The following is a 69,743-nucleotide window of genomic DNA, read 5'->3' as shown; positions in this document are numbered from 1 at the left end:
AGTTTTGCAAACATAAGATGTTTTATGTTAAGTACTTAGTATATATAAGGGACAAAATTACTGCTATACCCATACTTGAAGGATCATTGGGTCTTTTCCTCTACTTAATGCTGCTAAACCAACCACGATTACAAAAGCAAAAAATAAAATAAAATAAAATAAAGGAAAAAGAAGCTAAAAATGATTGAACCTATGACCTAAAGCATATTTGGGACCCCCTCTACATTTATCTAAACCCCTCTTTAGCAGTTTTATAGATATATAACATGAGTCTTATAAAGTCTGTTTCTCTCATTTGAGACCCTATTTTGCACAATGGCTCAATTACCTTATCCCTAACTAAATACTTTTCAACAGAACAAAAACTTCCCAAGAACGGAAATAACACACTAACATGTTCAACCCCCACCAAATAAGAACTTCAGCCACTGTAATAAGAACTTCCTCGTTATCATCATCATATATCTCACGACTTAAAATAGGAATCAACTCTCCCTGAGTTCTCTCCTTGCCAAGTTCACATGCAATAGTAGACAGGCGTCAGCAGCAAATCAATTTAAGATAGATGTTGGTATTATTCAACCTATCGATTACTACGTCAATGAATTCCTTTGATATGGTCTGTTCATATATTAAGAAAAGTCAATTTATTTAACCCTATAAAAACAATCAAAAATAGTAATGATCGATAAGATTTTACTTCTTGGTAGTGTTTTGTAATAACAAGTAAATATCCATTTTCTTAGAGTAACTACATTAAAAACAGATAATTCATACAATATTGGGGAGTAGGTAACAACAAAAGGGATAGGGTTTAGCGGTTTATGTCACTATTTGGAACAAAGAGAATAAAAGAAGAACGTAAACAAAGAATTCGTTTTGTTATCTTCTATTTATCTCATCTCCACATTGTGTTCTTGATATTCTTGACAAGTGAAAGAATATTGGAAGTCAAGATAGAATGAGTAACTTCTCACTAGAAAATCATTCCGGCGACCAAACCCAAATCCCACCAAAACCTCCTGACTTAATCACAAGCCAAACCCAACCCACACTATTCTACAAGCATAAACTTTTGAAGGATGAATTCTTTGCTACAAATACAAATTCAATTGAAAGGATCCCACCAATCCCAATGGACATCCAACCACCAGAGCCGGAAGAAACAACACTAGGAGAGCTATAACAAAATGTGAGGCAAATAATTATAACGGAAGATGACAGGCAACAAATCTACAACTCTTGAAGATATTCCGTTATTATAAAGCTTATGGGTAAGCGCCTGGTGCACCACTACTTAAAACAGAAAATTTAAGACTTGTGGAAGCCAAATAAAAAACTTTCCATTAATTGACCTAGGAGAAGACTACTATACTGCTAAGTTTGCTAAAGTGGAAAATATGATCAAGGTGCCTCAAAAAGGACCTTGGTTTATAAATGGTTTTTTCTTGTCAGTGCAAAAATGGGTGCCAAATTTGTAGCAAAGCAAGCAAGACAAAGTTACACTATTGTATGGGTACGTCTTCCACAACTTTCCATGGAATTCTATGATGGAATTATCCTAACACGAATTGAAAACAGTATTGGAAAATTACTTAAGGTGGATACATGTACATCAGTTAAACTAAGGGGAGGATACGCAAGGCTATGCGTGGAATTGTTTTTGGAGCAACCAGTACAAAACCACATAATGGTTGGACAACACAAGCAAATCTATTCTATACGAGAGTGAAAATATACTTTGCAAAGCATGCGACAGAATTGGGCATGCGTGCCATAATTGTTCCTATTCTAAACAACCAATCAAGCAAAGGGAAGAGCAATCAATTTCGGAAACAACTCAGCCAGTGCAAGAATCAACTTCAGAATGACAGATGGTTTCCTTCCCCAAAAAAGGAAAGGGTAACATGCCCAAGCAATCCACTAACAATGCGAGCTCATCAAAGGTCCCAGGTATTAATGTCTGCATCTATGATGCTTCCAGTGGTAAGTATCTCAACACTCAACATCTAAAATATGTCAACAAGCAACACCTTGTAGACTCCTTCGATAACTCAAAAACAATCCAATCGACAATTAACAATCAAAATAATTAGAAAATATTTAGTGAAAAATCACTACCTGATGATAGGAGTAGTATTGATAATCCACATGAAGGGCACATGGTTTTGGGAAAAAAAGAAAATGGAAATGAGAAAGACCCTAGACACTTTCATGAACCAAATTCTACCAAATTCACAAGTGTCCACAATGTGGCACAAAGTGTTAGCCTTAATAATAAACCTAATCCCACGCTTAACAGTAATAAAGTTGATAATAACTTACTAAACACCAATCGGCCACCCAAGAGCTCTATAACTATCCTACTAGTAATGATAACTCTACTAACATGGACATAACCAATAATAATCAACATGCAAAAAATACATCTCCCGACCAACCAAAAAACCAACACATGGAAACAAATACTAGCCATGTAGCGGAGGCCATATCCACGCAAGATCGTGATAAAAACCTTATGCTACTCCCCTCAAATCCCATGCAAAATGAGCCAATCATTACTAGCACTTCCAGACCCTTAGACAATAGTCTCTATATAGTTCAAGAATATCACCAAAATGCCAAGAGTCCCGTTAACACTAAGAAGAAGGTACAGACTCATCCAATTGTGCCATTTTTGTCGACAACAAACAATGAAAAATCTTCCACCATTATCTCCTCACATCCCCTCCAATCCAGTGATATACGCCCAGCCACCAAATCCTCCGAATCACCAACCACAATCATGGGTGGAATTAGGTCTCTTAGGCCATGCATTATCCTTCAACCTGGAGATCAATGGACAGGAATCCATATTGATAATCCAAAATACCCACTACCTTGCAAAACTAATTTCGGAGGGGATGAATCTAGCAATGAACAACTACATCAATCAAATGTGAATGAACAACATCCTACAACCACTTGCACCCTCATTGAACCAAAACCTAGTCCACACCATGCAACACATGTGGAATGTGCCAACTAGCTCCAATCAACAGATTCCACAAAATCCACCTCTAAACCTCCCCTTCTTTGCACCAGAGGAACTAACACTAGTGAATACAATCTTCACCCAATGGAGTGCACTACCCAGGGAAAATCAATCGATGACTCCACAAGTAAATCCAATGAAGATCAAGCTCAACCACCAAACATACAAATTCAGGAAGGAATCCGGGAGGAAGAGGAGGAGGACATCATGCCACACTTGTGGGAACCAACGATAGCCTTTTCAAGCCCAATTGAGGTACAAATACTAATATTCAAGGAGATGCTAGACAAGAAATCTATCTTCAGTTGCCCAGTGATACTCTTCAAATGCTCACTGGACATAAGGCCCCCACAGGACCCTACAGTGGGGAAGAATGTGGTAATACTAGTCTCATCCCTCAGGAGGAACCCCAACAACAACAAAATCAATAACCCCATGATAAACCAACCAAACAACTTTATAATTTGAAACGTTAGGGGAGCTAATAACGATAACTTTAGGAGGAACTTTAGAGAGCTAATGGACACCCATAGGCCATGTTTTGTTGCCTTGTTGTAAACCAAAATGGCAAGTCACACATCCATATTGGAGGATTTCAATTTCACTGAGATGATTGATGTTCCCATTGTTGGCCAAGCTGGTGGTCTAGCTATCTTGTGGAACCATCAAATGGTAACCGTCAACAACTTTACTAGAAGTGGACAGGAAATCCATGCAATGATTGAGGTAAAATCCAAAAAACTCATTTGGCTTTTTAGTGAAATTTATGCTAGTAATAATATACTAGATAGGAATATTTTATGGAATAAGTTATGTAATGTTGGCAATTACTATAAGGGTCCGTGATTAATGGGTGGTGATTTTAATGAACTAATTGACACTAGGGATAAATATGGTGGAAGGAATATCAACCAAAGATGTGCCAAATCCCTAATAGACTGTTTAAATTTTTGCAACCTAGTAGACCTAGGATTTAAGGGATGCAAGTATACATGGTCTAACCATCGTAAAAAAAAATATCTTAATCATGGAAAGATTGGACAGGATATACTCGAACGAGGACTGGCTTAATGCGCTCCCTAATGTTACCATAACCCACCTCCCCAAAGCTCGTTCAAATCATAACCTTATCCTTATCAATCTTAATAATAGAATAAACTTTGTTCAAAACAAATCATTTAGACTAGAGACCTTTTGGTGTGCCCATCCGGTCTTTATTAATCTTGTTTCTATAAGTTGGGAAAATAAAGATCTAGTAGGTGAACAAAGTCCTTTAAAATCAATGTTATAAAATGGAAAAAGAATACTTTTGGCAATATCTTTGCCAATAAAAGGAAAATTCTAAAAAGAATCGATGGAATCTAGAATTTACCTAGCTAGCAACTATCTTAGAAACCTGGAAAATATGTTTATTAATGATTATAATATCATTTTAAAACAAGAGAAAGATTATTGGAAATTAAGATCTAGAGTTAATTGGCTAAAAGATGGTGATGTGAATACAAAATCTTTTCACATAAAAGCTACTAATAAGAGAAGGAAAAACAACATTGTTTAATTTTCTTCAAAGATGATTATGGGAATTGGATTGATGACCAAGCCTCCCTAATGAACCATACAAGAAGTTACTTCTTAAACATCCCATGAAAAAGCTGACCAACCAATTATCAAAAATGGCAAGGAAAGCTATCATAATATTAACCTTGATAATCCACTAAGGAATCATGAAATAAGGAATGATGTCTTCTCCTTCAAACCATACAAAGCCCCAAGCCTAGATGGGTTGCATCCCTTTTTCTTCAAAAAATATTGGCACATAATAGGAAGCAAAGTCATTAATTTGAGCCAATTTTTTTAAAAAAACAAACAAAATGCCACCAGACATCAACAACACTTACCTTTGCCTAATTCCTAAATTCAATAATGCTAACAATCTAAAACAAAATTAGCCTTTAGCCTTTGTAACACCATCTATAAGGTGAAATATTTTATAGATGGTGTTACAAAGGCCCTTGTAAATTCCTTGTAGCTACAAAACTTTGAAATATTTTAAATTCCTTCCAAATATCTCCTCCCTAATCCTTAGTTGCATCACAACTAGTACTACATCCATTCTAGTAAACGGAAACAAAACAAATGGATTAATTCCTACAAGGGGCATAAGACAAGGTGACCCCATGTCTCCATATTTATTCATACCATGCATGGATATGATCTCCAAAAATATTGATAACCAAATAGATATAAGAAATTGGGATCCTATTAATTTAAACCCTAGAACCCCCCCCCCCCTTATCGCACCTTTTCTTTGCAGATGAATTAACTTTAATAGGGCAGGCTAATGAAAAACAAAATGCGTTTAGAGGAGCATGAACAGCTTGTAGCTACTTTGGATTGAATATAAATAGAGATAAACCGAGGCTAATTGTCTCCAAGAGTTGCAAGGATTCAACCAAAAAACTTGCTACAAAGCATCTTAGACATTAAAATTAGTAATAACTTTGGATCTTACCTAGGTTTTTCAATATTAAATAATAAGCCTAAGCATAAAGATTACCATTTCTTGATAGATAAGATGAGGGCAAGGCTAAATAATTGGAATGCTAGGTGGTTAAACATGGCCGGTAGAAACACCTTAGTATCATCTACTCTTAACACCATTCCAAATCACCTCATGCAAACGTCCCTTCTTCCTAACAAAAACACTAAAAGAAATAGACAAAATACAAAGGGACTTCCTATCGGGTACTACTGGGGAAAAGAAAAAACTTCACTTAATTAAGTGGGATACAATTACTAGAACTAGAGATCAGGGTGGTCTAGGTATCAAAAAGGCCAAGTCAAAAACTCTAGATCTTCTAACGAGCCTTGCTTGGAGAATGCTTAACAACCCTTCATCCCTTTGGGCTAAAGTACTACTTAGTAATTACGGAAAGAGCAAAAACACCAAAAGTGGGTCACATACTTGGATTAGTCTCCTAAAAGGTTGGTCCATTTGCAACAAAGGCATTAGATGGGCAATACACCAAAACTCTAATTCAAATATTTGGGATACCAATTGGATTCCAAACATTACACACCTTAGGAGCAGTGTTATTGGCCCTCTAACAACAACCGTGAGCGGTTTAAAAATCAAAGATATTTATTATAATGGATCTTGGGATTTGGAAAAAATCTCCTTCCAACTCCCTCAACACATTATCAATAACATTAATGACCTAACTCCCAACAAGCAAGTTAGATCTACTAATAATCTCCTATGAAGTATAATCCTAGTGTTGTATTTTCTACCAATTATTGCTACAAGTTAATTGACGAACAAGCTAGTCCTAACAACAACTTTAAATGGATATGGGACTTAAAGTGCCCAAACAAAATTAAGTTCTTCAGGTGGAAATGCTACCATAATAGGCTACCAAGTAGGCATACCTTAGTAAAATTGGTATGAATATTGACCCTAACTGCCCAATATGCAAGAACACTAATGAAACTATAGCCCATAGCTTCTGGGAAAGCTACATTGCGAAAGCGTTTTGGGATTTAATGGATTGAAATATTAATCCTCTAGCAAGAACAACACATTGGGTCGACAGGCTCAAGAAATGCTAATATCAATAAAATAAACAAGTATGTCACGTGGGAAGATCTTTTTCCATTCACATTGTGGGCTATATGGAACAATAGAAACCACAATAACCAAAATAATACCAATAACCATATTAAAATAAATAGGATAATTGATCAAGCGGTCAAAATTATAAATGCCAATCCTATCACTAATAACTTAAAAAGGACCATTAGTATCAAATGGCAGCCTCCTCCAAAGGGTTGGTACAAAATCAACATTGACGTGCCTTTAAGAGCAATAGCCTGCAGGGAGGAATAAGCGGAGTCATACAAAATGACAAGGGACAGTGGAAAATAGGGTACTGATAGGTTCCAACCCTACACCATTATAGAGTGGAAAGAGCGATCGATGCAGCTTTTACCCGAAAGGTCGGGATCGAATCTATAGAGAGCTAAGATATGTTTGGAATTGGGTTCCTATCTAATCTAGCAATTTGCGATGTTCTTGATTGCGCTTCTAATTATTCTTTATTTATTTACTATTCTATTTTAATACTAATGATGCAGGAAAATAAGCTAAGTATGATATTTTTGTAAGACTTTCTTAATTGGTCTAAAGGCACTAGGGAAGTGACTTGTACCTAGGTAGGTATCTAACGAGATCTAAAACTTAGGGAAAATTTGTTATAATTGGGATCTTAATATAGCCATTGCACATAACTACTCATTCTATACCTCTCGGTAGTTTGAGTGACTTTGCCCTAATTGGCTTCCTCAAGCCCAATTGGGTGTTCAAACAATGCAAGTAAAATTGGCTCAAGTCGGGTATTACTATCTCTAGATTTAACCCTTTATTTGGGGCTATCAATCTCTTGAATGCACCTTAAATCCTTGTTGGCTTGAATTTTCTAGACTTAGTCTCTCTTTCTCAAGAAGAGCCTAAGTCAAAAAGGCACAAATCAGTGTTTGCAACCACCAATTCAACATTTAAAGCATAAATCAAGCCAAATATCATTCACCCATAAACATTTAAGCCCTAAAATTGAAGACCCATTAAATATCCACACTAGGGTTGAGCCAAAACCCTAGCTAATGGGTTTAGCTACTCATAATCAAAGAAGAAATTAAAAATTTAAATGAAATATAACCCATAAAAAGTAATTACAAGAGAAGAATATAAGATTAATTGCTAAAGATGTTCTAAATTACTCAAAAAGGTAAAAGGAGGCGGTTCACGTGCTGTCTAAACAACAGATGACCTAAAAATCTAAAAAAGAACTATTTATACACAACTAAATTTTCGGACAAAAATGCCCCTACAGAGGTTCCACTGACAGCGGAAAACGGACCGCTGCAGCGCTAAGACTACAGCGGCCGTGAAAAATCAAGTGTGGACCGTTGTCTTCAACTTTTAGCTCTATTTTTGGCTCTATGATTCGAACTACTGCTGAGGGCAGTAACTCGACCGCTGTCGTGCAATTTCACTGAAGGCAGCAGTGACTTGTTAAGCCCAAAACACACTCTCTGAACTTTGCCACCACTAAGAGCGAAATCTAGACCGCCTCAGCGATAGACTCTCCGCGTCCAGGATTATTTCTTTGCTGTCAACGCTCTTTTGACTCAGCTTTGAACTTGTGCAGGTTTTACTTCTTTTTGAGCTAGTTATGACATCCTTGCCTCTTTTTGACCAAATACTGCAAATAAGCATAATAAGTTAGCTTTCGGGAATACTTGTACACACTTTTAATCCAAAACCTAAGCAAAAAGGAGCATAAAATAGGCTAGAATCTCTAGTTATCAACTCCCCCAAACTTAAGCTTTTGCTTGTCCTCAAGAAAATAAAGTAATTCCCACCTCCTCAAGATAAAAGAAAGGAAAATTTCAGTTGTTCTAAAGTAACCTCATCAATAATCAATTGGGACTAACAATTACCCTCAACTCAAATGCATTATTAACAATACATAACCTTTTTAGCACCATGGCTATAGTGCGACACAAAAACATCAAGAGTTGACTCAACTCATCAAGGAAACTCTTTCTATTACATTGGTCATTGTGGAACCCAAACTCATACTCCTCAAATCTCCAAAAGCAAACCTCACTTTTAGATTGTAGCACTCAGAACGAGGATTGTGGAGAACACACTCATCTCTCTCAAAGGAAGGTCACAAGTCCGGCTCTAAGTACCATAAGCTTGCCCCTTATGTGAGTCACCACTAATGTAAGCTCACTCAACTCAAGATCATATAGGGCTTTTGCGGGAATGTAATGAAGGCTTTTGGTTCAGGGTAGGATTTATTGGTTTAGAAAGGTGTCATTTTTCCTTAAGCACTTCATTTGCTTCACTTTGGCACACATTTTCTTGACTCTTTGAGTCATTTACTTATTCCTTAGGGTTTAGAGAGACACACTGTCACTCTTTCTTGTTCATTTCAATCCCTTTTCTCCTTTCTAATCTTTCCAAGCCTTTCATCTTTTGCTTTTATTGAATCCCTTCATTTCTTCTACATTGTTCACTTTCTTTTTGACTTTTTGGATTTTCTTTCTTTTTCTTTTGCCTTTCCTTTTCTGCATTTTGTACCTTTTATCACTTTTGCATTCCTCGTCTCTCCCCCCAAACTTATGTTTTTGCCTTGTACTAAGGAAAGATTGAGTGCCAAGAGAGGATTATTTTAGAATGGATAAAGGCTTGTATCATGGATGCTGAAAGAATAAGGGCTATGGCTCAACGAAGTTGACTATGTATTTTATTCTTCGTAGGGTATAGATGTTTTCAAGCTTCAATTTTGGATCAAGGAGAGCCTATAATCACTTCTCAAGTCGAGCTACACTTAGGATTTCGCCTAGACAAACATTCAGAGCAAGTTCTAGACTCATTGGCACGAGACTTGGATTTGCAAATCAATACCTCAACACACAAGCTATAGGTTTGCTAAAGAGACAGAGTTGGGGGCCCACAACAACCTTAACTAAGATTTGAGCAACACAAATAGTTCCAAGAAATTACTCGATGATTGTTTAGTCAACACAAGAGTCTCAAGGTCATAACTATCACCATCCTATACACACCAATTTGTTTTTAACCATAAGGTCAAAGGTAAATGTGTTAGGCCCAAGTGAAGCTTTGCTTGAGGCACTATTGCTCACTAACTACTATTTACATAAAAACGAAAAGAAAAACAGACTCAAACCCTTAAGAAGGTTGTCATGCCATCCATCATCGGGAAGAGTCACCCGGTTCGCACAAACTCTACCTTTGGAAAGAACCATGGTATTAAGAAAATCAAAGGCTTATTGATCAAAAAAACTTGTAAAATAAAAAGTTACGAACCAAAAAAAAGCTGTTAAATGAAATAAGAAGTTATACTATTAAGGAATATTGCAAAAGAAGTTATGAATTAAAATGCACAAAGTAAACTAAATATGTACAATAGGGGATTTAGACGAATATACATAAGAGGGAATGAATATATACATGAGAGAGTAACGTTATGTACAGACCAAGATTGAAAAATAACAAAAAGTGAAATAAATGGTAAAATTATATACATACCAATAGTGAAAAATAAGCATAAAGAAAAAATAATATCATCATTACAAACCAACTACCAAATCATCAAAGTAGGATTACCCCCTCAAATGAAAACTAGCATTGTTCTTAATGCTAACTAACCAAAAATAAGATCAAAAAGAAGGGTAGAGAGTAAAGAAAACTCCCTATGGGTTCTCTGTCTGCATGGGGTCCTGTGGCTGGGTCCTTGGATCACCTGGCTCGGGGACCTGTAGCTGGCTAGAGGCACCTCCCTTAGGATCCTCCAACTCAATGTCTTCATCATCAACCCGGGGCATCACTCTCCTCCTCCTGGGCTCTCCTTCAGTCTCCTGCTCCTGAACCTGCTCTGTCTGAGCTGCTGGAAGCTGGTCTTGTAATAGTAGCTCCAATGGTAGGTCGCCAGCTGACTTCATCTTCTCCACCTCTCCCCTCAATTGCTTCATCTACTCCTTCGAGGCCCGAGTCTTTTTCAGCTTCTTTGTCTGCTTGCTCAGCTCCTTAAGTGTTTTACTGAAGTTGGCACCTGTAGCTGTGCGGCTGCCACTGAACTGGATAGCACATATAGCTTAGAAGTTGCTGCCTGCATCCAGTTGTTGATGCTGGAGAGTGTTTATATCAACAAGTGAGCAGTCAACGGGTATGCTAAGGAGGATGGCACTGAGAATGGCATGGAAGTAGATGGTACTGAGGTAAAGACCAGTAGAAGTAGTACCTTTGCCCTTGGATCCCTTAGATTTAGGGTTGCATGGACCCTGAAGGTTGCACCATGAGAAGGGCTTCTTGGGCTTTACCATGACATCAAAATTTCTTTTCTCCACCTCCTGATCTTCCAAGTACATGGTGAGGAAGTTCAGGAAGGCGTAAGATCTATTACCCTCATTGACCACTCTGGTGATCACCCTAGACATGATATTCCCGACATTGATCGGGAACCCCGCCATGATAGCCGCCACTACAATCGCCCGGGAAACCGGCATGGTGTTTTCGTGAGTAGTGGGGTCTAGTCTGCTGCTTACAAAGGTCTCCCAACCCTTTGCATCAAAGTTTAGGTTGTTCCTCAAGATAGGAACCCCTACTGTTAACCATGCTGGAGTAGTATCCGGGAGAGCCAGAAGTGATGCCAACCACGGGCGGGCTGCCTCATCCATCGCCACTTTCTCTAAGTACAGTGACTCATCTTCATCATTGAATCCCAGGTAATCATTGATCGTCTTCCCATCAAACTTGACCTTCAGGTTCCGTATCATAGTCACTTTTGTGCCCTTTTTGATGTGGGAGGCATTGGCATAGAATTCCTTGACTAGGTGCTCATTAGCATCCGACACCTTGCTAGTGAAGTACTCCCATCCCACTCGTTCATTGAAGTGTTGCTTCACATTGAGGTTGTGAGGCAGAAGATCCCGCTCTATGAACTGGCGCTCATGTATGAGTGACTTTTGAGGCCATCACTCCCTAAACTTATGGTATGCCAGCTCACTGATGAACCTTTGTTGCCACACCTTCGGGTTTCTAGTCCTTTCCACACCTCCGGTCTGGGTGTCACCCCCTTTCCCATCATCCCGTACCTCGGCATCTACATCTATGAGATCTTGTGCCGGTGACAAAGTTGTGGGTAAGGCTGAAGCTGAGGACTCACCACTCTCTGCTGAGCCATTAGACGACTCAAAAAAGGCATGAGAAGTAGGAGAGGCTGGGGGTGTAGGCTCATCTATCAACTGGAGTCTCCCCGGGAAGTCTGGTACATGTGTTGGCATAGAGTCACCCTCTGAGGCCTCCCGGGAGGGGACATAGTCACTCCCCTCTGAGTGTAATGCATCTTTGTCTACAACTCTAATATTCTTCCTCAGTTGCCCTATGGATTTCCGTATTGCAGGGGTTAACTTAAATTGTCCTCGTCCTTTACCCCGGGAGGACTCTGCTTTCCCCTTTTGTTTCTCACCGCCGCCTCTAGATTTAACTATTATCTGCAAACGTAATCAGTGGAAGAGTGTTAATACTGGTGATAGAAAAAACAGTGAAGATAAACAGAAGAACAATTTACAGTGCCTAGAAAAATTGCAAACCGCTGACAGCGGAAAAAAAAGCGCAACTGCGGAATGAACACCGCTGACCACGAAAAATGCATCGCGCCCATGAGGTGTGGGGATCAGACTACCTACCCTCTGATTCTATACTGCCGCTGAGCGCGGAAAATTGAGCACGACCGCGGAAGTTGCATCGCTATCCGCGAAAAATCAATCGCGGCCATGGACCCATGTTTTTACTTCGCTGACTTAAGCACCACTGACCGCGAGAACAGAAGCGCGGCCACGGTAGTTGGACTGCTGTCAGCGGAAATTGTCACCGCTGACCACGATCATCAATATTTCCAACTTAGAGATAACTCAGCAGTGCTGACCGCGGAAAATCAACCGCTGTCGCGGAAGTCAAAATCGGGCTGAGTCAACCTAGGGTTTCAAATTGTCATGCATTTAGCAATATCCTCTACATTGTTAATCCCACTAGGTATTCATTAATAAATCCTAAGTCTTTTAAGCCTAATCTAATTAATACTAAACAATCCTAGGTCAAAATTAAAAGAAAAGGGGAAGAAGTAGTAAAAACTAACAACTAAAAGAAAAACAAATGCAAAATTAAAGAATAATGAATGAGCGAAATTACCAGATGTGAGATGTGCGGTGAAAAATGAACTTTGATTGTGTTTGTGCAAATTACGGCTAATGTGAACAGTGAGAATTTGTGCTTGAGAGTAAAAAGATCGAAAAGGGTAAATGGCTTCCTGAGGTTCTATTTATAGACAATACCCTAGGACCCACACAACTTACCTAGTGCGGCCGCGGTAAATCATCGCGGTCCGCGCTTGTGAAAAACTGAAGATCTGCTGTACTAAAACTACCATTGAGAGAGGTAAACGGTACCGCGGACACGGTGGGAACTTCAAAAAAGTCTCATTTTGGGCTTTTCAATCCCGCTTCCGCCACCAATTTACACCTCCGTGATAAGGCCATCGCTGACCGCGAAAAATGGAGCTCTGTCAGTGATCCAACTTCAAAGAGTGCCAAATTTTTCCAGCTTATTCCTGCACTGCATCAAATATTTCTACACACATCTCACAACTAGTTAGTTCAAAAACAAATCCTACACTAAAAAGTAAATAAAAAAAACAAAAACACATGGGTTGCCTCCCAAGAAGTGCCTGATTTAACGTCGCGACATGATGCAGGTTACCATCAATCACTTGAGATGGATCATTGCCACTACGTGGCTATCATCAAACTTGCCAAGATAGTGCTTCACTCCATTCCCATTAACTCTGAAATTTTACCATTTTTTGTTTTACAAATCAAGAGCACCAAACGGAGTCACAAGCACCACCTCAAAAGGTCCACTCCATTTTGATTTGAGCTTTTCCGGGAACAATCGTAACCGGGAGTTGAATAAGAGAACCAAGTCACCTTCTTTGAATTCTTTGCTACGGGCATACTTTTCATGTAAGTACTTCATCTTGCCCTTATACAAGGACGAACTGGAATAGCCATGAAATCAGAACTCATTAAGCTCATTGAGTTGATCCACCCGAAGATTTGATGCAACATTCCATTCAAGATTAACTTTCTCAAAGCCCACATGGCCTTGTGCTCTAACTCAACTGGGAGATGGCAAGCTTTCCTAAACACCAACCGGTACGGAGACATACCAATCGGAGTCTTGTAAGCAGTCCTATAAGCCCACAAAGCATCATCCAGTTTCTTTGACCAGTCAGTCCTATTTGCATTGACAGTCTTTGATAATATGCCCTTAATCTCCCTGTTGGAGACCTCAACTTGCCCACTAGACTGAGAATGGTAAGGGGTTGAAACCTTGTGATTGACACCATACTTTGCAAGCAAAGTGTCAAATGCCTTATTGTAGAATGAGGACCCTCATCACTGATGATCGTTCTAGGAGTACCAAACCGAGTAAAGATATTCTTCTTGAGAAAAGCCACCACATTCTGGGCCTCGTTGTTGGGTAAAGCCATAGCCTCAACCCATTTGTAAACATAATCAATGGCCACTAGAATATATGTGTTGCCACATAAACTCACAAAGGGTCCCATGAAGTCAATGCCACACACATCAAATATGTCAACCTCAAGAATAGTAGTGAGAGACATTTCATCTTTCTTTGATATTTCACCTGCTCTTTGACACTCATCACATCTCTTCACAAGCTCACACGTATCCTTGTACAATGTAGGCCAATAAAAACCACAGCTAAGCACCTTTGGAGCTATCCTCGCCCCACCATGATGACCACCGTAGGAAGAGGAATGACAAGCATCCAAAATACTCCCTCCGTTTCATATTATATGAGGTAGTTTGACTCGGAACGAGATTTAAGAAAAAAGAAGAAGACTTTTGAAACTTGTGGTCTTAAAAGCTTAAGGGCTAAAAAGTTTGTGGGGCCATGATATTTGTGTGGCTATAAAAGCTTCTCATTAAGGGTAAATGGGTAAAATGAAAGAGTTTAAAGTTGAATTATTTTCAAATTTGGAAATGTGTCATTTGTTTTGGAACAGACTAAAAAGGAAAGTACCTCATTTAATATGAAACGGAGGGAGTACTCATTTGCTCCTCTTCCGGAATACATCTCCGGATCACACCATCATTACAGATTTTGAACAAGTAAGGCTCATCCCAGTAGTAGTCCAAGCTATCCCGTTTAATCTTTTTCCTTTGGTTAGAAGAGAGCTCATACGGAACAATATCGGTCACAAGAAAGTTGGCAACATCCGCAAACCAAGGCATGCTATTCACAGATACAGAGAGGAGTTGCTCATCAGGGAATGAATCATTAATTTTGAGGCCATCACGGGACCTCCCATCCTCCTCCAAGCGGGACAAGTGGTCCGCCACTTGGTTTTCACTCCTTTTTCAATCAACAACCTCAAGGTCAAACTCTTGAAGCAATAGAACCCATCTCATCAACCGAGCCTTAAAATCATTCTTTGTCATCAAGTAGCGGAGTGGTGCATGGTCAATATGAACTATCACCTTGGCACCCGTGATATAAGGCCTAAACATCTTCATTACAAATACAATTACTAGCAACTCTTTTTCCATCACAGTGTAATTCACTGGAGCATCATTCATTATTTTGCGTGCATAATACACCGGGTGAAATATCTTGTTTACTCTTTGACCCAATACCGCTCCTACCGTGACATCACTTGCGTCACACATGAGCTCAAAAGGTAAGCTCCAAATGGGTGCGGTAATAATGTGAGTGGTTTTCAATTTGTGCTTGAGAAGTTCAAAAGCTTTCATACATTCCTCATTAAACATGAACTTGGCATCTTTTTCCAATAATTTGCACAAAAGATTCACTACCTTAGAAAAGTCTTTGATGAATCTTTGATAGAACCCCGCATGCCCAAGAAAACTCCTAACCCCCTTGACTGAAGTAGGAGGAGAAAGCTTTGAAATTACTTCAATTTTAGCCTTGTCCACCTCTATACCGTGATTTGAGATCTTATGGCCAAGGACAATGCCCTCATCGACCATAAAGTGGCATTTTTCCCAGTTAAGCACAAGATTTGTCTCTTTACACTAGGCTAACATCTTGTCAAGATTCTTCAAACACTCATCAAAGGAGTCATCCACAACACTAAAATCATCCATGAACACTTCCAAAAAGTCCTTCACCATATCGGTAAATATAGCCATCATACACCGTTAGAAGGTAGCCGGTGCATTACACAAACTTAATGGCATCCTAGAAAATGCAAAGGTTCCATACGTACATGTGAAGGTAGTTTTCTCCTGATCTTCTGGAGTAATCAAAATCTGGTTGTAACCTGAGTACCCATCCAGAAAGCAGTAGAAGGCACGCCCAACAAGTCTATCTAGCATCTGGTTAAGAAAGGGCAATGGAAAATGATCCTTGCGGGTAACTTTATTCAGCTTGCGGTAGTCCATGCACACCCTCCATCCGGTGACAATCCTGGTGGGAATCAACTCATTTTGCTCATTGGTAACCACAATCATACTACCCTTCTTTGGCACATATTGCACTGGCGAAGTCCAAGAACTATCCGAGATGGGGTACACAACCCTTGCATCCAACCACTTGATCACCTCCTTTTTGACAACCTCTTGCATAGCCTCGTTCAACCTCCTTTGATGTTCCACGGAGGGCTTGGCATCATCTTCAAGTATAATCTTGTGCATGCAAAAGGTGGGGCTTATTCCTCGAATATCAGCTAGAGTCTATCCAATTGACTTCTTCCTTCTTTGGAGCACCTCCAGTGTTGCATCTACCTGCACATTAGTAAGACAAGACGAAAGAATAACAGGTAAGGTTGAATTAGGGCCTAAGAATCCATACCTGAGGTTTGAAGGTAAATGCTTCAGCTCCAAAATGGGAGGTTCCTCAATTGAGGGCTTTGTTGGCGGAGTCTTTCTATTCTCAAGATCCAAAGAAAGCTTACGGGGCTCATAAGAATAAGAGCCCATTCCGTGCAAAGCAATTACACACTCCACCCGACCTTCATCCTCATTCACATCAAGGTTCAACAATACCGATTCTAAAGGTTCCTCTACATTGATCATGACACTAGTATCATCAACTATCACCTCCGTGAAAGATCCACAAAAGAGCACACTTCAGTACTATTCGGCTGCCTCATTGATTTACATACATGAAAGACTACTTTTTCATCACCCACCCGGAAGGTGAGCTCCCATGCTTCCACATTAATCACTGCCTTCCTAGTTGCAAGGAAAGGTCTTTCCAATATTATCGGCACCTCATAGTCGACCTCGCAGTCCAGAATCACAAAGTAAGCAGGCAAAATAAACTTGTCCATCGGACAAGAACATCATCAATAATACCAAGCGGTCTCTTCATTGTTCTATCCTCCATTTGTAATCTCATTGAAGTAGCTCTCAGTTGACCAATACCCAAAATTTTGAACACGGAGTAAGGCATCAAATTGATACTTGCTCCCAAATCACATAATGCCTTTGCAAAATCCGCACTCCTAGTGGTACATGGAATGGTGAAAGCGCCATGATCTTCAAGCTTTGGAGCCATCGAGTGCACAATTGCACTTACTTGATGAGTCATTTTGATGGTCTCACAATCCATGGATCTCTTTTTAGTCACCAAGTCTTTATGAACTTGGCGTAACCTGGCATTTGCTCAAGAGCTTCCACCAAAGGAACATTGATCGACAAGCTTTTCATCATCTCAATAGACTTCTTAAATTGGTTTTCATTCTTTTGCTTCACAAGTCTTTGAGGGTAAGGTGGAGGAGGCCTTGGCAAGGGATCCTTAGCCTTGGGCACTACCGTTTCCAGTATGTCTATTATGTGTTCCCTAGATGGGTTCACGTCATCTTGAGTCTCCACCTCATTATCATGAATATCAATTCTTACTTCCGTATTCAAATCCTCTTCACTCACTTGCTCATCAACTATAGGAACATCATTATCTTGCACTTCAACCTCATCACTCACAACTTCCTTTTGCTTGGAGGTATTCATATCACCACCTCGACCGCTTCTAGTGATCACCGCCATTGCATGCCCGGTGTAGTTCCCAACCTTCGGGTTTACTACCGTATCACTAGGTAGAGCCCTTTTAGGGCGAGTATTCAAAGATTGCAAAATCTAGCCAAGTTGAACCTCCAAGTTTCAGATTGAAGTATTATGGTATGCCAACTGGCATTAGAGTCGGCATTCTTATTCATCATTTGTTCAAACATCATCTCGATCCTTCCCATCTCATTATTTGACAAGCTAGAACCTTGGGATGGAAATGAAGGCGGGTTGTTTGGTTGTTGATACATCGGAGGTCTTTGAAATCCTTGCCCCCGATTCTCTTGATTGCCATTATTCCAACCCCCTTGGTTGTTGTTTCCTTCCTAATTGTTGTTGTTTCCACTGCAGTTGCCCTGGTTGTTCTGATTGCCCTGATTCTGATTGTTGTTCCCCTAATTGCTATTTCCTTGTTGGTTTTTATTCCCCCAATTTCCTTGGGATCACCACTGTTTTTGTTGGTTAGGAGCATTTCCCCTTTGTCCTTGATAATTGTTCACGTCCTGCACTTCTTCACTTTGCTCATCATACCCATCATCTTGGTTGAAACCACCACTACCCTGCTCATATTGATCCGGACTACCTTTACCTTGTTGACCTCTTTGTCGCCTCTTGTTGACCAACATGTTGACACCTTTCATAGCATTTACTTGCCTCGTCGCTTGAACTTGTTGCAATTGAGCTTTTGCCAACTGGTTCATTGTTGTAGTTAACTCTACTATTGCTTGGCCATGGTTGTGGAGATCTTTGTACAAGTGAATGACAGTCGAATTACCCTGTGGCACATTAGCTGGACTTTGCCAAGCTGAGGAAGTATCTGCCATCTCATCCAATATCTCATATGCCTCAGCATAAGGTGTGTTCATAAAATTTCCCCCCGCTAGCTGGTTCACTACACACTGATTGGTCGTGTTAATGCCACGGTAAAATGTCTGCTGGATCATTGCTTCGGTCATATCATTGTTCGAACATTCTTTCACCATTGTTCGATATCTCTCCCAGATCTCATGAAGTGGTTCATTAGGTTCCTGTTTGAAGGCCAAAATCTCATCTCTCAAAGTCGCCATATGCCCTGGCGAGAAAAACTTAGCTATAAACTTGTCCGCCAACTCATCCCACGTAGTGATGGAATGGTTGGGAAGCCTTTCAAGCCAGTCCAAAGCTTTCCCTCTAAGTGAAAAAGGGAACAATGTCAATCTCAATGCATCCTCTAACACATTGGTCGGTTTGCTTCCCCAACAGGTATCCACAAAGCCTTTAAGATGTTTATATGCATTCTGATGGGGAGCGCCTGTGAAATACTCTCGGTGCTCCAATAAAGTCAATACCACATTTGTAATTTGGAAATTGCCCCAGATCCGGGGTGGGACAATTGTACTTGCGTATCCTTCATTTGGAAGCACCCGAGGAGCGACTCTTGGAGAAGGCGGGGGAGGGTCTGGAACATTGTCATTGGCCTGACGGCCTCTTCTTTGACCTTGAGGTACTAGAGGCACCTCATCCTCACCATTATCATCTACCTCCTCCCCCGGTAGAATATTTCCAAGAGGATCATTGTTAGCCATTTTGTACCTGAATTGATGATACACACAAGTTAGTAACACAGAAGGAAAGAAAAATAAGACACAAAACTAGTCAGATAGATAGCCAAACCCGTTTAGCTCCCCGGCAACGACACCAAAAAGTGATCGGCTCCAACCTTGCTATAGAGTGGCAAGAGCGGTCGATGCAGCTTTTATCCAAAAGGTCGGGATCTAATCTACAGAGAGCTAAAATATGTTTGGAATTGGGTTCCTATATAATCTTGCAATGTGCGATGTTCTTGATTGCACTTCCAATAATTCTTTGTTTGTTTACTATTCTATTTAATACTAATGATGTAGGAAAATAAGCTAAGTATGATATTTTTATAAGGTTTTCTTAATGGGTCTAAAGGCACTAGGGAAATGACTTGCACCTAAGTGGGTATCTAACGGGATCTAAAACTTAGGGCAAATTTGTTATAATTAGGATCTTGATATAGCCATTGCACATAACTACTCACTCTATACCTCTCGGTATTTGTAGTGACTTTGCCCTAATTGGCTTCCTCAAGCCCAATTGGGTGTTCAAATAATGCAGCAAAATTGGCTCAAGTCGGGTATTACTATCTCTAGATTTAACCTTTTAATTGGGGCTATCAATCTCTTGAATGTACCCCAATTCCTTATTGGCTTGAATTTCCTACACTTAGTCTCTCTTTCTCAAGAAGAGTCTAAGTCAAAAAGGTACAAATCAGTATTGGTAACCACCAATTCAACATTTAAAGCATAAATCAAGTCAAATATCATTCACCCATAAATATTTAAGCCCTAAAATTGAAGACCCATTAAATACCCACACTAGGGTTGAGCCACAACCTTACTAATGGGTTTAGCTACTCATAATCAAAGAAGAAATCAAAAATTTAGATGAAATATAACCCATAAAAAGTAATTACAAGAGAAGAATCTAAGATTAATTGCTAAAGATGTTATAAAATTACTCAAAAAGGTAAAAGGAGGCGGTTCACGTGCTCTCTAAACAACAGATGACCTAAAAATCTGAAAAAGAACTATTTATACACAGCTAAATTTTTTGGACAAAAATGCCCCTACGGAGGTTCCGCTGACAGCGGAAAATGGACCGCTGCAGCGCTAAGACTACCACGGCCGCACAAAATCAAGTGCGGACCGCGGTCTTCAACTTTTAGCTCCACTTTTGGCTCTCTGATTCTGACTATCGCTGAGGGCGGTAACTCGACCGCTGCCGCGCTAAAGCTACCCCTGCTGCGCAATTTCTCCGCGGGCAGTGGTGACTGGTTAAGCCCAAAACACACTCTCTGAACTTTGCCACCGCTGAGAGCGAAATCAAGACCGTCTCAGCGGTGGACTCTCCGTGTTCACGATTGTTTCTTTGCTGCCAGCGCTCTTTTGACTCGGCTTTGAACTTGTACATGTTTCACTCTTTTTTGAGCTGGTTATGACGTCCTTGTCTCTTTTTGACCAAACACTGCAAACAAGCACAATAAGTTAGCTTTCGGAAATACTTGTACACACTTTTAATCCAAAACCTAAGCAAAAAGGAACATAAAATAGGATAGAATCCCTAGTTATCAGGTACCACAAGAAAACACATGCAGTGGCCCCAACTCAAGTAGAATTACAAGCATTGCAGCAGACACTTCAGCTCATTGTCAAGGGAAAAACAGTCCCAATTGAAGTGGACACGGACGCCACTGAGATTATAAGATTTCTTCATGAAGATTATCTCACTTACAATGACTTAATCTATGAATGCGGGTGGTTAATGGAGAAGGAATGGAAATAGGGGAGATCGTGGTAAAGCATAGCTTTCGTGAAGGAAACGGTGTTGCACATCTTTTGGCAAAAGAAGCTCTTAAGCAGCTTAGATATAATAAATTGTGTACTTTTGTTTTACCTCCTGAACCTGTGATAGATGCCTATCACAAAGATCAGGAAGGTCATGTTTGTATTAGGAAAGTCTCGACTTTTACGTGTTGTAAGTTGGCTGTCTTACGTAATGACAATGCCCTAAGAGGCATATTCATAACCCATCAGGGCACTTGTAATGGCGGTAGTTCGCTACCACCTGTACTCTAGCTATTATAAATAAATATTTTTATGCTAAAAAAAAAAGAATATTGGAAAAAGAAAATGGATACTCTTCTTCATGGCCATGATATATATAGTTTCTGGGAGTTAAAAACTTAAAAACAAGCGTAATGGCTATGAAGAACAGATTTCATTTTCATTTTCCGAAAGCAAATAATGATGGACACTGTTGAATGAAGTCATCTACAAGACAAAATGCCATAATCATAACTTGAAGTTTCTTACAGATTTTTTCACGTAAAATAGATGACAATGCAAATTGACTGAGTTATTTGAACTTCAAAATACATGCATCACTATAATGGAGAAAAGTAGGGTTTCACAAAACCCTATATCGTGGAGGGAGGAATGATACCTGTATAAAATAAACTATGGAGTTAGTTAATGCGATTGTAACCATTTTTGCAAACTTTATTTTGACCGATCTCATCAAACACTATATAGTAGCGTAGATGTACTAATTTTAATGTTTGAGTTCATTTAGTTGGCAATGCAAAGCTGAAGCAAGTCCTAACGAAGAAAAAGAACTGACATTTTATAGTTTTTACATATAAGTAGAACTTCCTTAATTAAAGATACATGTCCCGAATATATTCTTATATTTAAATCGCCTTGTGAAAAATGAGCCAAGTATGAATTAGAATAACTACATTATACTTGGAACAATTAATGAATTTAAGTAATAGAAAACGTCATGTACAATAGTTATTGAATCAGATTAGCTTTGTTAATCAACTAATTTTTTTTGCATTAAAGCCTTCACTAATTGAATTGTGTATAAAAAGTTCTAATATGTAAAACTTTAAAATCAATTCAAATTTGACCCTTGAATAAATCTATTGTTTATTTGAATTATGTAACTTAGTATCATTAGAGAAGGACTCATGAACATTCTTTAAATGAAAACTAGAAAACCACAAATAAAGAACCCTATACACATATAAGTTCAGGACCACTTATATAAGTAAGCAAAAATCGGTAAAAGCAAACAGTTAATGTATTTTGCTGCTGCTTCTGCATCATCATCCAACATTTAAGCGTAACAAATTATATTCGAAAATGAAAAATACGAAAGACGAAAATTGTCCCTTTTATTGTTAGATGGAGTAGTATTTTTTCCTTTTATTTTTTTATTTAATTTGGTGAATTCTCAAATTTATCCCAACTTGACAAAATATTACTAATTGTTACGTTTCTCCTAAACATTATCAGCTGCAAACTCTAGCTCAACTTACCGACAAGGGTTGTGGTGGAATGGTAAGTACTCCTTCATCCTTAACCAGAGGTCTCGAGTTTGAGTCTCTAAGTATGGAGTCGTCTTTGTTAGGGAGCGCTTTGTTAGGACCGAAAAAATCAGGTGTCATACGGAAGCTAGCAAATCAAATCTTGAACGACGATAAATCATACAATAAAAGAGAAATCTACCAAAGAAGACACAAATATTTAACGTGGTTCAGTCAACTAACCTACATCCACGGCGGAGATGAACAATCCACTATATAAAAGAGAGTACAAAATATTGAGAAAACAACCTCACGAAGAGGCAAACACAATTGACACACTAACACTTGTCTCGTAAAGTTCTCCCTCTAAATACGACTCTCAAACCCCATATGCCTACATTGTGGATGCTGCTGAATGAGAAGGACGGATCTTCAATTTATAGAACTCCCTTTTCCTACAAGAAAAGGGACTAGCCAAATATGGAAGAATTATATTTTCCCTCTCGGAAAAGAAAAACTCAATTATGATAAATATGTTGTCCTTTCCTTTATGAGATAGGAAAACCAATTATGGTAAGAAAATCTAGACAAACACCTAACAATTCTCCCCCTTGACCTGAATTTTCTGACAAAATAAACTTGATCCACCTTCTTCACATAGCCTTCAGCAGGTCGCATCTCCGAATCTCCACTATAAAGTTTGTCTCAACGTGCGTAGCACTCCGGTCAAATTTCTCAGACAAAAAATATGATTATCGTCAAATATGTTGCGTCTAGAAACTGAACCCGCCAAGATGAACCTGACTTGAACCTCGCTCTGATACCACTTGTTAGGACCGAAAAAAGTCAGGTGTCATGCGGAAGCTAGTAAAGCAAACCATCAACGACGATAAATCAGACAATAAAAGAGAAATCTACCAAAAGAGACACAAACATATAACGTGGTTCGGTCAAATGACCTACGTCCACGGCAGAGATGAGCAATCCACTATATAAAAGAGAGTACAAAATATCGAGAGAACAACCTCACAAAGAGGCAAACACAAGTGACACACTAACACTTATCCTGTAAAGTTCTCCCTCTAAACAAGACTCTCAAGCCCCCTATGACTGCATCGTGGATGCTACTGAATGAGAAGGAAGGATCTTCAATTTATAGAAGTCCAAACCTTTTCTTACAAGAAAAAGGACTAGCCAGGAAGATTTATAATTTCCTTCTACAAGAAGTAAAACCCAATTAAGGTAAACATGTTGCCCTTTCCTTTAACAAATAGGAAAACCAAATATGGTAAGAAAATTATGGCAAAACCTAACAATTCTCCACCTTGGCCTAATTTTCTGACAAAATAAACTTGATCCACCTTCTTCACATAGCCTTCAACAAGTCGCATCTCCAAATCTCCACCACGAAATTTGTCTCAATGTGCGTAGCACTCCGATCAAATTTCTCACCAGAAATCTTGATTACCGTCAAATAGGTTGCTTCTAGAACTAAATCTGCCTAGATGAACCTGTCTTGAACCTCGCTTTGATACCACTTGTTATGACCGAAAGAAGTCAGGTTTCATGCAAAAGCTAACAAAGCAAACCTTGAACGACGATAAATCATACAATAAAAGAGAAATCTACCAAAAAAAGACACAAATTTAACGTGGTTCGGTCAACCGACCTACGTCCACGGCGGAGATGAGCAATCCACTATATAAAAGAGAGTACAAAATATTGAGAATACAATCTCACGAACATGCAAACACAAGTAACACACTAACACTTGTCCCGTAAAGTTCTCCCCCTAAACACGATTCTCAAACTCCATATGCCTACATTGTGGATGCTGCTGAATGAGAAGGACGGATCTTCAATTTATAGAACTCCAAGCCTTTTCCGACAAGAAAAAGAACTAGCCAAATATGGAAGAATTATATTTTCTTTCTGGGAAAAGAAAAACCCAATTATGGTAAATATGTTGTCCTTTCCTTCATGAGATAGGAAAACCAATTATAGTAAGAAAATATGGACAAATACCTAACACGCTTTACCCCTAATGTGGAACTTCCGGCGCGAATCAGGATTTAGTCTGGCCCAATGTGGATAACATATATCGGCTGGAAAAAAAAAAAACTCTAGCTCAACTTGGTCAAGACAACACCCAACTTTTACTAAGGATAATCCCATGTTGGATAAAATTCTAACGACCTTGACATCAATTAAAATTTCACCTACAGCAATGAAATGTAACTTGAGCAATTATATGTCAGATTCAAATAATCTGAAACCGCGAGCAAATGAAGATACCAAATCATCATTTATGCCGACTAGACGACAATGAGGCACATGTTTGAAGATATATTTTGTATAAAAAATTGATGCATTGGATGCTTCAATTTTATAAATTCTTATTTTCAATTATTTTGTATGTATTAAGTTAGCTAAATAGTATACTAATACTATCAATCATTTTTAGAAACTTTTACTTTTTTCTTTAATTATTACTCCTTTATGACTCATTTGTTAACTGAAATTTTTTACTTATCTATATTATTATAAAAGAATGAATAATTTATACTAAATGTTGAACGACTAAAATATCCTTGAAATATTGATAGACTTTTATGCCCTTAAATATTTGAGTTAAAGGTGGATTGAATAGTAATATTTAAAATACTACCCAAGGATGAAATTCTTCCCGAGTTAAACTCCACATACACCGATAGTAAATTCCTACTCTACCAATATCGAGAACTTCTAATTCAAGTTAAAAGTGGTCACTTTGAAATATCTATAAATTTGGTCAAACTTCTAATACCAGTCAAGTTCCAACTTTTCATCTTCTATTTGCCATATATGTTCTACTTAATATGAAATTAAGTTCCGTATATATGGACACAAGCACTTTGAAACGAGCTCGTATCTACATGGAGGACACCTTGCACAATCTATCTATGTATCATATATGCTTACTTCAAATAAATTGGACGGTACTTATTGTTTTGGTAATTTATTAATTTCCTTTAATTTGTTATATAATTTTCTCTCAAAAATTAATTTCCTTCATTGCATGTAGTAGCATTCGAGCTTTAGCGGAGTGGGTAATTTACTCCAGCAACTTTGTGTTTTAGATCTGGTTAAGAATTTTTTTTCTCTATAATTTTATAGCGTGAGTTCCTTAATTGTCAGAGATTAAAAATAAAAGGAACGATCTTAATGAAGAATAAACTATGTTAGATATGATGACATTCTTTAATAATTAATACGCTTTATCATTCTTTGTTGCACTAAAAGGAGGTAAGTTTTTCTAGAGGTAATGTAATTTCTTAATATCATGAATTTTATCTTAAAGATTAACCTAATCTATCAATCTAATGAGAATGTATCAAGTATCAGCATGCAGTTAAACATAATTTTTAGAAAAAAATCATATCTTCTTTGTTTTGGGTGATCTTACGGTTCGATTTAACAAACACAATGGGAATATCAGTATAAATGTTTGGCGTAGTTCTGCCTTAAAAGTTACCAGTAATCCAGTTTTCTTTTCTATTAAAGGATTATGTTATCGTATATTATGTCCTTCTTAAAACACATGTATAATAAATTAAAATCATCTGGAATCAAGAATTCCAGTGTTCTAAAAAATTTATTTTATTTTAAAATATAAAAGCCTAAAGCAAGTTGTCCAAAGACCTTAACAATCATATTCTAATACATATCTGCACTGTACTTGTCAATCGATAAACAACTTGCATCACAACCAATATCAAATATTGTTGCATTCTTCTACTGATATACAAATTTATTCTACCATTGTATGTGATTCTAAAATGTTTAGTTTCATTCTGCTATTTAATTTGTCTCGCAACAATATTAATGAGTTGGTTATTATGGAGCTGGTTAGCTAATTTTAACAACTATTTTGGAACACGTTTTATAATATTTGACATAAGATATTCGTGTAACACACGAACATAGAGACTAGTTAATATAAAATACACGTAAATCACGTATGATACTAGTTGACAGAAAAAAACATAGAAATTGCAAAAAACTAACTTTCTCAATTCAATATTTTGAATCTTAGGCTACTGTGTGGTCTCAGTTTATTTGTTTGTCCTTAGAAGTTTAACCAAATTTCACATGTATAACATTGTGAGGAACAATCACTCACAATCGATATATCTTAGGATTGTTCTGTGGGCTGGGAGGGGTAGGTAAAAGTAAAGCATCAATGAACGAGTAAAACGGAGTATAGCCTATGGGAAAAAGTTCCTTTTTTTACCGTTTAAAAAAGAAATTAAAAAGAGAGATTTTTTGTTTTAATATAATAGTAATGAATATGTTTAGTTCTTTTTTATGTCATTACTGTGTTCAGTACTTTTAGAGGGGTACTTCTAAGCAACGATAAATTTGTTTCTGTGTGACATATAAGTTATGGATTCGAGCCGTGGAAGCAGTCTTTTATGCTTGCATTAGAATAGACTGTCTACATCATGCCCCTTGGGATGTGGCCATTTCCCGTACCTTGCATGAACGCGGAGTGCCTTACGCATCGCACTGCCATTTAATGTGTTCTATACTTTAAGTGAAAAAGGTTAAATGCCCCTAAACTATTGAAAAGGGTTTTAAAATACCCTTAATCCATATATTGGGTTAAAAATACTCTTTCATGCACCTTTTTGGTTCACTTATGCCCTTTGACCGTTAGGTCAGTACTGAATTAAAATTAATAATTATTTAAATTCCACGTGACAACTTGTTATTGGCCAAAATTAAAACATCTAACTCATTAAAAAGACCCATCATTTTTCGTACTAATCCGCTCCAAACACTAACACGACCTGAACAAAAAGTTCAACAAAAAAAAAACAGCCCCCACTTCTATCAAACTCCGTGGAACAAAAGCTCCATGGAAATTGCAGTGAACATATAGAAGCCAATTTGCTACGTGGTTTTCTTTTTCTTGTTTTGGCATCCAATTCAATTTATATGATAGACACAAATTGCATTATATTCAAGATGAGTTTAATTTTAATCATTTTCACATAATCAGAAAGATCTCAAAGTGATTGTTTGGAAGATATCATAAACCGTTGGACTACACAAAGGTGAATGAAGGAGTATTTTTAACCCACTAGGTGAATGGAGGATATTTTTAGACTTTCAATAGTTTATTTTTTACTCTTGTCCGTACTTTTAGAGGCGGTAAAAAATCTAATGAATATCCTGCTTTAAGTTCTTTTGCCGCTTATCTTATACAAAGAGACATGATTGTTCAACAGGTCCAATACTTCTTAATATAAAAAGGTAAGTAAATTCAAGTGGAAGTTTCAACTTGTTCTGTCATATTCATTCAATTTGCGTTGCTGGTCTTATTCAGCTGCTGCTTTTGTAATTTGTAGGCAAGCACACATGACGACCAGAATACCCTGGTTTAAGTACACTAATGATGGTCCAGGATAGTTTGTGACATTTGTGGTGAGGAAAAACTTCCAAGTCAAGGTCTTCGTTAACCCTTTAATAAATTGTGTTAGGTAAAAGGCTACTTTTAATACAAAGACTTATACTACTAGTTTGCAACAAAAAGGTTGTTGATCTTCAAATCATATTACTTTCTCATCATGGCTGAAATTCTTTACGAGCTTGCTGCTGAGATCTTGAAAAACTTGGGTTCTCTTGCAGTTCAAGAAGTAGGATCAATTTGGGGACTAAGCGATGAGCTTCGCAAGCTTTCTGGTACAGTTTCTTCAATCCAAGCTGTACTAATTGACGCGGAGGAGCAGCAGCAGAGTAGCCACGGGGTGAGGGATTGGACAAGGAAACTTAAAAAAGTTTTCTTTGAGGCTGATGATCTCTTGGATGACTTTGCTACTCAAGTTACACATCGAAAATTGGTGAGTAAGGTAAGCATCTTCTTCTCAAAGTCAAATCCTGTGCTTTATAATCATAAGATAAGTAAGCGTCTCAAGGCCATTCGAGAAAATCTAGATGTAATTGCAAAAGATAAGGCCTCCTTGAACCTTGTTGAAAGGAGGCAACCTTTGCTTCTTGAGTCTAATTTGGATAGAGAGACTTCTTCATTTGTGCCTGATGGAGAAGTCATTGGAAGGAATGATGATAGAACGAAAATTCTCGATTTTCTTATGAATTCTGAGGTAAATGAGAATGTTGCGGTTATATCGATTGTTGGCCTTGGTGGACTAGGAAAGACCACTCTCGCGCAATCGGTGTATAATAATGAAATGGTTCAGGAAAAATTTGATAAAAGATTGTGGGTTTGTGTTTCAGACGTTTTTGACGTGAAAGTGATTGCAGAAAAAATCGTCGAATCTGCAGGAGGGGGGAAGAATAATTTCCTTCAACTAGATGCTGTGCAAAAGCAACTTCGAGAAATGCTTGATGGGAAGAAATATCTACTGGTGCTCGATGATATGTGGAATGAAGATGCCTTGAAATGGTCGAGATTGAAAAATATGTTGATCGGTGGAGCCAAAGGAAGTAAGATTTTAGTAACTACTCGCTCAGATGTAGTTGCGGAAGTTTCAGGAAGTATTCACCAACATAAATTGGGGGACCTTTCAGAAGAAGAAGCATGGGCATTGTTTGAAAAAATGGCATTTGAGTGTAACAACGAGAGTGAAAATTCGAGTTTGGTGGAAATAGGAAAGGAAATTGTGAAAAAGTGTGGAGGAGTTCCTCTTGCAATAAGGTCAGTAGGAAGCCTACTACGCCTAAAAAGAACGGAGGATGAATGGATATATTTCAAGAATCAAGATTTGTCAAGTATCACACGAGGAGGCGACAATGTCATGGCCATTTTAAGATTGAGCTATAATCACCTTCCTCACCATCTAAAGATATGCTTCGCATATTGTTCTCTCTTTCCAAAGGATTTCCGAATTGATAGAGTTGATTTGATTGATATGTGGATTGCTCAAGGCTTTATTCAATCAACTATTAGCAACAGAGACAATGTGGAGGACGTTGCAAATTCATATTTTGTGGATATGTTACGAAGGTCATTCTTTCAAGAAACGAAAGAACATAAATCGTTTCCGGATTTTTACAAAATGCACGATCTTATTCATGATCTCGCAAAAGAAGTTGCAGATAGGGAGTTCTTCAGTATCACTAAAACTGAAGATACAGAGATTGTAATCCCAGAACAAACTCTCCATGCTTCTTGTTTATTCCAAGTAGGTGCTTCATTGGAATTTCCGAGTCCCTTCTATAGGAAGCATATGAAGTTGCGGACATTTATATACCTAGATGGGTCTAAAAATGTTGTCATAAGAAATTCAACGTTAGAGGGAATGGTTTCAAGTTTTGAATGTTTACGCATTCTGCATCTACGTCGCCTGGAGATAAAATTTCTGCCTCAATCATTAGGTGGACTGAAGCATCTAAGATATCTTGCGATTTCCTCTAGAAGCATTGTTACTTTACCAAATTCCATCACGAAGTTGCATAATCTACAAGTTTTAAAGTTGGTTGATTGCATTAAACTCAAAAAATTGCCAAGAGATATTTGGAGATTGGTGAGCCTTCGACGTTTGGTATGTCTGTGGTGCGCATCATTAACCCATATTCCACCGGGACTTTGGCAGTTGGCAAGTCTCATTCACTTGGATTTTGATGGTTGCAAGTCATTGGAAGATATGCCACCTGGAATTGACCAGTTGACATCTCTACGGACATTGACAAGTTTTATCGTAGGCAAAGAAAGTTGCATATCTGGTTTGGCAAGTGACAAGTTGAATGAATTAAAAGGCCTTGATCTCAGAAATAGATTAAGAATTAAGTTCATGGGACGTGCCCGTGCAATTGGAGAAACAATACCTACCGATGTAGTGAAAAGAATGAAACATCTTCGATATATCTGGGTAGAATTTGAACGTGGAAATCAAGAGAATGATACTGGGGCTGATCTGATAAAGTTGGAGGCCCTGCAGCCGCACCAAAACATTGAGAGGTTGCGAATAGAAAATTATAGTGCATCAAGGTTCCCAAGTTGGTTGATGGTTGATAATCTTGGCTTTTTGCTACCCAAGCTTGTTTTTCTGCAAATCAGAGATTGTCATAAATGCCAAAAGCTCCCACCATTATGGCAACTGCGTTCTCTCCAAAATCTTGTACTATTAAATCTTGACGTCGTGGAGAGCATAGATGGACTTGAAGGTAATGATGATAAATCCATGCTACGATCAAATACTCCTACAGATGAACGATACTTCCCTTCCCTAAAGCGACTTTATTTGGGGATAATAAGTGAGAAGATATTGAAGCAAATTCTTTGCCCACCTCATCATCCTTCTCCTCTTTGCAATTTGAATAGATTGACTCTAGTTTCTATTGAGGACCTAGCAACTATGCCAGAGGATGTCTTCAAGAGTCTCACCTCACTCCAATCCTTGTCTATATATAACTGCAGAAATTTGGTCTCTCTATCCACATGCCTAACTCATCTCACTTCTCTTGAGTCTTTATGTATAGAGAATTGCCCTCTGCTTGATTTATCTAACGAAGAAGCAATGCAATTTGAAGTCCCGGGGAATTTATCAACTTTCAAAGCTTTCTACCTTGACAAGCTAATGTCGCTACCAGTTTGGCTCCAACATTTCTCGGGTACTTTGAAATCAATAGAGATTTGGGAATGTCCTAACCTCACATCAATTCCAGAATGGATAGGCGACCTCATTGCCCTTAATTGGTTGGAAATTTATGGTTCACGTATGTTGACATCCTTTCCAGAAGGCATGCGATCTCTCGCAGCATTGCAAGTGCTAATTGTTACAAGATGTTCATCAAGTCTGAAGCAAAGATGCGAGAAGGAAGGAGGAGAGGACTGGCCTAAGATTGCTCACATCCCAAGAGTTGACATAAGAGAAGGGATTTGATAACCGGCTGCAAGTTGAGGTAATTATCTTTTTACTGCATGTTTGGGTTAATGTTTCTCGTCGTCTCATAATGTGTTTTTTGTACTGTATGTAACACTGTATTGTATTGTGTTGTTTAAGAATTGAAGCAATGTTTGGATAGAAGGATGAGTAAGCATGAGTTTGCGCAAAAGGCAGGTGAAGGTCAAGGTGCTGAACACCATTTTCTCAATAGGTTTGAACCCGAAAACTGAATTGGTTGTTAAAAAGTGAAAACCGTGAAGTTGAAGAAGGAAGTTGGAGTTCTCTTGATTTCTCTGTTTGTTCTTAAATTACTTCCAAGATGAGTTGAAATAGCTTTGGAACTTCTCAATTAGTTCCCACCTTGATGTTTGTAGGGGATAATGTATATGTTTAATTTGGTTTCTGAATAAGTTTGTGTGTAGATCTGATTTTCCTTAACACTGTTTTCTGCCCATCCTTCTTGTCTATTACTTTAGTAAAAAAATGTTCGTCCAAAATACTTATTACTTTAAAAATCAAGACAACATTATTTATCTTTTTTCAACTCCACTGTTTCCTACTCTAAGAAGGCATCATATTATTCAAAAGAATATTCGAGTAACAAAGCTTCGATCTTTTTATTTTCTTAATTGCTTTTCGTGCGGGTATATGATCGGGACGATAACTCTTCTTATCCATAGTTACCACTTCTATAGGTTTATCACTCATTGTCTCGCCATCTGTTTCATTTATCACAAATTAAAAATTTCCTCTAGGCTGAAAGGGTGGACTTCAAGGTGTTCAACCTTTTCGAAGAGATAGATTTGAACCCCTACTCGGTCTTGCTGCCCCTCTTTGTATTTTATGTCTCAACCTTTTTACAGACTTTGTTTCAAAATTTCAGTAAATACATAAAAGCGGGGTACTTCTTGCTATTAAATAATTTTGTTAAGGCGTATCGTTTTTCTTTAAAATTGTACTACTAAGAATCTTATTTTAAAGAATGTGAGCAACATTTTGAGACGAACTTAAAACATAAGTTGTATCCACGTTGAATATAATAGCACCCAATTGTTTACATATCACACTAAGTCCCAGCGAAAACTGATCTCACATCTTGACCATAAAGAATGTGGTGTTGACTTCATCAATGCTTTTTCATTCCTTCAGTCTGCTCTCAAGAACCAATAATGCAGTCATGGCCTAATATACAGTGCAATCCTAAAAAAAACCATCCTATGGAGATACGCAGATGAATACATTTTCTGCATCTGCTTTTTAGAGCGTGTAACAGAAAGTCGATGCAAATATAAAGAGATATGGGGTGGGGGATATGAAAAATTTGACGGGATATGAGAGAGAAAAATAATATAAATCTTATTTTATGGCTTAAGGGTAGGAGGTGATGTCAAAAGGTAGCTATGGAATATAATTTTTTAAAAGAATATTTATTTAAAATAAATAAGGTATCGACCTTTAATATAGGAGGTAATTAATCCAAGAATTTACCTGGTGAAATATACTAGTGAAACTTAGAATGTCGTTGAACTTGTGTTCTAAAAACCTATTAAAGTTCTAAATTCTTTTACGTTATTATACTTGATGTCATGACATCGATAGATAGAGAATGATTATTCAGTCCAAATCTTTTTTGAGAGTATATTGGTATTCGTATTGAGCCCACTAATCCAAATTCGTGCCACTTAAAGAGCCATTTAAGAGGAAGCGCTCCCTAACAAGATTTTTCATGCCCATGTCTCGAAATCAAGACCTTTAAGGTTGGATTGATATATATCCCATCATAACCGTTGTTGGTCAGTCCAAATCGTTGATTGAACATCATTTACGGGGAGGGTTGTATTGGGAAAAATTGAGTTTACATATTAAAGTGGTATAAAAGATGATGTGTCATGACACATAGACTGGTCAAAGAGTTACAACTGGCAAAGAGGCACGGGTTGTAACAGATACGAGCAGAAGCAAAGGAAGAGGCACGAGCGGTTATCTAAAAGGTTCAGCGCTCATACTTATTTAAGTCCAAAAATCAAGGGGAATGAATCTGACACTACATGAGAGTACAAATATAGTATTTAATGAGCCTTAAATACTAAAAACGTTAGAGAATCTGTATTAAATACAATGATTATGTAACGTAGCATTTAATGTCTTTAATTGTATATAATGACCTTATTATGACAAAGGCAAAATGCATATCTCCAAAATAACTATAAAAGGGAGAGAATGGATCAACTGTAACAACACGAAATACTATCTCAATATACCGATTTACTTGCTTTTCTTCTGATTATCTTATTGCCAGCCAAATTACTTTCTTTCATATATTCTTTTGATTGTCAGTAACCCGAGTTCTTCTAAATTAAAACTTTGACCTAAATCCCATTTTTTGGTTAAACAAATTGGTTCCGTTGCCGGGAATCTGATAATCTATCCTCTTTTCGCTTAACTTTCCTTGTTGCATCAACCATTTCGAACAACAATGACAACATTCAAGGAAGCCAAGGAAACCAACAACTTCAGGGAAATCCACAGGGTAATCAAACCCCGGTCCCTTCTCCCCGAGGCTCTCCTAGGTGGTCTCGTGAAGGCTCTCCTGATGGATCTCATACAAATGGAAACACTCAAATTGAAAATGTTGAAACTATCGACGAAGCTTTGCAGAAACTAATTGTTGCACAGGTCATAAAGCTCTTGAGGCTTTTGCTAGCCAGTTACCTGTTGCACCACCCATACCCACTCCAAATAACAACACTTTGGAGAACTCTCGTTCCGGGCTTGTTAATTCAGGTAGTGGTGGAACCCCCAACGAATCACAGGAGGGAGAATTAGGTAACTTAGTCAATTCTGATTTACAAAATTTAGTACTAACATTGCTGAAACAGCTCAAGGAGCAAAGTGACCGCATAGAGCAAATACCCGGGGTGCCGCCCGTAATCAAAGGGATAGATACGGATAAATATTCGCAACAACCTTGGAAGCCAAGTGTTGCTCCCCTCCCAATTCCAAAGAAATTTAAAATGCCTGATATTCCAAAATATAATGGAACAACAGACCCACGAGACCACGTGACTGCATTCACAACAGGCATAAAAGGCAACGACTTGACCAAGCAAGAGATTGAATCAGTATTAGTCAAAAAATTCGGTGAAACACTCACCAAGGGTGCATTAACATGGTATTCTCTTTTACCCGAAAATTCTATAAATTCTTTTGCTGAGCTTGCAGATTCTTTCATCAAAGCACACTCGAGAGCTCAAAAAGTCAAAAAAAGAGTGGAAGATATTTTTAAAATCAAGCAAGGGGACTCAGAATTGCTTAAGGAGTTCGTGGACAGATTCCAACGTGAAAGAATGACATTACCATGTGTACCTGATAATTGGGCAGCTATAGCTTTCCCAAATAATTTGAATGAAAAGAGATCGGAAGCTACGAGGTGACTCAAGGAAAGTCTTCATGAATTCCCAGCTACAATATGGAATGACGTTTACAACAGGTATAGCACGAAGCTAAGGATAGAAGAGGATACCATTCCATGATACCAAAAAGAAGAAAAAGTAAGTTCGAGACGGGCGAAAACCGAAAAAAGGTCCGGTAAAAATAGGTACGAGCCATACATGATACCTGCGGGAAAAGATTCACGGTCAAAATGGGACAATCAAAGGTATGATCACAGATCAAGGAATAGAGAGTCAGGCTCTTCATCAAGGTTTAGGAATGATCGAAACATCCATGAGTCACGAGATGATAGAAATTTGAAGGCGAGATTTGGCGGTTACAATTTCAATGTGAGCACTTTCGAGCTCGTAGCTGTTTTGAGAAGCATGGGTGACAAGGTACGATGGCCAAAAGAGATGAGATCGAATCCAAACAGGCGCAACCCTGATCATTGGTGTGAGTTTCATAATGATCACGGACATAAAACAGCAGACTGTAGATTTTTACAAAGTGGAGTTGATCATTTATTAAAACAAGGGTATCTCACCAAGTTATTCAGTGAGAAAGGTAAGCAAGCTTACATGAAGAATAGGCAAGAACCCCTAAACCACCTTCTCCCAAAAGAACCGTCAACGTTATAAGCGGGGGGTGAAGACATCAATGGCGTAACATACACTGCAGCTAATAAAATTTCCAAAATCACAATTACCCAAGAGAAACGGGTGCGACATGTATTAGAGGAAGGCATCATTACATTTGATGATGCTGATGCGGATGACGTATTATCTCCTCATAATGATGCCCTGGTAATATCTTTAATTGTACATGATACTAATATGAAACGAGTTTTGATTGATCCAGGTAGTTCTGTGAACATTATTTTGCTAAGAGTATTACGTGAGATGCAAGTTGAGGATAAATTAATACCAAAGGCGCATATTTTATCTGGATTTTACAATTCTAGTGTTGTGATGAAAGGAGAGGTAATACTCACCACATTCGTAGAAGGAGTTATCAAAGATACAAAGTTTCAAGTAGTAGATATGGAGATGGCTTACAATATGATCCTTGGGAGACCATGGATCCATGAAATGGATGTCGTTCCTTCAACCTTGCATCAAGTTATTAAATTTCTATCACCATGGGGAATATGTCAAATCCGCGGGGATCAACATACATCCAGGAGCATCAACTCTATAACAGATTCAAGTACGAAAAAAGAAGAAAAATAGCAATCACAAAAAATAGTTGAGGGCACCACAACACAAACCTCAACTAAACAAGGGCGGACAGATGTGGATTTAAGGACTGATACCATTCAAGAACCAGAAGAGAACAAAAATATCAAAACAACAATTAAAGAACTGTAGGCTGTGGTGTTATTTGCACAATGGCCTGATAAGAAAGTCTACGTAGGGGCCAATCTAAGCCAAGGCATGAGAGGTAAGTTAATTGAATTTTTGAAAACTAACGTGGATTGTTTCGCTTGGTCCCACTCTGACATGACAGGAATACCACCGGAGGTAATGACTCACAAATTTAATAAAGAACCATCGTACCCTCCTGTCAAACAAAAGAAAAGGAAGCAAGGAACTTTCAAGAATCAGGTGATTCAAGAAGAGGTTCAAAAATTGCTAAAGATTGGATCCATCCGCGAGGTAAAGTATCCTAATTGGTTAGCCAATACTGTTGTAGTTCCAAAGAAGAATGGTAAGTGGCGAGTTTGTGTGGATTACACAGACCTTAATAAAGCTTGTCCTAAAGATTCTTTTCCACTACCACATATAGATCAGCTAATTTATGCTACTGTAGGGCATGAACTATTAAGTTTTTTAGATGCATATTCAGGGTACAATCAGATCAAAATGGATCCGATAGATGAGGAAAAAACTTCATGAATAACAGACAGGGGGACTTACTGTTATAAGGTAATGCCTTTGTTCTAAAAAATGTTGGTGCAACATATCAAAGGCTGGTTACTAAAATGTTTCAAGAACATCTGGGAAAAACCATGGAGGTTTATATAGACGATATGCTCGTTAAAACTCAGCATTCGAGAAATCATATATCACACTTGTCTGATACATTTTAGATTTTGCGCAAATTTAATATGAAATTAAATCCGGAGAAATGTGCATTTGGTATCGCATCAGGTAAGTTTTTGGATTTTCTTGTTTCTAATCGTGGTATTGAAGTGAATCCCGCACAGATTAAGGGCATTGAAGAAATTCTTGATATTCTTTCAAGCAAAAAAGAAGTACAAAGGTTGACAGGAAGAATTGCAGCCTTAGGAAGATTCATTTCTAAATCATCAGAAAAGTGCTTTAAATTCTTTTCAGCTCTTAAAAAGCAAGATCACTTTGAATGGAACGAGGAATGTCAGCAGGCACTCAAAAATTTGAAGACATACTTATCAAATCCACCATTGCTCGCAAAACCAAAGGCTGGGGAAAGATTGCTCATCTACCTTGCTGTTTCAGAAGTAGCGGTAAGTGTTGTTCTAGTCCGTGAGGATCAAGGTAAACAATCTCCGATCTATTGTGTTAGCAAATCTTTGTTAGATGCAGAGACACGGTACCCTCAATTGTAAAAGCATGCACTTGCATTAATCATGACATCTAGAAAATTAAGGCCTTATTTTCAATGTCATCCTATTGCTGTAGTAACTGCTTATCCATTACGCAATATATTACATATGCATAAATTGTCAGGTATGTTAGCTAAATAGGCTATAGAATTAAGTGAATATGATATCACCTACCAGCCTAGAACTGTTATAAAATCTCAAGTGTTAGCTGATTTCGGGGCTGATTTTAGCCAAGGGATGCAATTAGAAGCAGAAAAAGAGTTGCAGGTGTTCAACGGAGCTAACCCAGGAATTTGGACCTTGTTTACTGATGGTTAATCTAACGTAATGAGTGCTGGTTTAAGGATTGTTTTGGTACCACATGTTTAACCAAAAAATAGAATTTCGGTCAAAGCTAGAATTTAGAAAAACGCGGGTTACTGATAATCAAAAGAATATATAGAAGAAAGTAATTTGGGGTAACCAGAGTGTAATCAGGAGAAAAACAAGTGAATCAAAGTATATTCCAATTGTGTCTTGTGTTTACAAGTGGCCAGATACCTCCCTTTTATAGGTATCTTGAAGATATGCGTTTCCTCTAAATCATAATGAGGCTATTATGAATAATTAAAGACATTGAATACTATGTTACACAATCATTGTAATCAATACAAATTCTCTAACGTATCTAGTATTTAATGCCTGTCGAATTTCGTATATGCGCTCTTTATTATGGTCAAATCCATTCTTTTTGATAAATGACTTAAATAGGTACGGGCGCTGAATCCTTCAAATGTCCTCCCGTGCCTCTTCCTTTGCCTTTGCTCGCTTCTATTGCTGCCCGTGCCTCTTCACTAATTATAATTCTTTGACTATTTGACCAGTCCACATGTCTCAACATGTCACTTACATATATAAATGCAATTTTTCCCAATACAGATAGTCCCCCCACTTTCCATTTATTCATCAATTGAATATTTGGGAAGTGGATTTCATTAAAACGAGAATTTTTGTCACCATTAATGCTATGACAAAATTGATGCTTCAATTGTCACTTCCATTTAATATTTCGTACACGTATCAATTTTCCATTGGCTCTGCAGTTTTTGCAGCCTTTTTCAAGGTTTTTACGGTTCCACTATTAATGAAGTGCCAGTTATCATAATTATGGTCTTTCCACCTCCGCACTTTTACCTTTGGCGGTTGCTTATCGGTATAAATATAATTTTTTCCCTTGTCGTTTATCACATAAAGCTTATTGAACACTTATTTCTCCAAATCTCTGTTTACTTCTTCCTTAAATCATTCTTCTTTGATATGTCTTCTCCAAGCCCTAACCTTGAGAGAGTTTCCATTATTGACTCCTTCCCCAATGCCCCTGTTAGGCACAGAAGGGAAGGTAGACTTCGTAGTTTAGGATCTACTCGAGGTAGTTCGTCTATCCCTTCTTCTGGTTCTGGTCCTTCCTCTAGAACCAGAGGTTCCCTTTCTCACAAATCTTCTTCTAGGGGTAAAGATCATTCTGAACCTTTACGCAAATCTTTAGTAGATGAGATAGTCTCTTCAGAATTGTCTTTTTACCATGACAGGGAATCTCTTAGAAACCAGGTTTTCGCATTAGATCGTGTTGATGCTTACCCCACTCAAATTACAGAGGTTTTGACTCCTGTGGTTCGTAAGGTCTGTCATTGGAGTAATGATTTTCCCATTATTATCCTTAATCCAAATCAGAGAATTACTTCCTATTTAACTGAGTTCTCTTTTGTTTACACTTACCCTTTTACTTTAGGGTTTAGACCAGCAATCGACCCAGTCATTCTTGAATTTTGCCCATTCTTCAATGTCTGCTTGGGTCAAATTGGCCCAATCATATGGAGGGTTGTTGCCTGTTTAAGGCATTTAGACAGTAAAGCTTAAGCTCCTTTTACTAACCTCACTTGATTCATCTTTACTCACCTAGGCTTTTTCGTAATGGTGTTTTTACACTAGTATCCAGGAGTAAGAGGGTTTTGGTGAGCCCTGAAGATGACAAAAATCGTGGCTGGTATGCCCGATTTGTTGTTGCCCCCACTGTTGGTTTAGTGGGTGAAGATAATATTCCCTTCCCTAAGAAGTGGAATTTTGCACGTAGGTCTTTTATCCCTCTCGTACCTTCTTCTTTCAAGTTTATCAGTTTTTCTAATTTTACCCCCCTTTTTTAGCAACCATGGGAGTTGTGGGGGATGTTCCCAATTCCCATGGTTGGGTAGATAAATTGCTGAAGATCGCGCCAATGGACGATAGATCTTGGAAAACACTTTCTAACTGCTTTGGTTGGAAGGTAAAGACTCATGGTAAGAGTTCACATTTTGTTCTTTTCGTGCCTATATTCTCCTTTATTGTTTTAACTTTTATCCTTCTTTTTGTCAGGATTTGCTATTCGAGGGGTTACTGCTGAAGCAGTTGCAGCCTCTCATGTCTCTTTGGGAACTCGTACTCCTTCGGGAACCCGTATCTCTTTAGAGAGAGCCCGAGAGATAGTCTTGGGTTCCTCTTCTGCGAAAAGGAAGGCTGCTGAAGAGGAAAATGAGAGTTCCTTGGTAACGAGGACACGAGTTAGGAGACGCATCGTTTCCGATGACGAAGCTGAAGTTTCGGTTTCTCTTACCGAACCTGTTGAAACCCCAATAATAATTCCTGATAATGACGTCACTCCCCACGATACTCGTGAGTCTATTGACCAACTTTTCGTCAGTGGATTTGGTCGTGAAGATGTTAGGCCTGTTTTAGACGAAGTACCTTTATCGTCTTTTTCATTACTCGTGCCTGTGATTCCTTCTTTACCAGCCCCAGCTATTTTTTTCCTTCTTCTACTGCTCTTACCTCTTCTCCGGCTCCTCCTTTGAACATTCCCCATCCTATAGTTCATCATACTAAAACGGGCTCTTCAAGTAGAAGTGCCGCTATGAGGCGGGTAATTATTGAAATTCCTGCTGAGAGCAGCCTTTTAAGAAAGTCAGGTCAGGCGGATGTATGGCTGGAGCCTCTTATTAGCCCAATTGAAAAGGCAAAGCTGGAGAGCCACAGTTCCCTGACTTTAGTGAATGATATTGTGCATGCCACTCTGAAGGTATTTTCCTTCTTTTACTTTGCAAAATTTTTCATCTTTGGGATTTTTTTTTCTTTTTTTAGGCCAATCTTATCGGTACAGAATTGATGAAAAGAATTGCCCCTTTGGAGAGATAGCACACGACTCTCAATTGGAAGCAACCAATTGAAAGGGGCAATTTGAGAGTGCTCAGCTTGATATAGAGAACTTACAAGAGAGCAAGAATACCTTAGAGCAGCGAGTACGGGCTTTAACTTCAGAATTGGCGGTTACAAAAGCTTATTCACACCAAGCAGAAAAAGACAAAGAGCAACTCGAGTCCTCCTTCTCAGAGCAGCTATCTAAAGCTAGTGAAGAGATCAGAGAATTAAAGGCTCTTTTAAACCAAAAGGAAGTTTACGCTGGGGAGCTTGTGCAAAATTTGACTCAAGCACAAGAAGACCTCAGAATCTCTACTGATAAGGTGCGTTCTTTAGAATGCTCCCACGCCTTTCTTCAAGCTTCCCACAGCTCCGCCTTGGCTGAAAATGAAGAGCTAAAAAATGAGATTGCTGCTTGGGAAAAGGATTATGAGATCCTTGAAGAAAAATCTGTTGTTGAGGCAAGTTGGGCTTTTTTGAATTCCCGTCATGATACCCTACTTGAAGCTGGCCAAGAAAACTTCAACCTGGAGTTGGAGTTAGCTAAAATCAATGAAACCATTGAAAAAGCTCAACAAACTTAGGACTTCCCTTCTCCCGTGGATGAAGTTCCCGTGGTTGAAGCTTTCATGAATGTTGAAGTTGATATGGGTATCATGACTATTTCAAACCCGATCGAGCATGTTGCTACAAGCCAAGTTGAAACCGCGCCTGCTGATGCACCTGCCCAAATTGAGCCTGCTGCTATTGACGTTCCTGCCTCAATACCACAAACTTCTCAGTGACCAATTTTAATCATTCAAATGATTTTGTTTTTGTTTTGATTTTGGAAGATTGTAATCAAACCCTTAACTTCATTTGAGGGTTGATTTTAGAAACGTCAGTCCCCAAGTCTTTTAATGGGGATAATCTAAACAATTTCGTAGTGTTATGACTAAGTTCGAACTTAGTCTTAGATTGTTTTACATATTAAGAAGTTTGTTATCTTAAACTTCTGCTTGCTTTATTCTCGCCTTTATTTTTAAGGACTTACAGAATAATTTGCATTTTTGTTTTCCGAAAAATGCTTCTGTTAACCTCATGATTAATTTAAACATGAGTTTTATAAAAGAGGGCCCTTTTTATATTCCAATACTTAATGAAGAAGACGTCTCAACATCATAATGGTATTATCATACGATAAAAGAAATAGGAATACACATGTTTCTCTGAAATAACTTTGACATGTTTTTATTTTTGAACCTTGTCTAGATCCGAATAAAACTTTACATGTATTTGAATTACATCTATAACTTTCTCGTAACTATTTTTCTTGTAACAGATTCAAAAGAATAATAATAGACACGGGGTTTTTCCTTATAACCCGTTTTAGTACATAGCCTTTAACCTAACTATAGTGAGGTTTTTCTTTGGCCTTAGCTCGTGGCTTTATGACTTTTACTCTGTACTTGACTCTTTCAGGCTTGATTTTTCCTTAATCTGCTTTGCCCTCTTTATACATATGCCCGTGTATATTATGTAATCCCCCAAGTGTTTGAGTGTTGAAGTATGAAGCATCGAGCACTTGATAGTTTCTCTCGTTTGGTCCTTTTCCTGAAAAGGAAAAACATACGGGACTCGGAGGGACGATTATAGATGAAGACTGCATAACCCGTTTGCATTTCTATCAGAATAATTGTAACCTTAGGCCAGGAATTTTAGGTTACTCCATGTTCCTTACAGGTCGTGACTCATCATTTAGTACGAGTTAGCGTTTTGCCTAGCATCTAAAATTGTTAGTAAAATTTTAACAATTCAAAAATGAAATTTAAAATGGTTATACCTGACCATGGGTTTTCCTTAGAAATAGTATCTCTTTAAATGAACAGCATTCCAATGCGAAGGTAGTATCTTGCCATCCATTGTTTCCAATTCATATGCTCCTTTTCCTGCAACATCACGCACTCTGTAGGGTCCTTCCCATGTTGGACTTAATTTCCCTGTGTTAGCTACCTTTGTAGACTGAAAAACCTTTTTAAGCACGAAGTCCCCAATTTTGAAGAACCTGAGGCGTGCTTTTCTATTGTAGTATCGTTCTATGACTTGCTTTTGTGCTGCCATTCTTATTAAAGCAGCTTCTCTCCGCCCCTCGAGTAAATTTAGGTTGACCCGCATCTCCTCGTCATTAGATTCTTGTGTCGCCTGTGTGAACCGTGTACTTGGTTCCCCTATCTCAACTGGAATTAAAGCCTCAGCTCCATAAACCAATGAGAACGGTGTTTCTCCTGTACTTGTTTTTGCAGTTGTGCGATATGCCCATAAAACTCCAGGTAACACTTCAGGCCAGTTTCCTTTTGATTCCTCTAGTCGTTTCTTTAAATTGTTGATAATGACTTTGTTCGTTGATTCTGCTTGTCCATTACCCACCGGATGATATGGTGTTGATGTAATCCTTTTAATTTGCCATCTTTGAAAAAATCATGTGATCTAAGCTCCAATAAACTGAGGACCATTATCACATACGATTTCCTTTGGTACGCCGAATCGACATATGATATTCCGCCAAATAAAGTCTCTGACTTCCTTTTCTCGCACCTGTTTGAATGCACCTACCTCTACCCATTTAGTAAAATAATCAGTGAGAACAAGCAAAAACTTTACCTGTCCTTTTGCTTGCGATAATGGACCTACGATATCCATTCCCCATTTTATAAATGGCCATGGCGCAATAACCGGATGTAATAATTCTGCAGGTCTATGCATATTATTACCGTACCTCTGGCATTTATCACATTTGGCCACGAAACTTTCTGCCTCCTCTTCCATTTTAGGCCAGTAATAACCTGCCCTAATTAAGGTTCTTACTAGTGATCTTCCACCTGCGTGATTCCCGCAATGACCCTCGTGTATTTCTCTCATTACATACTCTGTTTGCGAAGGTCCAAGGCATCTTGCTAAGGGACCACCGAACATTTTGCGATATAGATTGCCTTGTTTTAAGCAGTACCGAGCGACCTGCCTTCAAAGAGCATAAGCCTTTTTCTTGTCATCAGGGACGGTTCCATACTGCAAAAAAGCAACAATTTCGTTCCTCCAATCCCAGGTTAAGTTATTAAAATTTACCTCATTCGCATCAGGATCAAGAACTGAATGAAATAAATGTATCACTGAGGCATTTGCATCGTTTGCCACGTCGGCCACATATGCGAGATTAGCTAGGGCGTATGCTTCAAGATTTTCTTCCCTGGGTATCTGTCTAACTTTTCAATCTTGAAATTGTTTTATCAATTCCCGTACCTTTTCCAAGTACTGTTCATCCTTGCTTCCCTGGCTGTATAAGTCCCCAACATTTGATTAACTACGAGTTATGAATCACTCTTGATTATAATCTGATTTATGCCAAGTTCCCGTGCCAGTTCTAAACTGCAATCATAGCCTCATATTCTGCCTCATTGTTAGTTATGGAATGACATTTAATAGCTTGCCGAATTGTTTCACCCGTAGGAGGTACCAATACTACCCCCAAACCTGCTCCTCTCACATTAGATGAGCCATTAGTGAATAAAGTCCAAGTTCCTGGGTTAGATCCATTGAACACCTGTAATTCTTTTTCTGCTTCTAACTGTATTCCTTGACTAAAATCAGCCACGAAATCAGCTAATACTTGTGATTTTATAGCAGTTCTAGGTTTGTATGCAATTTCGTATTCACTTAACTCTATTGCCCACTTATCTAACCTACTTGATAACTCATGCTTATGTAATATGTTACGTAAAGGGTAGGTAGTTACCACAACGATAGGATGACACTGAAAGTAAGGTCTTAACTTTCTAGATGTCATGATTAACGCAAGTGCAAGTTTTTCTAACTGAGGATACCTCGTCTCTGCATCTAACAAAGATTTACTTATGTAATAGATAGGTGATTGTTTACCCTTCTCTTCTCTGACCAAAACAGCACTTACCGCCACCTCCGAAACAGCAAGGTAGAGGAGTAGCTTTTCCCCAGCCTTTGGTTTTGCCAACAAAGGTGGATTTGATAAGTACGTTTTCAAATTCCTAAGTGATTGTTGACATTCCTCATTCCATTCAAAATGATACTGCTTCTTAAGGGCTGAGAAGAATTTAAAACACTTCTCTGATAATTTAGAGATGAATCTTCCCAAGGCCGCAATTCTCCCTGTTAATCTTTGAACTTCTTTCTTATTTGAAAGTATGTCAGGGATTTCCTCAATGGCTTTAATCTGTGCAGGATTTACTTCAATTCCACGGTTAGAAACAAGAAAACCCAAAAACTTGCCTGATGCAACGCCAAATGCACATTTTTCGGGATTTAACTTCATATTAAATTTGTGCAAAATTTAAAATGTGTCAGATAAGTGTGATATGTGATTTTTTGAGTACTGAGTATTAAAAAGCATATCATCTATATATACCTCCATTGTCTTTCCTAAATATTCCTGAAACATTTTGGTAACTAACTTATGATACGTTGCACCTGCATTCTTTAGACCAAAGGGCATGACATTATAACAGTAAGTCTACCTGTCTGTTATGAATGAAGTTTTTTCTTCATCTCCTGGATCCATTTTAATCTGATTATAACCTGAATATGCATCTAAAAAACTTAACAATTCGTGACCTGCAGTTGCATCAATCAATTGATCTGTGTATGGAAGTAGAAAAGAATATTTAGGGCATGCTTTGTTAAGATCTGTATAATCTACACAAACCCGCCACTTACCGTTTTTCTTTGGAACCACAACAGTATTGGCTAACCAGTTAGGATATTTTACCTCTCGAATGGAACCAATTTTTAGCAATTTTTGGACCTCTTCTTGAATCACCTAATTCTTGAAAGTTCCCTGCTTTCTTTTCTTTTGCTTCACAGAAGGATATGACAGATCTTCATTTAGTTTTTGAGTCATCACCTCCGGTGGTATTCCTGTCATGTTGGAGTGGGACCAAACAAAGCAGTCTATGTTAGTTTTCAAAAATTCAATTAACTTACCTTTCATTCCTTGGTCAAGATTAGCTCCGACATAGACTTTTTTATTGGGCCATTGAGCGAATAACACGACAGGTTCTAATTCCTCTATCGTTGTTTTGATATCTTCATTCTCTTCTGGTTCTTGAATGGTATCAGGCCTTGAGTCTACATCTGTTCGCCCTTGTTCAGTTGAGGTTTGTGTTGTGATGTCCTCAACTGTCTTCTGTGATTGCTATTTGCCTCCACTTCTCGTGCTTGTATCTGCAACGGAGTTAATAGCCCTAGATGTATGTTGATATCCGCGAATTTGACAGATTCCCCATGGCGATTGAAATTTGATAACTTGATGCAAGGTTGAAGGAACAGCATCCATTTCATGGATCCATGGTCTCCCCAGAATCATGTTGTAAGCCATTTCCATGTCTACTACCTGGAACTTTGTATCTTTGACGACCCCTTCAGCAAAAGTGGTGAGTGTTACCTCTCCTTTCGTGACGACACTGGAATTATCAAATCCAGATAGAGTATGCGCCTTTGGTATTACTCTATCTTCAGGTTGCATCTCACGTAGCACTCTTAGCAAAATAATGTTCAAGGAACTACCTGGATCAATCAAAACTCGTTTCACATTAGTATCATGCACAATTAAAGATATTACCAGTGCATCGTTATGAGGGATTAATACGCCATCTATATCTGCATCATTGAATGTAATATTGCCTTCTTCTAAAACATGCCGCACCCGTTTCCCTTGGGTAATAGTTACTTTGGAAGGTTTGTTAGCTGCAGTATATGACACACCATTGATGTCTTCACCCCCACTTATAACGTTAACAGTTCTCTTGGGAGAAAGTGGTTTTGGAGGCTCCTGCCTGTTCTTCATGTAAGCGTGCTTGCCTTTCTTGCTGAACAACTCAGTAAGATATCCTTGTTTTAATAAATGATCAACTTCACTTTGTAAAAATCTGCAATCTGCTGTTTTATACCTGTGATCATTATGGAACTCGCACCAATGGTCAGGGTTGTGCCTGTTTGGATTCGATCTCATTTCCTTTGGCCATCGAACCTTATCTCCCATGCTTTTCAAAACAGCTACGAGCTCGGAGGTGCTGACGTTGAAGTTGTAACCTCCGAATCTCGCTTTTAAATTTCTATCATCATCCCGTGACTCATAGTTGTTTCGCTCGTTCCTAAATCTTGATGAAGAACCTGATTCTCTGTTTCTTGATCTGTGATCGTGCCTTTGATTATCCTGTTTTGACCGTGAGTCTTTCCCCGCAGGTCCCACATAGGGCTCGTACCTATTTTTATCGGATCTTTTTTCGTTCTTTGCACGTCTTGAACGTATACTTTCTTCTTTTTGAGATTGTGGAACAATATCTTCCTCAATCCTCAACTTCGTGCTATACCTATTATAAAAATCATTCCACGTTGTAGCTGGGGATTCTCGAAGGCTTTCCTTGAGTCTCCTCGTATCTTCCGAGCTTTTTTCATTCAAATTGCTTGTGAAAGCTATAGCTGCCCAGTTATCAGGTACACGCGGCAATGTCATTCTTTCGTGTTGAAATCTGTCCACGAATTCTCTAAGCAATTCTGAATCTCCTTGCTTGATTTTGAAAATATCCTCCATTCGTTTTTCCACTTTTTGGGCTCCTGAGTGTGCTTTGATAAAAGAATCTGCAAGCTCAGCAAAAGAGTTTATAGAATTTTCAGGTAAAAGGGAATACCATGTTAGTGCTTCTTTGGTGAGTGCTTCACCAAATTTCTTGACTAATACCGATTCGATCTCCTGCTTAGTCAAATCATTGCCTTTTACCCCCGTTGTGAATGCAGTCACGTGGTCTCGTGGGTTTGTTGTTCCATCATACTTTGGAATATCAGGCATTTTGAACTTTTTTGGAATTGGGAGTGGGGCAGCACTTGACTTCTAGGGTTGTTGCGAATATCTGTCCATGTCTACCCCTTTGATTATGGGCGGCACCCCGGGTATCTACTCTATGCGTTCACTTTGCTCCTTGAGCTATTTCTGCAAGGTTAGTACTAAATTTTGTAAATCAGAATTAATTACATTACCTAGTTCTCTCTCCTGCAGTTTACTAGGAGTTCCACCGCTGACAAGCCTGGAACGAGGGTTTTCTATAGTGTTATTATTTGGAGAAGGTGTGGATGTTGCAACAGGTAACTGGTTAACAAGCGCCTCAATAGCTTTGTTGACCTAAGCAGTAATTAATTTCTGCAAAGCTTCATCAACAGCTTCAACATTTTCAAATTGAGCATACTCGTTTATTTGAGATCCATCGGGAGTACCCTCACGAGATTGTCGTGGAGAGTCCTGCGGAGTAGGAACTTGAATGTTAATATTCTGTGGGCCTCACTGACTTTGTTGGTTCTCTTGGTTTCCTGGAGTGTTGTCATTATTATTCGACATAATTGATGTAACAAGGAAGGTCAAGTGAAAAGAAAATAGATTATCAGATTCACGGTAACGAAACCAATTTGTTTAACCAAAAAATAGAATTTCGGTCAAAGCTAGAATTTAGAAGAACGTGGATTACTGATAATCAAAAGAATATATAGAAGAAAGTAATTTGGGGTAACCAGAGTGTAATCAGGAGAAACACAAGTGAATCAAAGTATATTCCAATTGTGTCTTGTGTTTACAAGTGACCAGATACCTCTCTTTTATAGGTATCTTGAAGATATGCATTTCCTCCAAATCATAATGAGGCTATTATGAATAATTAAAGACATTGAATGCTACGTTACACAATCATTGTAATCAATACAAATTGTTTAGCGTATCCAGTATTTAATGCCTGTCGAATTTCGTATCTGCGCTCTTTATTATGGTCAGATCTATTCCTTTTGATAAATGACTTAAATAGGTACGGGTGCTGAATCCTTCAAATGTCCTCCCGTACCTCTTCCTTTGCCTTTGCTCATTTCTATTGCTGCCCGTGCCTCTTGACTAATTATAATTCTTTGACTATTTGACCAGTCCACGTGTCTCAACATGTCACTTACATATATAAATGCAATTTTTCCCAATACACCACCTACGGGTGAAACCATTCGACAAGCCATAAAATGTCATTCTATAACTAACAATGATTCTGAGTATGAAGCTGTGATTGCAGGTTTAGAACTAGCACGTGAACTTGGCATATATCAGATTATAATCAAAAGTGATTCACAGCTCGTAGTTAATCAAATGCTAGGGACTTATACGGCCAGGGAAGCAAGGATGCATCAATACTTAGAGAAGGTACGGGATTTGATAAAGCAATTTCAAACCTAGAAAGTAACACAAATATCAAGGGATGAAAATGTTGAAGCCGACGCCCTAGCTAATCTTGCATATGCGGCAGACATGGCAAGCAATGAAAATGCTTCAGTTATTCATTTGTTTCATTCAGTTCTCGACCTCGATAAGAATGAGGTAAATTTTAATAACTTAACTTGGGATTGGAGGAACGAGATTATTGCTTTTTTGCAGTATGGTACCATCCCTGAAGATAAGAAAAAAGCTCATGCGCTTCGAAAAAAGGCTGCTTGGTACTGCTTAAAGCAAGGCAATCTTTACCGAAAAATGTTCGGTGGTCCCTTAGCAAGATGCCTCGGACCTTCTCAGACGGAATGCATAATGAGAGAAATACATGAGGGGCATTGTGGGAATCACCAAGGAGGAAGGTCATTGGTAAAAACCTTAATTAGGGCAGGTTATTATTGGCCCAAAATGGAAGAAGAAGCGGAAAGTTTCGTGGCTAAATGTGATAAATGCCAAAGGTACGGTAAAAATATGCATAGGCCCGCAGAGTTATTACATCCGGTCATTACACCGTGGCCATTTATGAAATGGGGGATAGATATCGTGGGTCCACTAACACAAGTAAAAGGATAGGTAAAATTTTTGCTCGTACTCACTGATTATTTTACTAAATGGGTAGAGGCAGGAGCATTTAAACAAGTGTGAGAAAAGGAAGTTAAAGATTTCATTTTGCGGAATATCATATGTCGATTAGGTGTACCAAAGGAGATCGTGTGTGATAATGGTCCTCAGTTTATAGGCACTCAAATCACAGAATTCTTTCAAAGTTGGTAGATTAAAAGGATTACGTCTACACCTTATCATCCAGTGGATAATGGGTGTGAGCACGTGATTTTTGCCCTCTATATGAATAATTCCCAAAATCCCAAACAAAATAATTTTTCTTTATTTTTACAATTTTTGTGGGTTCTGGTGTCATCTTCTGATAATTGTTGCATTTTATTTGTGCGTGTTAATTTTTATAAAATACAAAAAAAATACGCATTTTTTGTTTTGCATTTAGGGTTTAGTTTTATATTTTTAGTATCAATTAGGGATTAATTTGTTTAGAACAAAACATGAAGAATCACAAAAAATAGTTCACTTTTTCATTTTTAATGATTTTATTGTGAATTTGTCACAAAATAGTTTTTGAACAATTTTAGGAATTAATTAGTCTTTGTTTTAAAACAATCAGGATTTCGTGTTAAGTTTTACATCTTTATAAAAATTATGAAATTTATTATAAAAATTGTAAAAGCAAGAAAAGAAAATGAAAAAATAATAAGTGTATAAAAGTGGTCTTATTTGAGACCCGAAATTTGGGCCAAATGCACTAAAACATTTCAGGCCCAAACGCCTCAAGCATTTAATTCAATCCAGCCCAGGTCCTTACCCAGTCTGCCCCCCTTCTAAACAAAACGGCGCCGTTTCGGGGTCCTTGGATCAGGACCGTTGGATCTCATCAATCCAACGGTCCGGAACTAACTAGGTTACTGGTATTTAAGTGTCCGAACCCTTCCCCCTACCCCCATTTGCCTTGTCTTCTTCACCCTACCCCTTCTCCTCAAACCCTAATCTGCGCCGCCCCTAAATCCCTTGCTGGCGGTGAACACAAACTATGTCGTTCACCCTGAGATTAACACCACAGATCCCCCTCACTCTCCTCTTTCCATTGCACCCATTGGTTCACCTTGAACAAGGCCGGAACTCTTCGAATCTTAATTTGAAGTTTTCCGACCAAGTGACAGGTTCGTCCAAATCAGTCCGAAATCATACCCCACAACCCCCAACCCTTCCTCAACACTAATCCGTGGTTGTTTTGTTTCAAATCACCTTGAAATGGCCCAAATCTTAGATCTAAGAATTTCTGGCCAAATCCTAAAAACCAAATCCTTTTGATTTCGAACCGTAGTACCCTTAACCATGTGTTCTCGTGTAAGAACACATGGTTAGGGATGTTACGCGTCAAAAATCTGAAAGGATTCAGATGTTTATGACTGGTCGGAATCCCTTATGCCTTTGTGAGTTTTTTTTTACTGCTTCTTTTACTCGCATGATTGAAGTATTATTTACAGTTGTTGTTTCATTATTTGTTCTGTTAATTTTATGATTTAATTGTGTTAGTTTAGGTTCTGTTAATTACTGTTGATTCTGAGCTTGATATTTGGTTGAATGATTATAAGTTCATGGTTTAAGGGTTAGTTTTAAGTTCATTTAATATTAATCGTGGTAGCTTAAGCTCAGTTTAATTTCATTTAGCTTGTTCGAGTTGGTTAATTGAACAGAATTGGTTCAGTCAGTCTGATTAGTTAGTTTCTGAATGCTAGTTAGTTAATTTTAGTTTGTTTCAGAATGATTTAGGATATTGGGTATAGCTGTTAAGGATGAGGGTAGGTTCAGTGATTTTGAAAGGCTTTCAGGGGTAATCTGGGTATGGAAAAGGGTAGTTTTGATAGGAATAGTAATATCAAGGTATAGGGAAGGACAGTATATGTATTGTATGGGTAGAGGAATACCTTAGAGCCTTCTAGAATGGGGTACAAGTGCAAATTTTAATAATTGTAGTGCAGTTACTTGTTTAGCAAGATAAAACTAGAGGGACTGAATTGAAAATAGGGAGGGACTGATTGACAAATCAGAACCTAATCTATTCTCTTTGGGTTTGCTTATAAAAGGATATGAAATACCTTGGGAAGGGGGGCTGCTCTCCATCTTTCTGCCTTGAGCTCTAAGTTTCAATTTGAGCCTTCATTATTGCTTTTGATTTCAATCAGCATTTTATTTCCAAAACTATTCAGAAAACAAAAACATCAAAATATGGAAAATTTTGAAACAGCTTCAGAGTCTCATTATTAGTTTTTGGACTTCAGCTGGGTATTGGGGTTAATTAGTATCGCAGGTGTTTGGTTTCAGCTGCGAGGGACAGGGGTATGTTGGAAGTATGTTAAAGTGATCTGTGGGAATTGGCTTATATTTCTGGTTTTCGAAGCAATTTGCCTTGTTTTTGTGGTGTAACATTGCTGGGTTTGTTGCTGTTGCTGTTGAAAATAGCTGATTCATCTCCTTTTCTTTATTTGCATTACAATTCCCAGGTACATTTCCTTGACTCGCATCTATGTAACCCCAAGTTGAAGTGGAGAAAAATGGGAATGCTACTGGAATTCTGTTGCCTTTGGAAACATTGTCTGTTGATTGCCTTTTCATAGTTTAGTTGTTTAAATTGTCTAACTGTTATTAATTGATTTCGTTGGCGTTGATTCGAGCCCATAGCTGATTTGTATAATTGAGATTGATGAACTGTTAAGCATGAATTCGATCATCTTAAAGTGGATATTCGAGTATTTAGATTCATGTATATAGTCAAGGGTGTGGGCTGTTTAAATTGTGCATTTCAGGTTTAGGCAATTGTCATTTTCAATTTGTTTAAATTCCATAGTGTGCTGAAGTCAAATCTGCAAACGTTGTAGTTGGTTTGGAGTTCAATACGCATGGTTGATTTTAAATTTGGTCTAGTATGAATTGCATATTTAACAGCCTCATATTGGGCCAGTTTTGGGCCTGAAATATTAACAGTTGGCCCAGATTTTGGCCAGGTGATAACTGATTTAAGGCCTAGGTGCATCAAGGTGTAAGAAGTAGATAAATAAAAGAGTGCCTCAAGGGGCTCGACCCCTGGGCTGTAACGATTTTTGTCAACACGTTAGAAGTCAGGCCTGCAGTTGGCCCAATGCGAAAAGCCCCAGGAGCCAGCGTCTGCAGTATGTGCAATGGCATGAGTTGGACTTTAGGGGGCTGGAAGACCATTTTTCTCAGTCTTTCCGTCCAGATGTTCAAGTTCGAATTCAGCAAATTGTAGGCTTAACCAATTAGGACCCTTAAGTGATTAATAGCATAATTATCTCACCATTTAGATTTGGAAAAGTTGTTTCAGTGAATTTCATCACCTTCTCCAAAATAACAATACGTTAGAATCTTTAAGTCCGACCTACTTAAAAATTACTTTCCTAAACTTGGGTGCGCATTGATGCGACCCAAATCCAAATCTCGATGAAGTCGAAATGTGTTGACAATCACGGGCGCATTGATTGCGACGGGGTTCGAAACGCGTTTTCGCGACATCATAATTCTAAAAATAAATAATGATAGAAAAGAATTCCACAAATTGGGACGAGCCTAACCGCACAAAAAATAAACACGGGGCCCTCAATAAATAATTATCGAAATAATTAGAATTTGGGATGGCCGTTTAGCGAACTTCATGGCTTTTCCCCAAAATAATACTACGTTAGCATCTTTAGGCTCGATTTAACTAAATTACTTTCTTAAACTCGGGTGCGCATTTATGCGACCCAAATCCAAATCTCGACGAAGTCGAAATGTGTTGATAATTACGGGTGCATTGATTGCGACGTGGTTCGAAACGCATTTTCATGACGTCGCAATTCTTTAAAAAATATTATAATAAAAGCGGTGTAAAATTAATAAAAGGCACATGAGTTGGCATGTATTAAAATCAGATAAAATCAAATACAATAGTTGAGCGACCGTACTAGAACCACGGAACCCGGGAATGCCTAACACCTTCTCCCGGGTTAACAAAATTCCATACTCGGATTTCTGGTTCGCGGACTGTTGACAGAGTCATAAATTTCCTCGGTTCGGGATTCAACCGGTGACTTGGGACACCATTAATATCCCAAGTGGCGACTCTGAATCATTAATAATTAAATCCCGTTCCGATTGTCCTTTAATTGGAAAAACTCCTTTACGCCCTTCGCGGGGTGTAGGTAGTGAAAAAGGAGGTGTGACAGCTCTGGCGACTCTGCTGGGGACGAACCCAGAATCTCTGGTTCAGGGTTCAGAATTCGAGCTTAGATAAATTGTTGTATTTAATATATCTGATTTTCATACATACTTTGTGCTGAATGTGCTAAATGTTACCGCTTTGATATTCTCTGAACTGTATATAAACTGTGCCGACACCCTTCTCTCTTCACCTCCGGGGATGTGCTTACTGGTTGAGACTCCCTATTCTGTTAGTGTCATACCTTGAAATAAGAAAGAGGTCGGACAAGTTACGAAGCCGGATGGCCTTTTGGTTCCCGGTAAGTTGCCCCCTCCTCGACCCGAGTTGTCCGCTCGGGTACACTGTCTAGAACACTGACCCAGGTTTTGAACATAGAATAACATGACTTTATGCCGGATCCCTAGTAGGAACGCTTATTTGCATCACGTTGCATTTTGACTTAGGGGACTCAACACAGGGGTTGGGTCCGTCTAGGACTAGCAGCCTGAAGTGAAAAGACCGTCCTGATGCATTCTCTTGTGCTGTGCATTTATTTGCTCCGAACCTGCATGTTGACCGGTTTCAGAATCTTGGGAGTGTTGAAAAATTGAAAAAAAAAAGAGAGAAAAGAAAAAATATATCAGTTAGGGAGTTAATTGATTATTTTTTTAAATCAATGACCAATTACTGGCGAAACTCTGCCGAAATTTTGAAAAAAAAAGGAAAAGGTTTTATTTTGTTTTACTAAAAAAGGCAAAGGAAAAATAGATAAGAGTCTCTTATTTTTGGAAAGTTGTTTGTTGATAAAGACAAGGATAAGAAAAGTTTTTGTTTTAATCTGAGAAATATAAGTTGTTGAAAATGAAAAAGAAAAAAGAGTCCGTTATTTTTATCTTGGAAAAATAGGTTGTTTTATTTGTTGAAAAGAAAAAAGAAAAAAGAGTCTTGTTTCTAAAAATAGTTTTATTCGCTTATGAAATGCCAAAAATAAAAATGGAAAAAGAGTCATGTTTTAAAATAGTTCGGTTAATTTGCCCGAACTACGCATGGTTTGATTCTCACAGGGCGTGAGATACGTAGGCAACCCTCATCGGGTCCAACTTCCCCTTTACAAAAATAACCAAAAAATATCAAAATTTTAAATTTTGTCATGAATAAACCAAATAATGCCGTTTTTGTCGAAATTAGCAAAATGTTCCCAAACGGGACGCCGGAAGGCTGATTCTGCGTAAATAGCCTTAAAATCTTTGTTCACGAAAGTTTATTTTTTTTTTGTGTGTCAAACAAAAGTTTTTCTGTTTCTTAAAACGCTTTAATAAATGTGCAGGATGAGCACAATGGTGAATGAGCCCTTTTCAATAATGACCAAAATCCCTTTTGAGCTGCAATTGTGGTGGAATGATTTGGGAAAAGAAGGGCAAGATGAAGTGAGAAAATATTTGAAAGACCTTCCGGATTTATTAAACATCCAGCCTCGGGGGGATATTATCAAGGCATTGGTCGCCCATTGGGATTCAACACATAATGTATTTCATTTTTCAGACTTTGAACTCACCCCAACATTGGAAGAAATAGCGGGGTACATTGGAAGTGATAAAGCTCCATTGAGATTCAAATACTTAATTGCTCCTAGGGCCATTACCGTACACCGATTCCTGGATTCCTTGAAAATACCCCGAACAATTCATCACCCAGATATTGCAAAGGGTTTCTGCAGTTTCCGCTTCATGTATGATAGATATGGCCATGTGGGCGGGTTCAATAATCCAGACTTTAAGCTTTGTAGCAGAAATAGCCGACAAAAATGGGAGGAACACAGACGAGTGGCATTTATGATAGCTTTTTTGGGCCTCGTAATATTCCCGAGGAAAGATGGTAATATTGACTTGAAAGTAGCGGGCGTCGTCAGCACTTTGCAAACCATGGGAAAAAGCACTTTAGCACCTATGATCGTGGCTGATATTTTCCGAGCTCTCACTGCGTGCAAAGCTGGGGGCAAATTTTTTGAGGGATGTAACTTATTGTTACAAATGTGGATGATTGAGCATTTGTGCCCGCGCTCTCAGTTATGGAGTTATGGTTCGGCTGAGAAAACTTGTATAGGAGAATTTTGTACGAGAATCAAAGGGGCTAGTCTACCTGAAGGAGTCACGACATGGGCATTATTATTTCGGAACCTCAAGGCTAGCCAGATACAGTGGGTGCTTAGATGGTTGCCTATCGAAGAAGTCATATATATGCCAGCAGCTCGACCACATTTTTTGTTGATGGGACTCAAAAACATACAGCCCTATGCACCATATCGAGTTCTGAGGCAACTCGGAAGATATCAAGTAGTACCAAGAGATGAAGATCTGAGTACCCAGGTGGTCGAAATTAGTCCTTACGGTCGATTCCCCGAGGAAGAAGTTCGTCAAATTTGGAGTGAGTGTCAATATCTGATGACAAACACTTGTGTGTCTGATAGGGTCAAAGGGGAAATTGCTCCAGGGTATCACGAGTGGTTCAGAGGTGACGTGGCATGTGGGAGACCAGCTAAAAGACCTCATCTCGAAGATTTCGCTAAGTCATCCCAAGAACAGTGGGACTGGTTAGCAAAGGAAGAAAGCTATCGAGTTGAGATTGGTAAACTAAAGCAGCAAGTTGAAAGTTTAAAATTTGAAAACAGTGTACAGGTTGCCGCGGATCAAGGGGAAAGAGTAGACTAACCCGAGAAAATTAAGCACTTAGGGCCCAAATCCGATAGTTGAAGATAACCATCGATAAGCAACCGAGGAGCCGATCCGATGAACAATTGGTAAAAAGATTGGAAAGCGAAGTCAGAGAATGGCGGGATGAGTTAGAAAAATCTGAAAATGTCATGGCAGAACTTAAAGCACAGTGGGCGACGAGAACCGAAGAGCGTCGCCAATACTTGAATCAGTTGAAAAGGGACCATGAGAAAATTGTTGTCAATTTAAAGAGAAAAGTGGTTGCCCTTGAGGGTAAAGCGGTCAGGCAGGCTAGAGATTTTGAAACTGAAAGTGGACATTGTTACAACTTATTGGCCCAAATGGAGGTAGAAGTGCAGCAGCTGCAAGACCAGCACTTGCAAGACTCCCGAGCTTTAAAGATGTGCAACGATCAGATAAGACGCTTGCTCAGAGAAAAGAAGCAAACAAAAGACAGGATTAGAGCCATTGCTCATGCTATTGTCAGGAGATGCCGGGTTTGTGAAGACATGACCCATACTACTTTTATCTCAGCATTGATGATCTATGTAAAGCATACCATGAATGAGTTAGAGCATCTTGAAAGGGATTTGGATCCTAGACCCGCGGCGAGGCCGAACGACGCCCCGCAGACACCTAGATTTGAAGAACTAGAATATGCATAGTCCGTGTCTGTAATCTTCTATCATTTTGAGTCAGTCTTTTGTACGTACGGGTCAAGTATGTTTGCAGTCTTAGAGGCTGGTGGTTTGCTTTTAGGTTGCGTCTATTAGCTTCTTTCCAAAAACAAAAATGTTGAGTTTGTAAGAATTTTTTTTATTAATGAAAGTTGAAAATTTTATTTCCACCCTTATTGTTGCATTTATTTGCACGAACTACGCTTGGTCTGATTCGTGCGGGGTCACGATACGTAGGCAATCTCCATAGGATTCGACCATAACCGTAAAGAAAACAAACAAAAAATGAAAAGGAAAATAGAAGGAAAATCGAGAAAAAGAGAAAGAAAGAAAAGAACGGAAAAATAGAGAGAGAAAAGAAAAGCACAAGAGAGGGATAAGGTGAAAGGATAGTAAAGGGGAACAAGGAATGAAATGCCGGGATGACGCATGCAATCGAGCAAACGCATAATAGAAATGAATAACTGTATAAGTGCATTCATGCCAACGTGCGGTTATTAAAATCTGATAAGACCTAATTGCTAACGAAGTGATTGTCTAAATGTGTGAGTCCAGGCAGGTGGTTAGTTGATTGGCAATTCTGGCAACTCACCCGTACAACACACGGTCGAAAGATCAAGTAAAAATGACTGGGCAAGATTCGGAGATCAGCATCGTAGACCCTTCGAATGAGATTGAGGGGACAGATGTGGGTGCTATGAAAGAAGAGATGAGGAAACTAAAAGCAAAAATGGCGGAAATGCATCGGGCATGGTCGCAGGGACATCCGGCACCACTATATCCCGCCAACCTATCTTACATCCCACCCTTGGCTCAAGCTCAGGAGCCTACCACTCCCCACGTATCTTCAGATTTCCCTTATCAGGCCCAGGGTTATGGTACCACTTCATACGCTCCCCCAGCTCCATCCTCTAAGCAGAACCCTCCACCACCCATGGTTCCCGTCTTTGTGGCACCTCCCCCAACTCCACTACATAGATCATCCAGTGAGCTGCTATTCCAAGCTCACGACACCCAATACTACCCTACCGAACCCACTTTCAAAGCGCCTGAGCCATATACCTATTCTCCCCATTTTGAAATCCCGGGAGAAGTTGAGAAACCGGTTAAGAATGCAGAACAAGAGGAAGTGATTCGTAAAGTCAAAAGCCTGGAGCAATCCTTCAGGAATATGCAAGGTTTGGGTAACCAAGTTAGCGTCGCATACAAAGATTTGTGCCCTTTTCCTGATGTCCAGTTGCCTGCAGGGTTTAAAATGCCGAAGTTTGACTTATATGAGGGGCACGGTGACCCAATAGCCCATCTGCGTGGTTTCTGTAGCAAAATGAGAGGTGCTGGGGGAAAGGATGAATTGTTGATAGCATATTTCGGTCAAAGCCTGAGCGGATCAGCGCTAGAATGGTATACGAGGCAAGACCCCGGTCGATGGTATACATGGGATGATTTGGCACAAGCATTCATTGGCCATTTTCAATATAACCTCGAGATAGTACCCCGATCGTTTGTCATTTATGAAACTGGAAAAGAAACCTGGGGAAAGTTTTAGAGAGTTTGGTTTCCGATGGAGGGAACAAGCTGCAAGGGTTGATCCTCCCATGAGGGAGAGTGAGATGGTAGACTACTTCTTACAAACATTGGAACCTACCTATTTTGGTCATCTAGTAACATCCGTCGGAAAGTCGTTTAATGAAGTGGTAAAGATGGGAGCCATGACTGAAGAAAGATTGAAATCTAACAAGATATTGAGCTACTCGGCGTTGAAAGCAACCACCCAGGCCATCCAAAGCGGTACTGGTGGTATGCTTAGGAAGAAGAAAAAAGAAGAAGTTGCTGCAGTTGAAGCTAATGCTTGGCCCAGGCCCAATAACCCCCCACTCTACTACAACCAACCCAGACCCCACCACCCAAACTACCAATATACCCCATATGGCCCACCGCAACACTATTATCCACCACCAGAACCACACTTTTCTATTCACCATGCCCAGACCTACACTCAGCCCCCGGTGCACTCGCAATGGCGTGCACCAAACCCCCAAAACACACATCCACCCCCACAAAACACTTATCCACCGCCCAGGGCCAATAGACCAGGAACCAGCTTCCGCCCAAACCAAGCTTTTAGAAGTGAGAAGGCCCCAAACAGAAAAACATTTACTCCGTTGGGAGAATCTTACACTGCTCTCTTCCATAAATTGAAACAGTTGGGAATGTTGACCCCAATTGAATCCAAAACACCAAACCCCCTTCCCCGAAACCTGGATCATTCTGTTAGCTGCGAGTACTGCTCAGGGATGTCGGGGCACGATACTGAAAAATGTTGGAAGTTGAAAAACGCAATAAAAGAGCTCATTGATAATCGCCGTATTGAGGTACAGGCTCCAGAGGCCCCGAACATCAATCAAAATCCGTTACCAGCGCATTATGAGGCCAACATGATTGAACTGATACATAAGGGGGCGGAGCCTAAGAAACCTTCGCAGGTGGTTATGATGATTCGTTCTACGGAAGCCAAAGAAAAGACAGTGAGTGCAAGGCCAGTGGTTCAGTTAAAAGCAATAAAATACAAGCCAGTGTTAGTAATGGGAAAGGGACCGTTTGTGGCCGAGAAAAAGCAGGAGCCAGTCAAGATAGTGGTACCAGGGTCAGTATCTGCGCCCGTGGTGGTTGTGAAGGGAGCTTATGTAGAACCGGTTGTCATAAAACCGGTAGTCCAGTTACCCATGGTTGATAGCAAAGCCGTACCGTGGAAATATGACAAGGTAGTGGTGACATACAAAGGAAAGGAAATTGAGGAAGAGAGTTGTGAAGCACAAGGACTAACCCGGTCGGGACGTTGTTTCGCTCCCGAAGAGTTGAGAAAGGCTAAGGGTGCTAAAGACAATCCAGTGTCAGTCAAAAAAGCTGTAACGGAAGAAGAGGCAGAAGAGTTTCTGAAAAAGATGAAAGTACAAGATTATTCCATTGTTGAACAACTGAGAAAAACACCGGCCCAAATCTCGTTGTTGTCATTATTAATTCACTCTGATGAGCACTGCCGAGCTTTAATGAAGATATTGAATGAGGCTCATGTGCCTGACAAAATTTCAGTGAACCATTTAGAGACAATTGCCAACAAGATCTTTGAAGTGAACAGGGTAGCATTTTCTGATAATGAATTGCCTATGGAAGGCACAGAACACAACAAGGCTCTCTATTTGACGGTCAAATGTGAAGGTTCAATGGTTACTCGGGCACTAATCGATAACAGATCGAGCGCTAATATTTGCACGTTATCCACATTGAACAAGTTAAAGATCGATGAGGATAGAATCCGCAAAAATAGCATTTGTGTTCGAGGGTTCGACGGAGGGGGAACAAACACAGTAGGGGATATTGTACTCGAATTGACTATTGGTCCAGTCGAGTTCACGATGGAATTTCAGGTGTTGGATGCTGCAGTGTCCTATAATCTTTTGCTGGGTCGACCATGGATTCATGCGGCCAAATCCGTGCCCTCCACGCTGCACCAAATGGTCAAATTCGAGTGGGACAGACAAGAAATTGTGTTACATGGGGAAGATCCCACATGCGCCATGAATGATGCCCTTGTACCCTTTATAGAGACTGAAGATGATAGGGGGCCATGGGTTTATCAGGTCTTTGACACAGTTTCGGTGAGCAGGGTGCCCGAGGGTAAAAGCATGTCATGTCCCAGGATTCCAGCTGCGACCATCATGGTAGTGTCAGAAATGCTGAATAACGGATTCGTGCCCGGGAAAGGTTTGGGGGTCAAACTACAAGGCATTACTCAACCTGTGTCTTTGCCCAAAAATCTGGACACCTTCGGGTTAGGGTTCAAGCCAACAGCGGCAGATGTCAGAAGGGCCCGTAAATTGAAGAAGAAAGCTTGGGTGCTTCCTAAACCAATTCCTCGATTGTCTAGGTCCTTCGTCAGGCCGGTTATCAAGAAATAGTCATTGGCGAAGATGTCAGGGTCTTTAATTGGGGCAGAGGGGAATTTGGATAAGGTGTTCGAGAGAGTATTTGCTGAAGTAAACATGGTTGAGGCCGGAGAAGGGTCAAGCGGAGCAGACATACAGTACATCGGACCACATGCTAACATCAACAATTGGGAAGCTACTCCTCTTCCAGTTCGGAGGGAGTCATGGTAGTGGGTTTTGTTTTCCTTTTTGTCACCTGGATTATTCCAGGGTTTGTAATCCAGTTGCTATGTTCCGTCCGTTTGGATGAGTTAAAACCTTGTTGTCTTTACATTCAATGAAATGCAATTTTATTCGTCCCTAATTCTCTTTCCATTTTCTTTTCTTTTCTTTCTTTGTACAGTTCTTTTTATGCTGATATCAATGATATGACATGCATGAGGAATCTTCGGCCCAGTTTTAAAAGCCAATCTAGCTCAGAAGTAATAATACAAGAGATCGAGTGTGATGATGGGGTGGATCGTAACAATGATGAAGCTTATGAGGAAATTAGTAAAGAATTAAGTCATTTTGAAGAAAAACCCAAACCTAACCTAAATGACACAGAAGCAGTTAATTTAGGGGACCAAGACAATGTGCGGGAAACTAAAATAAGTGTTCATTTGGAGCCACAATTCAAGGAGGAGATAATTAAAGTATTGCATGAGTACAAAGATGTTTTTGCATGGTCATATGATGACATGCCAGGTCTAAGCACTGATTTGATGGTTCATAAATTACCCACTGATCCAGCACTCCTTCCTATCAAGCAAAAGTTGAGAAAGTTCAAAACGGACATAAGTGTGAAGATCAAAGAAGAGATTACCAAGCAGTTTGAGGCAAAAGTCATTCAGGTTACATGGTACCCCACTTGGTTAGCTAATGTCGTGCCTGTGCCAAAGAAAGATGGCAAGACCCGGGTGTGCATCGATTATCGAGACCTTAACAAGGCAAGTCCAAAAGATAACTTCCCACTGCCCAACATCCATATACTGATCGACAACTGCGCCAAACATGACATTGGCTCTTTTGTGGATTGTTATGCGGCTTATCATCATATTCTAATGGACAAGGAGGATGTAGAAAAGACGGCATTCATCACACCGTGGGGAACATATTGTTATCGTGTCATGTCGTTTGGTTTGAAAAATGTTGGGGCAACTTATATGAGGTCCATGACAACCATCTTCCATGATATGATACATAAGGAAATCGAGGTATACGTGGATGATGTGATCGTAAAGTCTAGACAGCAATCCAACCATGTCAGAGATTTGAGAAAGTTCTTTCAAAGGCTTCGCAGGTACAATCTTAAGCTTAATCCTGCAAAGTGTGCTTTCGGGGTGCCATCCGGGAAGTTGTTGGGGTTCATAGTCAGCCGGCGGGGTATTGAATTAGACCCGTCAAAGATCAAAGCTATACAAGAGTTGCCACCTCCAAGAAACAAAACCGAGGTGATGAGTTTGTTGGGGAGATTGAACTATATCAGCAGGTTCATTGCTCAGCTCACGGCGACATGTGAACCAATTTTCAAGTTGTTGAAGAAAGATACCGCAGTCAATTGGACTGATGAATGTCAAGAGACTTTTGATAAGATAAAGGGGTATTTGTCAAACCCACCTGTGTTGGTTCCGCCAGAACCAGGGAGGCCTTTGATTTTATATCTGACAGTTGTGGACAGTTCATTTGGCTGTGTACTGGGGCAGCATGATGTTACGGGCAGAAAGGAGCAGGCTATCTACTGTCTCAGCAAGAAGTTCACATCTTACGAGATTAAGTATACTCATCTGGAAAGGACATGTTGCGCCCTAACTTAGGTGGCACAGAAGTTGAAACATTACTTATCATCCTACACCACTTACCTTATATCTCGCTTGGACCCGTTAAAGTATATTTTTCAGAAACTCATGCCCACAGGAAGGCTTGCAAAGTGGCAGATCTTGCTCACAAAATTCAACATTATCTATGTGACACAGACTGCCATGAAAGCACAGGCATTAGCCGATCATTTGGCTGAGAACCTCGTCGATGAAGATTATGAGCCTTTGAAAACCTATTTCCCTGATGAAGAGGTGATGCATGTTGATGAATTGGAACAAGCTGAGAAGTCGGGATGGAAACTTTTATTTGATGGGGCTGCAAATATGAAAGGCGTGGGAATAGGAGCGGTACTGATTTCGGAAATAGCTCAGCATTACCCTGTTACAGCTCGGCTTCGTTTCTACTGTACAAACAACATGGCAGAATATGAGGCGTGTATATTGGGATTGAGATTAGCTGTGGATATGGGTGTACGAGAAGTCTTGGTCATGGGTGACTCGGACCTACTGGTACACTAGATTCAAGGGGAATAGGAAACACGGGACTTGAAGCTTATACCGTATCGGCAGTGTCTGCATGAGCTTTGCCATCGCTTTCAGGCCATAGAATTCAGGCACATTCCAAGGATTCATAATGACATTGCCGACGCTTTGGTGACTTTGGCTTCAATGTTGCACCATCCAGATAAGGCTTATGTTGACCCATTGCAGATTCAGGTCCGTGATCAGCACGCTTACTATAATGTGATAGAGGAGGAAATCGATGGAGAGCCGTGGTTCCATGATATCAAAGAGTACATTAGAGCGGGAGTATATCCAATGCAAGCCACCGGTGATCAGAAAAGAACAATTCAGCGATTGGCAAGTGGGTTTTTCCTTAGTGGAGGAGTGTTGTACAAAAGAACTCCAGATCTCAGTTTGTTAAGATGTATAGATGCACGACAGGCCACAACTATCATGACGGAGGTGCATTCCGGAGTTTGTGGACCGCATATGAGTGGGTATGTTTTAGCAAAGAAGATTCTCCGAGTGGGTTATTATTGGCTCACGATGGAACGAGATTGCATCAGTTTTGTGCGTAAGTGTCATCAATGCCAAGTCCATGGAGATTTGATTCACTCTACACTATCAGAATTACACATGATGTCCGCACCATGGCCTTTTGTTGCGTGGGGAATGGATGTTATTGGGCCAATTGATCCGGCAGTGTCAAATGGGCACAGGTTTATTTTGGTAGCTATAGATTATTTTACCAAGTGGGTGGAAGCTAAGACGTTCAAATATCAAATATCATCTGTGACTAAGAAGGCGGTAGTCGACTTCGTGCATTCAAATATCATCTGTCGGTTTGGGATTCCAAAGGTAATCATCACAGATAATGGGGATAATCTTAATAGTCATTTGATGAAGGAGAAATACGAGCAGTTTAAGATTACTCATAGGCATTCTACTCCATACCGTCCCAAGGCAAATGGTGCGGTTGAAGCAGCCAATAAGAATATAAAGAAAATACTCCGGAAGATGGTTGAGGGATCCAGACAGTGGCACGAGAAATTGCCTTTTGCATTGTTAGGATACTGCACCACTGTTCGCACCTCGGTAAGGGCGACTCCTTACTCACTGGTATATGGTACCGAAGCAGTAATACCCGCAGAAGTGGAAATCCCATCCCTGCGAATCATTGCCGAGGCTGAGATCGATGATGATGAATGGGTGAAAAACCGTCTTGAGTAGCTAAGTTTGATTGACGAGAAGAGATTGGCATCAGTGTGTCATGGCTAACTGTACCAACGAAGAATGGCAAGAGCATACAACAAGAAAGTGCGTTCAAGGAAATTCGAAATCGGGCAATTAGTCCTGAGGCGGATTTTGCCTCATTGGGCTAAAGCGAAAGGAAAGTTTGCCCCAAACTGGCAGGGACCATTTGTAATAACCAGAGTGTTGTCTAACGGAGCATTGTATTTGACAGATGTGGAAGGAAAATGTGTAGAAATAGCCATCAATTCTGATGCGGTCAAGAGATACTATGTATGATTTCTTTATTTTCTGAATGTATCTATTTGTATCTGGCGTATCTTAAAGATTGAAATGATGAAGGCATTTTGTCCAACTATCCAAACACTCTTATCCCTTGTTATCCCCTTCGAGCCTTACTTATTTTTCATACCCTTCTTTCGGAATCAACGGCACTATCAGGGAATACAGGTGCCAAACATAAAGGAAAGAAGAGAAAAACAAAAGGAAAAGAAAGAAGATAAAAACAAAAAAGAAAAGAAAGAAAAGAAAGAAAAGAAAAAGATAAGAAGAAAAGAAAAGAAAGAAAAGGAAAACAAAATAAGGAAAAGAAAAAGAAAAGAAAAGAAAAGAAGAAAAGGAAAAGAAAAAAAGCGAAAGAAAAGAAAAGAAAAGAACGAAAAGCACAACAACAAAGGTTTAAATGAACTACGTCTGACTTGATCCCGAAAGGGTACGTAGGCAGCCTTACTCTGAGGTTCAGTCATACCAAATAGAAATCCAAAAATCCCCAAGCAAGAAACTGGGGCAGAAGTTGTGATTGTTATGAGAGTTGGATTCCAAAAGTTGTAATTTGAACCCATTCGAATTGTTTTGAGCCTTTTATACCTTTCTTTCTAACCCAATCCAAAAGCCTACATTACGGTCCAAAGAAAGACCTTTTGATCAATTTCTAAGAAATGCCAGGTCGAGCAGGTGAGAGTAATTCGTATCAGTGGTGACACTCTGGTTCAAGCAAGAAAAATGAAAGTAAAATGAGAGAGTCTTATTGGTGAAAACCTTCACGGGCACCATAAGGCGACGGGAGCCGAGAGAAAAATAAATGAGAGAGTCTTATTGGTGAAAACCCGCGTGGGCACCTTGAGGCGAAAGGGAGTTGAAAGAAGGTTAAAAGACAAAAGGTTTGTGGGTGGAAGAATGTTTCGAGGTACCGCAGGAAAACAAGGGTAAGGGCTGGGTAATTCAAACAAATGATGGAAGTTCTGGGCAACAAAGATGGGCAATTGAAAGCTGGTTATTTGGACAGATTGGGCCGATTAATCCAAAATGCATGTCATGACCATGGGTACCATCTGTCTCGCTCAGATAAGTTTCTTTTCCTTCTCTTCTTAAAACAGGCATCTGGTTTTGGATTCTTCTTATCATTAACTCAAAAATCGTCGCATTTCATTTTCTGTTGAGGGTTTTATCTAGCTGAGATACTCTAGTGCTAGTTTTAGTCAAAGCAAGCAGAAGGGACTTCAAAGCCCACTACCTGTTTCCGGAATTGTAAAGCACAACGTGGTCAAAGCATGTCAAAAACAACATGATGTAAAGTGGAATACAGGGAATTAACGGAAGTTTCATCGGGGAAATGATTGGGGAATGTCATGGGAAAGGTAAAAGCTCAAACAAAAGGTCAGAAAAGTAAAACAATAGCAGGGGTGTAAAACATTTGGGTTGCCAGATGTTAGGAAATTTGAAAGTTGGTCAGGAAGTCAAGCGGTTCCGGGTCAGTATATGGAAATCAGCCAACACAAAGCAATGCAGGGGAAGGATTTTTCAGCAAGAATGCCATCAACTAACCACCATTTTTTTAACTGACGAAGTTTTCTTTGATTATAACAGGGGCAGAAAGTTAGTCGTTGAAAAGGAATTCTCCAAGAAGGAAAAACAAGCAGTAATCAGGTTTGATCGCAAAGTGCGGATTGGTTAAAAAAAAGATAATCTTGAAGTACATAAGAGGAATGGAACTTGGTTGCGAAGTTTGCATGATTAGAATAAATGCAAGTTGTCAGGACCTTCCTGGATAATAGGACGTAGTCCATATACCTGGGTAGGATACTTTGGTACAGTGAAAATAACACTTACAATTTAATTTTGGTAATCAGGAGTCCGCTTGGAAAACAGAGACATACAATTTAATGTTGGTAATTAGGAGTCCGCCTGGAAAATAGAGACATACAACTTAATCCTAGCAATCAGGAGTCCGCCTGGAAAACAGAGACATACAATTTAATTTTGGAAAATCAGGAGTCCGCCTGGAAAACAGAGACATACAATTTAATTTTGGAAAGTCAGGAGTCCGCCTAGAGAATAGAGACATACAATTTAATTTTAGCAATCAGGAGTCCGCCTGGAGAATAGAGACATACGGCTCAATTTTAGCAATCAGGAACCCGCCTGGAAAATGGAGGTGTTAAATATTTTAAGTTCAGCAATCAGGAGCCCGCCTGGATAATAGAGGAGCAGTTTCAATTTTAAGTTTCAGCAATCAGGAGCCCGCCTAAAGAACAGAGGTGATACAATTCAAATTTTTAGTTCTCAATTGATTTCTTTGTCTTTTTGAAGTCAGGAACCCGCCTGAAGAACAGAGGTATACAATTCAAGTTTCGGAAATCAGGAACCCACCTGGATAATAGAGGAGCAGTTTCAATTTTAAGTTTCAGCAATCAGGAGCCCGCCTGAAGAACAGAGGTGATACAATTCAAATTTTTAGTTCTCAATCGATTTCTTTGTCTTTTTGAAGTCAGGAACCCGCCTGAAGAACAGAGGTATACAATTCAAGTTTCGGAAATCAGGAACCCACCTGGATAATAGAGGAGCAGTTTCAATTTTAAGTTTAGCAATCAGGATCTTGCCTGGAAAATGGAGGTGTTGAATAGTTTAAGCAGTCGAAATCAGGAGCACGCCTGGATAATAGAGGAGTTGTTTTAATCTTAAGTCCATCATGTCAGGAGACCGCCTGTATAACAGAGGAATACATACAGTTCAAGTTTCGGAAGTCAGGGGTCCGCCTAAGGGAATGGCAGTATGGATTTTTATCAAGAAGGCACAAGACAATGAGACAACAAGCAAAAAACAAGACAACAAGGCAACAAGGAAGTACAAGAGCAAGTTTGAAGAATTTAGATAGGAGTTTTACAATTCATAGAGCATAGTTAGTTTAGCTTCTTTTATCTTTGGCACGATGTAATAAGGGAGGTCAACAGCAGTAACAGCAACAAGCGCAGTGCAATCACAGTTCCTGGTAGTCCCAGCTACCAGACACTCCCGAACTACACTGACCTGATTCCTGTTTAGCCCAGGATATGTAGGCAACCTCCGAAGCAGGATGCGGTCAAGCTTTTCAAAAATGCTTCGCACGGAATTTTCGAATGGGCAAAAATCGCTCGTATTTGCTCACTTGTCTTTACCCGGAAACCTTTCGCGTTTCCGTGCAAAGAGGGGCAGCTGTGAGCACATGATTTTTGCCCTCTATATGAATAATTCCCAAAATTCCAAACAAAATAATTTTTCTTTATTTTTACAATTTTTGTGCGTTCTGGTGTCATCTTCTGATAATTGTTGCATTTTATTTGTGCGTGTTAATTTTTATAAAATACAAAAAAAATACGCATTTTTTGTTTTGCATTTAGGGTTTAGTTTTATATTTTTAGTATCAATTAGGGATTAATTTGTTTAGAACAAAACATGAAGAATCACAAAAAATAGTTCACTTTTGCATTTTTAATAATTTTATTGTGAATTTGTCACAAAATAGTTTTTGAACAATTTTAGGAATTAATTAGTCTTTGTTTTAAAACAATCAGGATTTCGTGTTAAGTTTTACATCTTTATAAAAATTATGAAATTTATTATAAAAATTGTAAAAGCAAGAAAAGAAAATGAAAAAATAATAAGAGTATAAAAGTGGTCTTATTTGAGACCCGAAATTTGGGCCAAATGCACTAAAACATTTCAGGCCCAAACGCCTCAAGCATTTAATTCAATCCAGCCCAGGTCCTTACCCGGTCTGCCCCCCTTATAAACAAAACGGCGCCGTTTCGGGGTCCTTGGATCAGGACCGTTGGATCTCATCAATCCAACGGTCCGGAACTAACTAGGTTACTGGTATTTAAGTGTCCGAACCCTTCCCCCTACCCCCATTTGCCTTGTCTTCTTCACCCTACCCCTTCTCCTCAAACCCTAATCCGCGCCGCCCCTAAATCCCTTGCCGGCGGTGAACACAAACTATGTCGTTCACCCTGAGATTAACACCACAGATCCCCCTCACTCTCCTCTTTCCATAGCACCCATTGGTTCACCTCGAACAAGGCCGGAACTCTTCGAATCTTAATTTGATGTTTTCCGGCCAAGTGACAGGTTCGTCCAAATTAGTCCGAAATCATACCCCACAACCCCCAGCCCTTCCTCAACACTAATCCGTGGTTGTTTTCTTTCAAATCACCTTGAAATGGCCCAAATCTTAGATCTAAGAATTGCTGGGCAAACCCTAAAAACCAAATCCTTTTGATTTCGAACCGTAGTACCCTTAACCATGTGTTCTCGTGTAAGAACACATGGTTAGAGATGTTACGCGTCAAAAATCTGAAAGGATTAAGATGTTTATGACTGGCCGGAATCCCTTATGCCTTTTTGAGTTTTTCTTTACTGCTTCTTTTACTCGCATGATTGAAGTATTATTTACAGTTTTTGTTTCATTATTTGTTCTGTTAATTTTATGATTTAATTGTGTTAGTTTAGGTTCTGTTAATTACTGTTGATTCTGAGCTTGATATTTGGTTGAATGATAATAAGTTCATGGTTTAAGGGTTAGTTTTAAGCTCATTTAATATTAATCGTGGTAGCTTAAGCTCAGTTTAATTTCGTTTAGCTTGTTCGAGTTGGTTAATTGAACAGAATTGGTTCAGTCAGTCTGATTAATTAGTTTCTGAATGCTAATTAGTTAATTTTAGTTAGTTTTAGAATTATTTAGGATATTGGGTATAGCTGTTAAGGATGAG

The 69,743-nt window shown here is 39.1% G+C and overlaps 1 protein-coding gene across 1 annotated transcript; it reads left to right on the top strand.

Annotated features, from left to right (window-relative positions):
• Positions 1–28,144: 28,144 nt before the first annotated feature.
• On the top strand, positions 28,145–31,927 carry LOC104246983 (putative disease resistance protein RGA3). Its single transcript, XM_009802905.2, has 2 exons — positions 28,145–31,520; positions 31,622–31,927. Exon 1 carries the CDS (start codon positions 28,226–28,228, stop codon positions 31,499–31,501), a length of 3,276 nt encoding a protein of 1,091 aa, XP_009801207.1. The 5' UTR covers positions 28,145–28,225; the 3' UTR covers positions 31,502–31,520; positions 31,622–31,927.
• Positions 31,928–69,743: the final 37,816 nt, after the last annotated feature.

This window comes from Nicotiana sylvestris, chromosome 1 (genome assembly GCF_000393655.2).
Source record: "Nicotiana sylvestris chromosome 1, ASM39365v2, whole genome shotgun sequence".
NCBI classification, from domain to species: Eukaryota; Viridiplantae; Streptophyta; class Magnoliopsida; order Solanales; family Solanaceae; genus Nicotiana; species Nicotiana sylvestris.
This window is presented reverse-complemented; position numbering and strand designations above follow the sequence as displayed.

What these genes read in the sequence shown, in the direction of transcription:
- LOC104246983 (XM_009802905.2), top strand. Translation starts at nt 28,226, where the DNA reads ATGGCTGAAATTCTTTACGAGCTTGCTGCTGAGATCTTGAAAAACTTG.